This window comes from Punica granatum, chromosome 1, assembly GCF_007655135.1.
Source record: "Punica granatum isolate Tunisia-2019 chromosome 1, ASM765513v2, whole genome shotgun sequence".
In the NCBI taxonomy this organism is placed as follows: domain Eukaryota; kingdom Viridiplantae; phylum Streptophyta; class Magnoliopsida; order Myrtales; family Lythraceae; genus Punica; species Punica granatum.
The window spans coordinates 1,154,365-1,216,757 of record NC_045127.1 but is presented as its reverse complement, the minus strand read 5'-3'; the positions used below and the strand labels follow the sequence as shown (position 1 = coordinate 1,216,757).

Below are 62,393 nucleotides of genomic sequence, written 5' to 3'. Positions count from 1 at the left end.
ACCGTATCATTACAATGTCAGATCGACAGCTTGAATACTCGTAGTGCACATAATTTGACTAGCATGTCATTGGAGATTCTCAAATCTGGCAACTCAGATATTGCTGATAAAATATCAATCAATAAAGACAGTCCATTCAGTGGAATGTGCTATAATACATAGTTTCGAAATTAATCTCCCGAGGTGGATTAGAAGAAGGACTACAAATAAATAGATCAGCACACAAGTTTCCAGAGGCAGCATATAGGTCACATACATGGCTTGGAGGAATATGTTTGCCGCTCAGGAGATCGAGCAGCATGGTCCCAAAGCTGTAAACTACACTTTCTGGTGTGACTCTACCTGCCATATAAATTTAAAATCGTCAACCTCCATCGTTCACACGACAGATGCTCTAGGTACCACTACGTGCAAATTTCAATTATTCATAATAACTGAGTCAGCACAGAGCAGATTAAAATCCAAGCATCGTGATCGTCCACCTGTCCTTAGATACTCTGGAGGGGTGAAGGCTAAGTTGGTGCTGTAACTCTTGCCATCTCTGCTATTCTTCATCAGGCCGAAAGAAGACAAGCGAGGATTTCCATCCTGTAAGACAAGATCAGAGCATGTGAAGTCATAGAAGCGATGCAACAGGGAACCGATTATCGAATGAATCAAAGAAAAAGCAGAAGCCATTACCTGATCAAACAAGACCCTGTAAGGGTTGAGGTCATGATAGAGTGCTCGACCTTTGCTGCTGCAATAGTCCAGAGCTTGTGCCAAATAAAAGGCCACCCTCAGCCGCATTGCCCATTTCATTGGCTGATTCTCCCCTGGGAATGTATTCAACGGTCATATAATTGCTAGATAATGGAAGATGTGCAAATAATCGAGAAGCTTGCTTGCAACTCTTTCTCGGAAGATCTCGGGAAGATCGAGATCCATCCGTCACGTGTATCAAAGATAAGATTCAGAGTATCTGTTACAAAAGACTGATACTGAGATTGTTGGGTTAAGTTCCTAATCGGCTTCTAAAAGAGGCATTAGCTTGTTGATCGTAACAGATTGACTAACAAGAGAAATCGAAAACACAATAAAGCAAAATCCGAAGCTCACAGTGAAAGAGATGTTTGGCAAGTGTATCATTCGGCATGAACTCAGCCACCATCAATCTCTCCTCCGCTTCACAGCAACACCCGATGAGATTTGCCAACCGTTCGCTCCTCAGATTCCCCACTGATCTCGCCTCCTCCTGCGATCAGTGCCACAATCTCTAATGAGTGATCAAGCGAATTACTAGCAGTTGAAGCTCGGCCAAGACGGAGAAGCTCGAGAGAGAGAGAGAGAGAGAAGGGGTACGGACGACGAATTGGCGAGAATCAGGCCAGGCGAGGCGGTTGAAGCGCTTGACGGCGATCCAGCGGCCGTTGTCGAGCTGGCCCTTGTAGACGACGTTGGGAGCTTTGAGGCCGTGCTCGGAGACGATGTTGTCGGGGGAGAAGCCAGAGGTGGCGGACTTGAGCTGCTCGAAGCTGAACTCCGTGAAGGCCGGCCACTGCTTGCCCTCGCCCTTGTCCCCGTTCTCTGCACAAAACAAAAAACGCAAGATCATACATACAGCTACATCACACGTCCCAAAACAACAGAAAGCTATAGACGTAGAGGGAGAGAGCGAGTTACCGAGATCGGAAGACTCGAGGACAGAGGACTTGAGGTGGGAGTGGAACCAGCAGAGAGAGAACTTGGAGCAGCGACCTCCCATTGTCAGAGGGCAAGGCGAAGAGGAAAGGAAATCTCAGCAGCAAAGAAAGAGAGCGAGAGAGAGAGAGAGAGAGAGAGAGGAAATCAATCAATCAAAGATGATCAGAGGAGGAGGAGGAGGAGGCACAGCATTGCATTGGAGCTGCTGGGTGGAGCATACGGTCTCTATAACCGCCGGTTGGTCAAAGTTTGCAGAGGGGAGAGAGCTTCTTCAGAGTTGATTCAATTCAATGATCTCCAGACCTGAGCTGAGGAGAGAGAAATTCCGCTTGCTTCGCTGTCCCTCTCTCTCTCTCTCTAAATCCGTATGTATGTATGTATGTCTCTCTCTCTCTCTCTCCCTGTGCTGGTCCTGTGCAAAAAGAGAATACACGTAACGGATTTGTCTTTGTTTATTATTGATTGACGAGAGAGGGAAGGGAAGGGAAGGGAAGCGTATTCATTTCATGTTCATTCATAGTTTATACGAGGGGGCCGACGCCGAGGGGGGAGGCCGTGCCTCCTCACACTTCCATGTGTGTCTGTCTGTCTGCGACTGTTTTGTCTAGGGGTGTCTCTCAAAAGGCCATTTTCTTTTTCCCCTCTCCCCTTTCGGCTCCCACTCTCGCTTTAATTTACCTCACTACTTTTTTTTTAGGAGTGATCGGTTCTGAAAATACTATATTTTTTATGATATCCGAACTGTACCCTGTAAGTGATAAGTTTTAAAATTTTGAAACCGGACCCTATCCTGTTAAATCATGGAATCGGAATCTGTATTATATCACAGGTTCCGAGTAACCTGTTGGAATCTATAAATTTTTTTCTCTCGCTAAATAAAATCGAAAATGTCACATACATGATCAGTAATAATCAAAATAGAATATCAACAAAATTTAGATTAATCCACAATGATAAAAAAAAATATATCTCATCAATCCATCGACAAAATTAAACATCCATAATACGATCTCACACAACAAAATACCTTTATTATGATTCATTAGAGGAAACAGTAACTTCACTCTTTCCTCTCTTTTTTTTTAATAAATAACCGGTTCCGAGTACCCTGTAGATAGGAACCGGAACCGGAACAGATTTTCACCAGTTCCTGATTTTAATACTTGGAACCTACCCTATTTTCAATACAAGTTACCCGAATCCTACACGAACGGGTAGGTTCCAACTAATTCCGGATATACTATGTACCAGTGCACACCCCTACTTTTTCCTATGGTAATCGTGCCTCGTCAAGTGACACAAGAAAAAAAGAACTGATTTAAATACAACATGCTCGTAAATAGATTCTGCCATTGTTACTATTTGCAACAATTCAGCTCACCACCATATCACATGAAATAGGATTATTTAGAATTTTTCTCGTTTGTATAAATACAATCTACCATTTTGCTTCCTGTTGGCTCTTTCATACGGGAAAATTTTTGTGGTCTATTTGCCGGACGTTGTCCTGTACATATGATACCGTCAGATCTGTGCTGCCTTCATTTTTTGGTACAGATCAGACGGTCTTAATGTACATCTGACGGTTCAGAAAATACGAGAGACCGATCATGAATATATAAAATTGGATAACTTATCATGTATGGCGTAATGTAATCAAAGAACTCGAGGTTTCGAATGTGCAAAATGAACAAAAAATGTCAATGCTAATTGTATTAATTATAGAAACGAAATACGAGGCCATTCATTCAATTCAATCACCGCGAGCATTATTAGCAATTCCACCCCCGCCAAAAAAAAAAAACGTGAGAGAGCATATAAGCAATTTCCTCTTCCTTTCATGAGCAGACGGATTTGGGCATCCAATCCGGAAGTCATTACTTCTTCCGTGTCAACGACGAAGAATGTCAGGAAAAAAAAAAAGCCTAATTAATTAACAGACCCACCCTCTGACCTTTGCCTTGTCAATGTCTCATTTTGGTTTCGGTAAGGCGCCATTAACTCTAAGCCTTTGGATTAATTAAAGCATTAGTTTATTTATTTAAAACCTTTGACAATTGACCCATATTCGAAATTATAATAAATACTACTATAATACAATAATCTAGATAGGCTTAACAAACTCTAAGTTACAACTATAAAAATTTTACAGTTAAATATATCGTCCAAATTGCAAATAAGAACCGATATAATAATGATTTTGTGATGATATTTCTATGGTATGTCCTAATCATTACTTCCCCTCACAAACCATCTCCCTTTCTATATTCTCTCTTCCCTCTTTCTTCAGTGTGCACGCATCGAATTTTCAATTGTTGGGTAGATTTAAAAAATTCTCATATACCAAAAAAAAAAAAAAAGAAGTATAGTTTGAGGCTATTATTATTATTGTTATTATTTTGGATAACTTAGATAGTTTAAGCTTATCTTACATTGATGGGGGAATGTAGATAAACAGATAACCACAAACAGCCAAAATAGACCACAGCATTCATGGTGGTTGAACCGTTCGACGACATCCAATATAAATCTGGTTTTCAACGTGAGACCGAATATGTAGAATTCCTTAATTAATTAATTAGCTAATATACACGAAGTTGACATACTGTTGCTAAGAAGAAAATGAGCCTCTTCCCTGCTTTTTTCTTTTTTTCTTTTTTTTCCCTTTTTAACAAAATTGCTATGTACGAAGAAAAGATTGGAATTTTTTTTTTGTTAAATGATCAATAAGGGAGGTCCATAATACATTTTTGTATGTAACACCGTCAAAATTTCACCAAGGATATGAGGTTGATCACGACCAAACCTATATATACCAACAATAACATAACAATTACATTTTTAACATAACCTTTTGATTTATGCATTTTCTTTCCCAAAGCATAACTTTTTTGCCCAAATAATGTTTGAAAAAAATAGTATTTTATGATAAATTTATGTTAATTAACAATCGATGGATAATATACCGGGAGAAAAGGGCAATTAAATTTTTTATAAATTTTTAAGGTGTGATTGAAAACATACAAACAGAGGGACGGGAGAGGGGAGGGGAGAGAGTGAGGAGGAGCAATTATGGCTACCACCCAGTTGGGGGTCAAGAGGACCCTTTTTACAGGGAAAAAAGCAGATGAAAGCATGCTATGGCACTCCCCTCCCCGCCCATTGACATGCCTCAATTATGGCTTTGATCATGATGCTTCTTGATCTTTTCCCATCTCACTTTCTATTTATAATTTTTAGTTTTTTTTTAAAAAAAAAATGGTTAATCTGTAATGTAATTTTTTTCAGAACCAAAACGAAGGTCGGATTAGCCAAATTGAACTCATAACGAGTGTATGGATTTTAATCTCAACGTGTCAAAGATTTAATCTAAACTTTCAAAAAATTTGATAATTTTAAGGGAGGATGAACCAAAAGTTTCGAGTACTTCACATGCATATCAACTTGCTGATCAGTGACTAGCCTTGACCAAAATATGGTTTAGTCCAAAGTCTTTCTAGTTGGTCTAGCTTGATTTTTTCAAATTACGGGTATCATTGTATTGAAATTCATCTTTCTCTATCTTGTTATTGAGAACTCAATAATTTTGAAAATTGTCGAGAGGCAAAATGCCAAACCGGTCCTATAAAGGAAAATCCGTGAGTTTATACGAGACTTGATTTTCACGATCCGTAAACTATTTTGTTTATAAGACAATCTCTCTCTCATAAATTTAGTGAAAATTTAAGATGATAGGTGTCGGAACACATAATCCACTGGTGTAAGCTCACACTGCCAAATTCAATATTGGGTGCAAGGAAAAAGTGCACCGCCACATTGCCTTTCTTTAATTTGTTAACGAACACTTAGCCGTTTCTTTTTCCAGTTAAAATCGTAAAAATTTTAATTCTAACTTTAATTCAACACACTATACAACAAAAACACACATTTTCCAAGTCAAAAATTTTAACTTTAACTTTAACTCAACATATTGCATAACAAAAATACACGTTTCTCAAGTCAAATTTATAATCTCATCTCATTTGTCATTTTTCCACAATCAAAATCAAAATTACTTTAACTCTGAAATTAAACGAACTATAATTTGAGGAACTATTAGAGAGACAAAGCGCCAAAATTTTTCCCATCAACCAGATCAAGAAAAATTCATGAATTTATACGAGATTGAGATTTCACCATCTATTATTTTGAATTTTTATTTTTTATTTTTTATTTTTTATTGGAAATCTCCAATCACTTATAGATCTAAGTGAAATTTAATAGTAATATTGCTATCTTTGAGTAAATGTAAATCAATCTTTTGTGATAGGAAATGTCTATTCTAGCCAGAATGAGCTGACTTGTCTTACATCAAACTTTTTATTTGCATCTTTATTGACCCATCGACTTTGATACCACAAATCCCGCCATAATTATATTTCTCGGTGTTAGTCACGGATGGATCATCATTGAATTTCTCCTTTTCTTTTCCACCTTTTCATTTTCTTTCTTTTCTTAATTAACATATCCACAAATGTAGTTTAATGCACAACATCATGTTAATGCAAGAAACCTTAACCTCAACCACGAAAAGAGGATAATTGGGCTGGGAGAGGAGGCATATGACCCTATGGAACCTCGTCTTGCCGGTAAGGATGCAACACATTTTACATTTGAGGCATCGCGGCTTTAGGTGGGGACAAGCCAAATTTAATTTCTTCAATAATCAACCTGCAGATTTCATGTCGCATAACATGCGTGTAAACATAACCTTTCTATTTGAGAGAAAATTAAACATCACCCCCTTGTCTAGAATTTTCGACTCGAACGGGGTTTGCTGTCCTCATCTAGCTACCCTAAGGGTTGATAGGAGGACTGAGGTGGCTCGAATACGACCATTCGGTGACCATCCAAGATAGCTACCGATATATGTTAATATGTATAGCTTCACTTCTTTACGTACTTCTTCCACGACAAAGGAGATTGATTTTAATCAATGCAATGCATCAACATAAAGTAGCAAGTGGGCTGATTTTGACTGATTTTACTCTAGCAGTACATTAATTTTTATGGATGCATGGGGTGAGTGCATGGAGGGATAGAAGGGCCATGTGACGTTCAGTACATACATCCGTATTTAAAATAGAAGAAAGCAATGGGTCATACAAAATCTTGTTCCTCGTATTAAATGAACTCTTGGGACAAAAACCCATTCCCACTCGGGACAAGAAGCGTTGTTTTTCCACATGATAGTAGCACAAGAACGACTAGTCCATGTGCTTTTGTCTCGAAACTCATCCATCGATCCTTTCTTCGAATCTATTTTCTTGAGATCGCGATCGCGAATCAATTTCGAAGATTATGCATGTACATACTCTAAGAATGAAACGAGAACAAGTTAGTTATTATTATGCAATTTTAAACCATTAAAATCTACTATGTGTGATGGTCGGCCATGACACTGGAAGAGAGGAAAAGGTAACATATATTACAATTTGATCGCGATTGGCGTTATCCTATCACGATCACAAATATTATTATGGTCCTTGCCAAATATTCGACAGGCTCAAATGTTTGGGGGATGTGGGGAAGAGCAAGAACACCATTTAATTTGTCATTTTGTCGGAAAGGAGCATTTGATATTTATGTGTCCCATATCTTTTTTTTTCTTTTTTTTTGATGTTTTAGTATCCGAAATCTTAATGAATCCCAACTCATTTAATTCGAGTCGGATTAGTTCATTATGAAGTAAATCTCTTCCAATATGGATTTTCTCTATTTACAAGACTTGAGTTCAAGAAATGGAACAAGCACCGAACTTGCTTAAATAAACCCATATTAGTTATGCCTCCCATATCTTAACTATATACATATGCTTTACTGGACGGGAAATAGCTCTATACATATATACACACAGACATAGAAGGGGACATCATCCAATTTGACCACTGTTTGTGGTGCGCGCGGATTCTCGGTGCCAAGCAATTAATGCCTAGCTTGTCACTGTTTTGAAATTACTAACGGCGTCTTCTTTGCTTAATAAATGGCAAAAGCGATGACCATATATATCAAGATTTTTCCATGATGCTCGTTGAGAAATTATTGCAGGACCTTGAGGAAAGACTCTGGCTTAAAATCATTGCTAAAAAACACGTAGTATTGACATCAGCCTGACCTGAATTCTTCTGACAACGATCGACTCGGAGCGGCAGATCATTCGTGTTATGAGGGCATGCATGTCATGATATTTCCAAACCTTGTCTTAATTAAGCTTGGGCTAGAGATACTATGAAGAAAGTTGTTATCGGGCTGGCTGATTTATATATATATACCGTGGGCTGGGATGTCAGAAGACTCATCAGAACCTTGGGCCTCAAATAGGTCCGATTACCACGATAATCAATCAGCTCAGGGGAAGGACAAACGTTGTATAAATAAACTTCCCCCGGACAACGTTGGAGTCTTGTCCCTCGGAAACTCCGTTGATTTTATTACTATTACTTTTTGGTCACGATCAAGAAAAAGTCTATAGTTCTTTCGGTAGACAAACAGACCAAAACCCAAACATAAGATAACAATCTCAGCTAAACAAATTCAGCGGAGGGGCGGCCCAAGAGACTTGGTCCTTAAAAAAATAATTAACGCGAGGTCCTTAAAAAAATTTACATTTAATAAAATTAAGATAATTTTACTTTTAAAATTCAATTTTAAACCTTTGACATGCCAATTAGTAATTAAACTTTCATAATAAAAATTCCCCGATATTCTTATTTTTATTATTTTCAACAATATTTTCTTTCTTTGTTTCTTCCATCTAAGTAAGAGTAAAAATTTACTAGAATAATAAAAGAAAAAAGAAGAAGTTGAAAGTGAAAGAGAGAAATGAAGAGAAAAGTTGAAAGGTTATTTATTAATAAAAAAGAAAGTGGATGACCAAAAAAAAAAACTAATCTAATTGAACATTAAAGGGATTAACAAATTTGGATAAAAACAACGAGTATGAGGAAATTTATTCGGTTGAATTTATGAATGTTTAATTTGATGGATGGAAGAAAATTTGATTCAATTCACAATTGATTCGATTGTGGGAAACCTGAGTAATAAATTGGGGAGGTTGATAGTAAGGAAAACTGAGAATTATATATACATATATGCCAACTATATGAAATTAAGTATGTTACAGTAGGCTAATTACCAATGAGGAAAAATTATATTTACTAAGAATTGTTTTGGCAAGTAAATATATCAAGGTTGGCGAATTAATGTTAGGAGGGCTTGTTATATTTTATGGAAACAAGTATTTTTATTAGAAACAAATTAAGGCAAATCAATTTCTTTTGGGTAAATAAGGCAAATTAATATTAGGGATCTTAATATATAGTGGGATGTATTCCTCAATTATTATAGTATGAAATTGTAGGCCTAAAGCAAAGGCTTTACTGGCCACCCCTTTGGACCAACCCTGAAATTAGGGTGGAGATGCACGTTACCATACGTCCTAACAACAAGAAGTGACTCCCGTTAGGAACAGTAGTGAGTGAGAATATCAAGTCCTAGAGTAACTAAGGTAGCTCGTTGAGATAACTAGTCCTCGCCGGGAATTTCGCTCGAAGAAGAAAAGCACCATTGCTGGCAGTGGCAACAGCCCTTGGATAAGTACATTTTTACCTGGTATCTAAATCATTTCGCAGAAGGGGAAAGAAATGGTAATGCCAAAGGCCTGGAGGGGTAAATGGCAGGTGAATCGGGGACGAGATGAATGCAGAGCAGCGTACTTACCAAATGAAGGAAAGTAGGGAAAGAGAAGCAGCTAAGCTTCCTGAGCTATTTAATCTGATTTTGGACTGCATTGGTTCTGTACATTGGTAAATAATGGAGAAGCCGCCGACCCCTGGGGCTACCCCTCACGTGTTGATCCTGCCGTTCCCTGCGCAGGGCCACATCAAGCCGACGCTATGCCTTGCGCAGCTCATCTCGAGCGCTGGCCTGAGAGTGACCTTCCTCAACACCCACCACAACCATGACCACCTAAGTGGCGACCTGCGTGCCTTGGCTTCCCAGTTCCCTGATCTCCACTTCGCGGCCATAGCGGATGGCCTGCCACCTGATCATCCCCGCACTGTGGACCGGTTCCCAGAGCTGGTCCAGTCAATCAAGACCACAATGAAGGCGAACCTGAGGGAGTTCCTACTTCTCCGGAAAGTGGAACTGCCCGTGACATGTGTTATAGCTGATGGGCACATGTCGATCGGGATCGAGGTGGCAGAGGAGCTGGGAATTCATGCCATGAGCAGTCTCGCTTATGGCGCTTTCTCCCTCTGGACTTATTTCTGCCTTCCCAAGCTCATTGATGAAGGGAAGATCCCATTTGCTGGTAAATCAAATCATAAAATGGATAAATTGAATACAACTATATTTCTCTTTCTAGGAAATTTAACTTTTATCGCTTCGTATTTTTGGCATTGCAGAATCCGATCGTGATTTAGATGAAAAGATTGGACTGCCAGGGATGGAAGAACTGTTACGTTGGAGAGACTTGCCCTCATTTTGCCGCAAAAAGGACCAACTTGAGCACCCATATTCCATGTTCAATTTCTTTTTAGAGGAATCCAAGGCGGTGGCCCGAGCCTCCTCGATAATACTCAACACCTTCGACGACCTCGAAGCTCCAATACTTAATGCCCAAATTTACCCAAAGTTTAGTATTTATACTGTCGGGCCGATCCATGATCTAGTCAAGTCCCAGGTCGTATCAGACAGTCTGCAGCCTTCTGAGTCCCCTGCACCATTGAGCGGGAGCCTCTGGATGCAGGACCGGAGCTGCATGACATGGCTTGATTCCCAGCTGCTGAGATCGGTGGTCTACATCACCTTTGGGAGCTTGGTGAAGCTGAGCGTCCACCAGCTCTGGGAGTTCTGGCATGGACTAGTCAAATGTGCTATACCATTCCTGTGGGTTATACGACCTGACTCGATTATACGAGAAGATGGTGACGATGAGGCTTCACTCTTGCACCTGAAAGAAGGTAACAAATCATATGAACAACTCAGACGGAAATATAGTTGTGATTTGATCAAGTATAAACCATTATATCTCTGGACTCTACGTATATTAGGATTTTACAGTTCTAGGTTTTCATTTGCATTCAGCACGGCGACGTGTTAATATGGAAATATTTTTGTCAATAGCGGCAGCAGGCACAGAAGACAAGAGTTGCATGATAGAATGGGCCCCGCAAGAGGAGGTCCTGGCCCATCCAGCAGTCGGCGGATTCGTGACCCACGGCGGCTGGAACTCCGTCTTGGAGGCCATTACTGCTGGTGTGCCCATGCTCTGTTGGCCACAATTCGCCGATCATCATGTCAACAGTCGATTGGTGAGTGAGGTGTGGGGGATCGGCCTCGAGATGGAGGGCAAGCTGGATCGGTCGACAGTGGAGACAATGGTAAGAGCCCTGATGGAAGAAAAGCGAGAGGAATTATCAAGGTCAACGGACAGGATTTCACGGCTAGCCCATGACTCTGTGGGTCCATCCGGTTCTTCCACCAACAACTTGAAGAGGCTCGTTGAGGACATTAGGAAGATCAAGCCCAAGATTTAATCTATGACACTCTCGGAGGGGCCATCTTGTATATCTTTCCTAACAATAAATGAAGGCAAGTGTTTGCCTCAGACTTCTCCTGTCACATTACTGACGGGCAATGCCCGAATGGACGCACCATGCCTCATCATTCTATAGTTTCGGCTATTGGATCAAGTATTATTTGAGAATTCTCGCTAAATCTACTACGCAAAGTATGCTAAAACCTTGCCTAGATATCTACCGAAAGGAATTTTCCAGGACTCAAAAAGCAAGGAGGATCTATGCCCATCTAGGATTGCCAAAAATAATTTTTAGGACTCGATTCCTAATACTAAGGTTAATTTCTGAAAATGAAAAATTTTATAAAAAAAGACTTCGCAGTTGAGAGCCATGTTCTTTGTTTTATGTGGGTACTGTGGCTCATTGTATCATGTATAAATCTTAATTACAATAGGAGAAATTACCAGGTTGTGCATTCCAGTAAATTTTTAAGAATAAGATAACGAACTTTAATAAGTAATTGTACACGCATAACTTAGTGTGGGAGGTCGACAACACAACTACTAAATAATTCTAATTCGGATGATTAACAAGTTCTAGGGACAGACGCGGGTTTCCATTCCACCATCCATTCACAGCAGGCAGAGATTGGAGATTGCCCTGGACTCCGACTGGAGTCAACCTCCACCATCGACTGGACTAACTGGTCCTATTTACAAACCAATGAAGAGGAAAATCCTCCCATACAAATTCGAAACAATTCCATACAAAAGGAGATTGCCTGTCCGATTGTCACCCGCTCACATTGGAGAAGTTATTTGTCACTTCTTGTCCATTCATCCATCACATTCCAGGCCAAAGGAAACTGAACAAGGCATGACTCAATCTTAACATTTCATAGCCGTAACTTAACAGAGATTACAACAGAGTTTTGACATAACAAGCATGTAGTTTGTAATGTGACAATTTTTTTACATCCCGACCTCATAGTATCAGTAAGCAGCTAAGCTAAGGTTCTCAATATTGACATGGATAAACAACTCCATGTAAATTTCTTGCCTTTTCAGGCACAAGGCTGTAGCAAGCCCACGCTTTTGCGCTGGCTAGGCACTTCCACCACCAGCCCAGGGTTCACATAACCTTCGTAAACTCCGATCATAACAATCGTCTCCTCATCCACTCTGCTGCCAATAGGCCATTTCGCAGCTGCTGCCACCCTGAGTTCCCCCTTTACATTTTTTTCCTGACGGCCTATCACCAAATAACCCACACTCGGGTCCCCCAGGGGCCGTCGCCCTGTTATGGTCTACTCGGTCGGTTTTACGTTCCATTGTATGTTAGTTGTTTTCTCCCTGGAGTTGGAGGTTATGGCATTGGCTTGGTGAACAGAGGCAAGCCGTTCCTGTGGGTGGTCAGGCCAGGCCTAGTTGAAGCCCAGAGGATCCTGGATGAGCTTGAACGAGGCACCAAGGAGTGAGGAGTCATGGCGGGTTGGGCCTTACAGGAGGAGGTCCTGGCTCACTGCAACCTTCTCTTTCTTCATTCAAAATGGATGTAACTCAACCAAGCATCCATGTTTCTCTCTCTCTCTCTCTCACTCTCTCTCTTTGTTACGTGCGACGGTGTATGTCAGATCGTGAAAGACCAAGCAGAAAATAAAATCATATCAACACCTTTGCACTAATAAATTAGAGCTAGCAATACAATTTATGACGAGAGTGAGTTTATATTTCATTTGTCATTGATGGAGATTCTAAGTCCAGAAACCAGCATTAGACCTTAAGAAAAATCATATATATTGCAACAATCTCGATTCTTGAGGGAACTTTTATAACTAAATGTTCGCATGCTCTTGTTTTTAGTTAGAATTTTTAGTTGGAAGTTCTATGTAATGGTTAATCGGAGATTGATAGATACATATATAACCTGAGAAAAGTGATTGAGACCTGCATAAAACGATTAAGCCTCTTTTTTAACATACCCATTTGTGAGGTGGACTTCCTGTGCGAAAGTTGACAAGCAACATGACATTTTTAATTTAAAATTAGGCCTTTGATTGTTTCGCATCTCCCAACTCCTAGAATATCAGTGAAATGCTCATTAAGCTAAAGGTTTCAAACTCGACATGGACAAAAAGCCCCATGTAATCTTCTTGCCTTTTCCTGCACAGGGCCACATCAAGCCCCTGCTTACCCTAGCTAGGCTCCTCCACCTGGCCGGGTTTGACATCACCTTCATAAACTCCGATCACAACCACCACCGCCTCCTCTACTCTGCTGCCAGTAAGGTCCAAGACTGCTGCAACCCCAAGTTCCAGTTCGTCTCCCTTCCGGATGGCCTGCCGCCTGATCATCCCCGTTCAGGCCCATCCGCTGTCGACTTGTTTTGGTCTACTCGGTCCGTTATGGAGCCCAAGTTCCGGGAGATGGTTGTGGAGATTTCGCGAGTAGAGGGGCCACGACCCACTTGTATTATCGCTGATGGGATCATGTCTTTTGCCATAGGCATACATAGCTGAGGAGATGGAGATCCCGATCCTAGTATTTCGAACATACAGCGCTTGTTGCACGTGGACATACTTCCATCTCTCGAGCTTCGTTGAAACGGGCGAGATTCCTGTCCGAGGTTTGTTTCGAACCCAAAAATTCTTTTGGAAGTCACAGGGAAATCATAAGAAATTTCCGGACACCACTAAGAAGAAAGCAAATTAACAAACAGGAGTAATGGCATGAATCCTCAGCATTCAATATTGATGTTTCCTGAAACATTAAATTGCAATTTTCCAGGTGAAGATATGGACAAGCCCATAATTACCTGCATTCCAGGGCTGGAAGGACTTTTACGGCACCGTGATCTTCCAAATATCTGCCGATGGGAAAGCAATGATCCAGTAGTTTCTTTCTTCATCAGTGAAACCTCTAGAATGGCTCGAGCCTCTGCTTTGATCCTAGACACCTTCGATGATCTTGAAGGAACAATCATCTCCAGACTAGGCACAATCTTCACAAAGATTTACACAATTGGCCCATTGCACGGCCTTCTTAGGTCCCGAACTGCGACTACTAAGTCAGCGTTTAGCTCGAGCTTATGGGATGAGGACAGAAGCTGCTTTGCTTGGCTTGATTCTTGGCCCCCCAAATCGGTAGTACTTCGAATTTTAAGCATCATTTCCTCCAAATATTAAAACTGGATTCTTCTGATGCTATTGTCAAATTACATAGAAAATTTTATGGCATATATAATTGATCCTATCTGTTTCCCATCAGTTTTGGAAGTCAAATAGTCCTATCGCATGAACAACTGTTGGAATTTTGGTACGGCCTGGTGAACAGCGGCAAGCCATTCCTGTGGGTCATTAGAGTGGACCAGGTTGAGGGTCATGAGTGTGCGTGCCCAGGTCAGGGCCCAGATGAGCTAGAGCGAGCCACCAAGGAGCGGGGGCTCATGGTGAACTGGGCCCCACAAGAAGAGGTCCTAGGCCACCCTGATCTGTTGTTTCCTAACACACGGTGGGTGGAACTCAACTCTAGAGGGCATATTTGCTGGAGTCCCAATGGTTGGGTGGCCAAAGATAGCTGACCAGCCGGTGAACAGCCGGTGCATTAGCGAGTTATGGAAGATTGGGTTTGACATGAAGGATGTCTGCAATAGGAATGTTGTGGAGAAGATGCTGAGGGATGTGATGGACGATAAGGGTGCAGAGATCGTGGAGTCGGTAAACTGTATAGCTAAGAAGGCCCGAGAAAGTGTTGAGGTTGGTGGGAGTTCATATAGCAATTTGGAGCGGTTGATTGAAGACATAAGATCTATGAGCTTAGCATAGTAAAATTACTTGATTATCTCACCTCTGTCATATTTGGTTATCCATGAGTTCTTATATACAGCACTATTTGATGTGCCCCTTCTTTAGCTCAGTCCATAACTTTCCTTCCACCAGTTTGTGGGATTCGCTGTGCTCAATTATTGATCATTCAGGTCTAGATAAGAATCTCGAATATGCAGAAACTGCTTTATCCTACATTAAATACCTACACGATGGGGCCAATGCATGCTCTCTTCAACTTTTGGGCAGTGGATTCTTTGCCTTTTTATTTTAGCACTGATCTACGGACTGCGGACAGCTTGCTTGGGTGGCTTGGCTTCATTCAAGGCCCCCTAATCAGTCAGTTCATAGTATAAAATCAAATGCTCCATTGATTTATCTATTCCAAACTATAAATCGACCGCCCCACTGTAATACCTTATCCTCGATTACTTTCATGCTAAGGTCACGTATATATGTTAGCTTTGAAAGTCCAGTTGTCCTCTCCCGGGACACTCGGTAATGGTTTGAATCACTATCATGCAGCACTAATATTTTCTGAACATTAAAGTACGCAATTTTCCAGGTGAAGATAGGGATAAGTGTATCGCCTGCATTCCAGCTCTGGAAGGACTTTTACGGCACCATGATCTTCCAAGTATCTGCCAACTGGAAAGTGATCATCTAATAGTGTAGTTCTACATCCACGAAATCTCCACAATGGCTTGATCATCTGCTTTGATCCTAGATACCTTCAGTGACCTTGAAGGACCAATCATTTCCAAACTAGGTTCATTCATCACGAATATTTACACCATCGGTCCATTGCATGGCCTTTTCAGGTTCCAATCCGCAGCTAATAAATTAGCATTTAGCTTAAGTCTCTGGGATGAGGAGAGGAGCTGCCTCCATTGGCTTGATACATGGGCCCCCAAATCGGTACTACTTTGAAATTGAAGCACTATTTCCACCTGATAAACTTGATAATGCTGATTATCAAGATATGATAAAAGTATTTTAACGGCAGATATGATTGTTTCCTTCTATTTCTAATCAGGTCGTATGTGTCAGTTCGGAAGTTTAGCAGTCCTACCCCATGACCAACTGTTGGAATTTTGGTGCGGACTGGTAAACAGCGGGAAGCCATTCTTGTGGGTCACTAGAATGGAACAAACAGAGGGTCACGAGTGTCTGTTCCCAGGTCAGGGGCCAGAAGAGGTAGAGTGAGCGACCAAGGAGCGTGGGCTCGTGGTGAGCTGGGCCCCCCAACAAGAGATCCTAGCTCACCCCGCTATCGGTTGTTTCCTTACTCACTATGGGTGGAACTCAAAACCAGAGCGCATATTTGCTGGAGCCCCGATGGTCAGGTGGCCAATGATAGCTGACCAGCCTTTGAATAGCCGGTGCATTAGCAAGTTATGGAGAATCGGGGTCGGACATGACATATGCTTGCGATAGGAATGTTGTGGAGAAGATGCTGAGGGATGTGATGGACGATAAGGGTGCAGAGATTATGGAGTCGGTGAACCGTATTGCTAAGAAGGCCAGTGAAAGTGTCAAGATTGGTGGGAGTTCGTATTGCAATTTGGAACGGCTGATTGAAGACATAAGATCCATGAGCTTAGTGGAGTAATTACTTGATTATCTCAGCTCTGTCATATTTGATTATCCATGAGGTCATATATATAGCAATTCAATGTCCTCCTCCTTTAGTTCAATCCATAAGCTTCCTTCCACCATGTGTTTCTGTGGGATTCACAGTGCTCAATTATTGATAATTCAGCACTCGCAAAACTTCCCCGCCCCTCCCGAAATGATCTGGTCTGGAACTCGGTTTTCCTTTCAAGAACTGGGTGTTCCTGTGAACATGCAGGAAATGTCTTATTCTATATTGAATGCCTATATGATCCGTCCATTGCATGCTCTGCTCGAGTTTCGGACAATGCATATTTTGCCACATTAGGTTATATGTGTCAGTTTGAGAACTGTAGTAGTCCTACCCCGTGACCAACTTTTGAAATTTTGGTACTGCCTGGTAACAGCAGCAAACCATTCCTGTGGATCATCAGAGTGGACCCGAATGAGGGTCATGAATGTCTTTTGCCCAGGTCAGGGCCCGGATAGAGCGAGCTGCGAAGGAGCATGGGTTGTGGTGAGCTGGGCTACCCAAGAGGAGATCCTAGCTAGGCCTCCCTGCTATCGTTTATTTCCAAATTCACAGAGGGCAAAACTCAACACTTAAGAGGTTCATATCTGCTTGAGTCTCAATGGAGGTCGGGTAGTAAATGGTAGTTGATCAGCCGCTGAATAGCCAGTGCATTTAGCGAGTTATGGAGGATCAGATTTGATATGAAGGATGTTTGCAATAGGATTGTTGTGGTTGTGGTGAAAGATTATGAGGGATGTGACGGAAGATAAGGGTGCAGAGATCACGGGGTCAGTGAACCGTATAGCTTAGAGGGCCAATGAAAGCATCGAGATTGCAATTTGGTGCGGTTGATTGAAGACATAAGATCCATGAGCGGTCTAGCATAATCACATCTGTCATATTTTATCAACAATGAGTTTATATATGTTGCCATTCGATGTGCCTCGAGTTCCGTAACCTTTCTGCAGCTTTCTATGATCTTCCAGCAGCTTAATTACCAATAGGTTCCTAAAGCTAACGATGTGTTTGGTTTTCTTTCTTTTAACTGTTTATTTATCATAACTAAAAAATGCTTTTTTTATATATATTTTTGGCGAAATTAATGGGAAGTTTCTTCTCTGGGAACTGGTTAAACTGCTTTTTCAGGATTTTGAGTGCATCCCACGGATTTAAAGCAGGAAAGAAAAAAGAAAGAAGATATTGCTTGGAAGTGACTCATAGCACATTGTCTGAACAGACCAGCAGAATTTCTGATTTCACAAAAGAAACGTCTCTAACAACAAAAAGGAACAACAGCGGTTTTTTTTTAATTCTAATCAAAGAATCTCTCTTTACAGTATCTTCTGATCAGTACTTAAATCCGACATGCCCGTTGTAGCCATTGTTGAGAGGGACTGCCATACATCAAACCATATGGCAGAGAACACCATAGCAATGTGGATTAGCAATGATGGATCGCTGAACAGCACTGGCGTCCATCATGGACCGAGGTTCCCAAACCACATGGCATTCTACTGGGGCCACGCCGTAGAGGTCCTCTTCAAGGGCTGGCCAGGGAGGGACAAGGGCATGTACGCACTAGCTCTTGTCTTTGTCTTCTTCCTTGCCCTCCTCGTCGAGTGCTTGACCTACACCATGTTCGTCAAGCATGGATCCAACAAAGTTGCTGCCGGGCTTTTCAGGACTGGGCTCTACACGGTTAGGACCGGGATGAATTACATGGTGATGCTCGCAGTCATCTCCTATAACGGCGGCATTTTTCTTGCAGCAGTTGCCGGCCACGCAGTGGGATACTTGCTCTTTGGGAGTCGGGTTTTTAGGAGGAAATCGACCAGCGGGTCTAGTCCGGGCAAGAAATCAGCAAATCTCCCTCCATTATGAGGGAGATGCTACTGAGCGTTGGACTTGGTTAGTTGATATTGTCTATCCCAGGAGATCATTGAATAAATCAATTTGTATGCCCTGAAAAATTTTGGTTACTGGGATTTATGAAATAAATATGATTTTTTTTCACGACCTGCATCAAATTTTCCACTAGCTTCTTCTTGTTGTCTCTTGTCAGAGACTTCCTATCAGCATACTCGTGCGTATGAACTACGTAAAAGTTGATTTTGAGGACGTTAATATATAAATGGCCGGACAAGACAACATCTATTATATCGATCAATTTAGGAGGATGTAGTCTATAACACCTTGGAAGTTAATATCGAGAAAACGAACCGGACAATTTCACATCTCCATCAGACAACTGCGTGCGGATTACATTGACGTAACCAAAATTGCGTTTCCTGTCCCTCGTCACATTGGCCCGTCTCCAGTATTTATGATTCCACTTCCAACAAAGAGACCGTGAAAACTTCCAATATATCGACCACCTTGATTTCTTCTCCTAACTCCCTCTCTCTTCCCCGATCTAACCGGAGGAAAATGTCTCACGGTGATCATGGATCAAAGCCCAGGAGCATGATGGATAACTCGAACAACAATATGGAGATGATGATGATGCAGATGAACTTCTACTGGGGCAAAGACGCGGTTTTACTCTTCTCTGGGTGGCCAGGCCACAGCCTCGGGATGTACATCCTGGCCCTGCTCGTCGTGTTCATACTAGCAGCATCTGTGGAGGTTCTGTCCGCCCTGCCTCCCTTAAAGCACGGTATGACCAGTGGAAAGATGCATGCAGTTGTTTACTCTCTTCGGATGGGCCTGGCATACTTGGTCATGCTTTCGGTCATGTCCTTCAACCTCGGGGTCTTCATCATGGCAGTGGTAGGCCATGGCATGGGGTTCTTTGTGGTGAAGACTCGCTTTATTGCCGCCGACGATCTGACTGCAAGCCCAAGTTCCCCCAACACCAAAGTCTGAATTTCAGGTTAGCTCGTTGACGAAACAAAGTCTTAGCGGTTGTTTGGATTGCAGGTTATGGAAGGGTGTGTTTGTAGAGAAACTCTCCATTATACACTCCGCCATAACCCACAGGCCAAACAAACTATTAGTCATAATTTGCCGTCTTGTAATATTTGTGTGCTCACAACTGATATAAGTGGGAAAGAAACGATGTGTTAATCTGCCGAAAATAGTTGTCCCTTATGCTTTGTTATGCTTTGCCTTTCGGGATCAATTGTTCTTCCAATAACACTCTTTAGTAATTCCGACTTTCCATTATTCGAATAAGCAAATATAATTAAAACATGTGCCATCACAGGAATTATTGGACGGACTGATAGGAAAATGATCAAAATTTCCATTCCTTTGGCAGAGAAATCAAAATTCATGAACATTTCACTGTCCCAGTTGCAAGATAATAAGGCTGACCCAGGTCGACTTTCATAATACTGAAACTGAACGGATGACAGCAACAGGCAGCTACTTCACATGTTGCTTGGAAGTACAAGTTACCTTCAACTCGCTAATGTGCTATAAGCCCAAGGGAAAATTGTAAAGAGGAGGAAAGAATTTTAATGTGGAGGGATATAATTGTGACTTGAAACCAAGTAAACCCGAATATGTCCATTCTCGAGAAAAACGGAATCACTGTCTTCACATATTATTCTGATAGATCTTGTATTGACATGCAATCATACATCTCTTCAAAACGAGATCTGACCATAGCAGCATTTAATTGAACCTGGAGCTCTCTAATTCCTTTGGAGATATATCGGCCTCTATGATGTTAAAAACTTACAGTATCGAACATCGGTCTAAACCCAGAGCTGTAAATATCCTTCTACCTGTAGGCCAGAGGAGGGAGAACAGACTCGTTTGAGGTCGGGTATTTGAAGCATCTTTCGGCTCCCCTGCCTCATCCTTATCAGATCCTTCGTGGTCACGGCATTTCTGATTTTCAGTAGCATGTTCTTCTTCCCTTTCATCAGTTCCAACATCAGAAATTTCACCAGGCTTCTTGTCGAACAATCCTTTGAATTGCTTCCGGACCTTCCTCTCCACTTCCTGCTCATTATTAATGGGGAAAAAAATGAGCTACAAGCATAATGACTAAAATTCCTTCCGAAAGGAAGTAAGGGTTCTTCAAAAAAACCTGCTCTTTCTGTTTGAGTTTCAAGAGAGCTGCATTTGCATCGGGCTCTGATGACTTGTCGAATTTAATCATCTAACGAGATCAGCAAGCAAATTTAGATTAAAGACAACTCATATATATATATATATATTATAAGCGAACCCATTAATGAACTGAGTTACAAGCATTACCGCTTTGAAATCAGTTCTAGCTTCCTCAAAGTCTCCTGCTGACATATAGGCCATTCCACGGCGGTACAAAGCCTTGACGTGTGCAGGGTTTGCATCCAAAACCTGTATGGGTCCCATTAGGAACATGAATTCATGTACTACTTTTTTGCTTCTGGACATAAAGCTGGGGAAAAATTAAGGTACCATGAGAAGTATGGGAAGCAATGGACTCACCTTATTGCATGCATCTATTGACTTTCTTGATTCTCCCATCTTTAGATAACAAGCAGCGACATTCAAATTTAAGAGGCTCTTCAATGTTCAATAAGCAAAAAAATGTAATCAGTACTTCGAAGAACATATGGTGCAAAGGTAAACTATTCATTTCTACTACTATGAAATATTTTAATATGAAACTCCCCATCCAACTGGTGCAGGTAAGAAAGACGCGGGCGGTTGATAAAAAATCCTTTGAATCGAGACTGAAAATGTACAAAATTAGAGAGACTCCAATATAAAATATAAAAAAATCAGTGAGAAAGAGCACTCACTCTCGTGTTCGAAAATTCTTTCCCTTCCTCATCATCCTGTGGATTGACATGATTGAATTCACGAAGCACCTGGACAATAATATACCACCTCAGATATGGCTGCTAAGGATGGGCTCAGCCTAGAAAGATAAGGAACTAGATAGCATCACTGGCCTTTATACAGGTAGTAACAAAGAAATACCTTCTCATACTTTGCCTTTGCAAGCTCATATTTACCTTCTTTGAAAAGCCTGTTCCCCTGAAAACAAATGATGCAGTAGGAATATGTTACCATTGTCCAAAAATTTACTGCTACGATAAGGTCAAATATCAGAGCTACATACTAATACCACTGAAGTATCATTAGACGTAAATGGTCTATACTTAGTTCATGCTAATGAATCAGAGTATAATGGAAATTTCGCAGGCAAAAAAGTCAGAGATACATTCGTAGCTTGAGCGTTTATCAAGCAGAAAAGAAATAGGTTCATTCAAGCCCTTCTGGACGTGTATATTGTATAATCTATCAATGAACTTCCAATAATTTCAGGTCAAGTCCCTCATTACTCTGCTCTTTTATTTTCTGTGGCTTTTCCCCAAAACATCCGGGGAAAAAAGGAGAGAGAAGAAAAGGAAGCCCTCACTGCTTCCCTTGACTGCCTTTATGTCTAACTTTGTCAATAAATAAGTTCTGAGCAAATAGGGACAAAGACCATACTGTATTTCTTATCTTCTCTGCCTCATCCATTATACTTCTGAAGTCCAAACCAGTCCAGTCCTGCAGTGACAATCAAAAGGGAGCATTAGAATAAACTCTTAAGCAAAGGACAAATTTTCCGCAGGTCATCCAGGCAGTTTAACAGCTTTATCTAGAATAACATAAGCTCTTGGAAGTGGATTAGTTCTTTGTAAGTCACTATAAGCATACTATTCTAAACTAACTTGATAAAGATATAAATAAACTGTTTTCTAAGTCTTCAAAAAGTATATTAGGTTAAGTTGGCACATGTTTGGTGGAAGAGTAAGCTTCAATATATCCACCGAAATAAAGTGAACCTTGATGGAATTGACGAAAACAAAATAAATAACTTTGCCAATCGGTGAATGAAGATGGTAGTAAATCCATGCCCATAAAAACTGATTCTTCTTTATGTGGGCAATTTTGAGATGAGGCAATGCAATCATCCGGCCAAGTAAACAAATTTTCAAAGTTAGAAGTGATTACCCGGGGCATTTCAAAACCAAGCAGCTCAATTTCCCACTGAATATGAGCACCTTCTGGTACATTAGCCGGCCTAGTTGCATGAACAAGCACCAATCAGTTAAAATATGGAGTTCCCAATGCCAACGGTATGTTGAAAGCCAGAAACACAAGTTTCAAGTATTACAACATCAAAAGCGCTTTGTAAATCTAGAATTACTATTTGGTTATAAAGAGGCCAAAAGATAACCTTGGAAACTTGTCATAAGCATAATCAGGGGGACATGTGACTAGAGCAATCTCTCCAGGCAGCATCAAGCGAACGCACATCTCAAAACCTTCTGGGACCTACAAAGAAATCCGTTCAAAATTAAAAATGCATGGCTTGGATGATGGTAGTGTGTGCTAACAAATGGCTCATTCCATTATAAAAGAATATTTACTCACATGCCCTTCTCCGGAGCTGAACTCCAAGGGCTGACCATTATTATCAGCTCTACTGTCATAGAAGACTGTTTTCTGCTCATTAAGAAGCATCCCCTTATAATGAACTTGCAGTCGACTGTCATGAAGTGGGCAATCCATCGGAAATTCACCTAGTTTTATTAAGAAAAAGAAAAACAAAGATCAATATTCTGTAAAAATAATATTAAAAGCACATCAACAACTTCAGAGAGAGAGTATCCTTAAAGAAGAAAGATGCATAATACAAAATAAAGGACACAATTTCTTTCCAACAAGAAGAAGACACATCGAAACATGACAGTAATTCCATTACTTGTTAATATAATGTATCACTGAAATTCTATTGTAGATATCTAATCCAAAAAAAGGAAAAGTCATCTTAGCTACGTGATATCTCCTGCTCTCTTAAACTCCAGTAATAACTATTCAACTAATGAAAGTTAACCGTGAACCACACCTTTTCCATCACGAATCCGACGTTTTATTAGGCGTCCATCTCCAAGCATGTCTCTCACCTATAGATGATGATTGTTAGAGTTATTTGTAGAATTAATAGATCCATCCAAAGCAGCATTCAATTAAACCCGTTCTCAAGCAGTGTCTGCAGCACCTACTATAAAGAACATCATCTCACTTGCATAGGAAAATCATTTTGGTTACCTGGATGAAATGCACAAGTTCCACTTCAAAATGGACTTCATCAAAACAATCCTCTATAGATAGCAAAGGAGAATCAGTCAGGTACTGTCTGGTGACATAGATCACAGCCTTCTCTCTCCGTGTCATTGTCCCTATTCCCATCTCAAGTCCTTTCGGTACCTTTTTTACATGCATAATACGATAATAAAATTTGTAAGAAGCTGAAGTCCATGATTAAAATATGGAGATGTGTATGGTCATGAAGGTTTTATCTTTTACAGGATACAAGAGCCACAAGGAGAGACTTTTAAGAATAAACCAGTATATGCAGCTAACTGAGAACAGGCCAAATAAGCACTAACCTCAGATTTACCGAAGGTAAAAAAGTATGGTTCTCCTTCTGTGTGTGACACGATCAATTTCCCGTCAGCAGTCTTTGCTGATATCCTGGAAATTCAAAGGGTGCTTACAGATTAAAAGTTTCAATCACATCCATGTCATCTTTGACCAAAATCTCCAATTCTAAGGAACAAAGTGCTACCAGGCCTTCACTTCATAAGGTTCCCTCGGTGATTCCCATCCCTCTCCCTCATCTACTACCTGTTGATGAATGACAGAATAGGAAATTATTAATCTGCTACATGGAAACCAGGTCCCTGAGTTCTCAGCTCATTCCATCTTTGCTTTAGGATCGACACATATAACAGAAATGTCCAGAACATAACTACCTTCTTTACAACCCCAAAGTCGTCGGTTATAACCTGAAAATTGAACAAAAAGCAGCTTCATGTAAAAAATTATTATATAATTTACAAAATTCACAGGACTGTATATTTTTCCCCTCACTCTACATATTTTTGGATTCCATGCTGCCAGTAAATTTATAGACAAAAGCTTGCTTCTTACCATTCAAAAATAAAATTATAAGAAAACAGAAAAGTATGGTACAGTCCATAGACTATATGACAACAAAAACTTGGTACTTCAAATGTCGATGCCACTGCATGGCTCGAAAGAAATGTTAAAGGTTAGAAAGATATCCTTGCCTTGGCTTTAGCAAAATCAATCATTTCAATCTCAAAATGAAGCTCATCGTCCTTTGGAAAGCTACTAGAAACTGGAACTGGACAATCCTCCTCGCCATAGTGCACTTGAGGTTTCATCTTGAACTGCCAAAGAAAGTAGTGGAATAACCAATTTGCAGCAAAATAAACGTACAAGTGAACATATGTTACTGTTTTATCTCTCTGATCGATTGTATTCAACTATCTATGCAGAACTCCCAAGCAAGCAAATCTTGTCAAGAGCATAGACAAGTACCATTGCCATTTCACCCTTCAACATCGTTGGGATTCCTTCAAGCAATCCCAGTATCATCTTGCTTTTACCCAAAACATGTCTTATTGGGGTACCCTTCCCTGTAACCAAAGGAAATTTCACTGAACTCAGAGCTTCGGCTATAATAAGAGAAACAGCTGAAGGACCGAAAAGAGTAATGTTGAAAATAAACTGAAGCAGCGAGCAGATAATGAAGGAAAATTATATGAAGTTCACACAGTCTCACAACAACAAAGTTTGAAGGTTACACACAACCAACCTCCGAACTCCGATCTTGTAGACTCAACAACAACTCCATCAAGTGTCCGTACAGTGCAATGATAGATGACCTGAAAGAAGGTGAACACCGACAGTGTAACTGCTCTGCTTAGCCCATTCATAATGTTTCACCATAACAATAAACCATTCCATCCGGAGAACCATGTTCAGAAGGTCTCGACTGTCAAATCTCCTATTTGGTTTCTAGGGATAAAGTACAATTTCTACATTAACCGGATGAATTTTATAGCAATAATTGTTCCTCGAAACAATGTGTCTGTTCTTACTGATCTCGATTTTCAGCACTCAATTTTCAGTGTCCGACTCCCACAAGACTATGCACAGGCATAGAAGGAAGGCTGAATCCACTTTCTAATATACAGAGGAGGCAATGCAACCAAATCAAACTTATAAGCAACCTGGTCACCCTCGGAAGGTGTGGCTTCGCCACCTCCAGGTCTCATCAGTGCTTTCATCAAACCTCCAGGCACCATCTTCATCCTCCTAATCACCACCAAAAAGAAAAAAATGGAGACAAATGAATTCTCTCCGTCGCACTTGACAATGCAGAATCAGGTGAAAAAGCCGGCAGACGGAGATAGACCAACCTCTTGTCGTCCTCGGACGGGGCTTTCTTCCTCTGAGGCGCGTATTCCTGCGCCGCGTCCTCGTCTTCAGCCATTGCCGGCGAAGGAGAAGCTCAGCGGAAGCTGCAATCGCACTCGATCAGCTCGCAGAAGAAGCGAAGATGAGCAGTGAAGTGGTTCAGCAAACTCTATCTACCAAGGAAGCTTCGAAGTTCAACAGCTCGATTTTTCTTGGAAAACGACTGAAAGTGGAAGTCGTCGGGCCATAGTCTTCACGAAGAATCCATGAATTAGGCGGAATTTTGATAAAATTAGGAAAACTCAATTACTTAATTGCGAAAATTGGGAGGTTGAAGACGAAGAACGGACGATGAGTTGACCGGTTTTCCCCGACGGAAATCACAATGCAAGCGATTCGTGACCGTTGACTCTGGAGGACAAGAGATTTGGGCTTGGGTCGTAGTAATTTAATGGATCTCGTAGTTGGGTTGAGGGCTGGACATTATGGGCTTTTCACCCTTTTGTGATGACCCAAAAGGATTTTGCACATGTTGGCCCCCCATTAAAAGATCGATTGAGACCACTAATGTGAATTGGTTCAAGTAAACGGTTTCTGTAATTCACAATTCCAAGAGTTTTTTTCTTTTAGGGGACCAACTCTACTAAAGCTTGAGTTATGGGGGTCCATTTGGCTTCCGGATATATCAGGAAGTACAGACCGACGAAGAAAAATAAAATTTGAACAGAACCACATCTTACCGTATGGAATTGGCACGGTGATGGCATTGTTGAGATTGGTCCGTATGACGAACCATAAAATAACCACCTCCGTGATGTCCATTTTGGTCCATTCCATTCTCATAATAATTGGGTCCATTCCATCCATGATAACTGAGTAGAAATGAGAAAGTGATAGAATATGGTATGTGCCCAAGACCACTTAGATTTAGAGAATTGTTTACCGCTCTAACCGCAATGCGTGTGGATAAACAAAATTTTACAACTCATTTTGAGCCGAAGACGAGTAACCATTGCAGCTGTAAACAAGATTTTGTTAAAACTTTTTTCTTTTTTTCTTTTTCTTAACATCTATCTACCCTTTCATTTTCTTATTTGGGGGTTCAATTTATGGTCCGTCGTTAATATGCACGCAATCGTGAATGATGAATCTCTGCTGCATTAGAACAAGATTTTGTAGCATGGAGAGAGGATTTCACAGAGGCATAAAAAAGAAACTATAATTCATTTCCAACCATTTTTCACGGGGAGAGAGAGAGAGAGAGAGCTGAAACTCCCATACAAAACTTTAGATGGACCAGCCCCCAACCTCTTCCTTGCCCATGTCAACGACCCTTCCTCCCCGTTGAAGCCCAGAGAGATCACCATCATCATCTAATCTTTTATTACCCAAAAGAACAACAGAAACTTCCATTTTAGTACACTTTGCCGCTGTTATTCTCGAAGCCCAGCGTCACCTTATTATTCATTCCCCCTAGTCCTAACAAAAGAACCCCTTCTTGAGATTTCTTCACCCTTCCCTTCTCTCCATCCTATAATTAATATGCCATTATTTAAATTAAAAGACTAACTAGCTTCCTCTCCTTTTTCCTACTTCCTACACCAAAAAACCAATCTTCATTCATCGGACATCTTTCAGTAGGTCCACTCCGGAGGCAGCTGAATCGTCTCATGGTTCACAATGGTCCGTGGTTCCGCGAAACCTTCACTAGTAAATCTGCATGTTCCATCTGCACAACAACACCAACAAAGTCATATGAAGATCAGTCCTCCTTTCAAGCTCTGAAGTTAACGGCAGCTGAAGAGTGTTAATAAACTTCGGTTGAGGTGAGGGCATTACCACTTCCAAAAGTAAAACACCCATTGGAGCGAGACTGAGGCTGCTGCTGGGTTTGAGGACCTCTGCTCTCAAACCTCAAGTTCAAGGCCTGCACCACCTTGGCCGGAATCAAAACTGGGGAGCGTGCTGCCGACCAAAAAAAAGGGGGGACTTTCGTTAAATGTCAAGGTTGATGAAGGATTTCTCTTATTTTATCATGTGTTGTGAATTAGGAATGCGAAGTAAGTACAGGAAAGAGGGACCGAGACCAAACCTTGTCTCTTTCTGGGTTCAGGTCGAGCGCCCACTTGCCGGGGCAAGAAGACTCCGGTGCCCGTGCACGGTCGAGTCCCCGGAGCTCCGAGGAAGACAGCAGCCCTCATCGCCCCAGCCCCAGGCCTCCCAAGTTGATAGGTCACATGATGATTCTTCTGATGTGCCTGCTGCAGAGGCGGCCACTCCTGGCCAAGAGGGCCATCATGGACCACCTGGTGCTGCCCCAAAATCCGGCTTTGAATCATCTGCTGCTGTCTCAACCTCTGCAACTGCCCACAGAAACGACAAATATCAGAGGCCCGCCGTTTTGTCTAATTTACCTTCCCGGTTACTTTGTCGTTATGGGCGGAGAATAAAACCATATGGGGCTTTTCGGCTTAGGAGCAGCTTACATGAGTGGCCTGCAACTGCCGCTGAGAAAGCAACTGGTGAGGGATGAAACCGGCGTCGGATTTTTGGACCATTCTCCGATTGGATCCACAGGGTTGCGCTTGCTCGCTCATTTTCATCGGGGGGACTTTGCTGGTGGCCCCGCAGAGCACATGCACAGTTGCCGGAGTCAACAATCTCTGCATGGGGCCACAGCCACCGCCGAATCCATGCAGGGTCGATTTCGGCGAACCAGAGCGGAACCACCCCTGTACACAAAACATCCTCAAATCAGACCCGCATGAAATACATATACATATTTACATACATATATATATATATATATGTATATATGCACACACATATATGTAACTAAATGTTTTCTTCTGCGGGAAGAGATCGAAAGGGCCCCTCAAGTCATACCTTGCACTTCTCTTGGTCTAGCTTGTTGAAATCACCTTGGAGAGTAGAGCAGGCCATCTTCTTCCTGAGACCGGCGAGGTGGTCTTCCTCGTCGCTCCAGTCCTCAGCGGAGCCAGCCACGGACTCCACCGGGGAGCTGAGGTCCGACAAGTCGGACTCGTCGCCGGCTAGGTCGTCCTCGAGAAACTGGGGAGGGAGCCAGAACTCGCCGTCGTCTATGCTCTCGTCCGCCATAACTGAAACAGAGCAGAACAGAGCAGAACGGGGGGGAGAGTAGGAGAAGTGGAGTTATTTCGACGAGGCTTGAACCGCGGAGAGAGAAGGATTGTATATGTAGGGTGGGGGCGGACAGAGAGGGCGGGGAGGACTAAGACGCGCCATGGGGGGGACACTGAGGGCACGCGCCTCTGTTCTGGGTCCAGCTGTTCGCCTAGAAATGCGGAGAGTGGTGGGGGGTAGAAGGGTAATTTGCGGTGTCCGGTCGACGGCCGCTCCCCCACGACGAGGAGACGTGGGCCAGTAAGTGGGACCACACTCGGCCCGCAATCGTTAAGCGGTTGGGGCATCGTCAACAGACCGGGTTTTGTCCCGCCTAGTAGGTTCCACGTGGCAGACCCGAGTCTCATGCTTTCCACCTAAGTTAGAAAAAAGAAACTGCAGACTTCCTCTCTGTTCTGTATATGTTCTGTTCCGGTCAATGAGAAATGAAATGCTTTTTCTTTTTTCTTTTTCTTTTTCTTTTTCTTATACTACCATTTCTGTCTTTTTTATCCTTTCCTTTCCGTTTGTTCCTTTAACGGCAGCGGTCGTTTTCTCATTTCTGTAGACTGCAGGGGCAAATACGGCGTGCCTTTTCCCACCTTCCACCCCAAACTGCCGGTGCTGGACGGCGCTTTGCGGGCGGGATTGCTCAAAAGTCTTACATCACGAGATTATTTATTTCGTTGCACGAGCTTTACACATGATAATAACTTCGACAAGCCGACCAAGGACCCAACTATACTAATCCAAAACTTCTAAAATTTCCTTCACCCAAAAGGAAAATTATAAAATTTCCACATAAATATCTTTCTTATTTAAATGATTCTTATATCATATTCGTTAACAACATACGCCTCAAATGTCCTTCTAGTCCTTTTTTTTTTTTTTTTGTTCACTGCCCTCCGCTCTCTTATATCTCCAATACGGACAAAGCATTGTGATAGTGAAGGCTTGGTTTGTAAGTATTGCTACTGAAGTAGGAGTGTATTCAGTATATTGAAAAATTAGTACTAACTCTAAAAATAAGGTAAAGCGTTCAAAAGAAAATTAATTTAAAAGTAATAATGGCTAAGAAATTAAGAAAAAATAATTTATGTATATATAATCACATGTTAATCTACTGGAAAAAAATTACGTTTATAAATCACTAAAATTAAACGAAATCATAATTTTGATTTATTTCACCAGACACGGGTATTGCTTAACAAAAAAATACTTATTCAACCTCTAATCGTACTCACAAACGAAACCTAGTGACAGTCCAAAACTTCCCCAGTTCATGTAATTTGCCAATTATGAGAGGGAGATGGACGTCCAGGAATTGTGCTCTTATTATTAGCTTTCTGGCCCCATACGTATCATCATCGTATATCTTATATATCCTGATATAAGCAAATCCGCTCGCGAGAACTTGTAAGATTTCCCTATTCAATTCGATTAATTAGTCTGGCATGGCTGATTATACCATAATCATCAGAGCTCCCAAAGATCCTGCCTTGACTAGATTTTGCATGGACGATGATGCTGAGAGCAATTATCAGTCAGCTAGGCCGACATTTCATAGCCGAAAGATCATCTTTATTACCTTAAAATTTTCAAACGCACATGCTCCGCGCCGGCTTTTTATCCACTTGCTTTATTCCATCTCGCTGATCGTAATATTCATTCTGTCGTGATAGGCTGTTGGAAGGGTATGGATCGATTGGCGGTGACGATGAGTCATGCCTTCACAAAAGCAGATGATTACGTGACATTAAATAGAAAAGGTTCGCCCTTATTGGATCCATCCTTCGATTTGTGTCATGTGAGCATATTCTACGGTCGGGTTCACACACCGGCCAAACATATCCCCCCCTTCAAGTTTGAGTTTTGCTGGGAGGCTGGGAAATTGTATGTATTTCATGCGTCCCATTACTACCTCCTAGTCCTTGTCCTAGATACTGAATTTCGAGAATATATATATATATATATAAGGTGTATCACCATCAGTCAATTTCATGAAAAAGAAGAAGAAATATCACTTCAGGAAAGTAATTCTTATAAATTTGAAGGCACATAGCTATCCGCATATGCAATTCGTGCTTTTAAAATGAAACCGGCCCCTATAGACGAGATAAAGGGTGCAGTCTTATATATAACTAAAATGTTTCATGTTTGATTTTTGCAGTAAAACTATGCGTATCCCATCTATTAGGATTTCTATTTATACAAATCATATGGATCTCTTTTATAATCGAAAAAAAAAATTTGTCGATGAATATAGATTGATCACTTGAACCATACCATACTGATTACGGTGTATCTATCTATACATTATGTAAAACTAACTTGATATCGATAAATGTTATGATTAATCATCAAAAGTCCTATCTATTTTTATAGCTGAAATGTATATTCTAGTCCCAGAGATGATAGTCATATAGGATAGTTGAACAAATTGAGACCAAAAGTGAGCGTTCTGAAATTAGCCCACGAGTCCACCAATACTCGTTATGCGGCTTACATATCTGATCATTAGTTCAATACTTAACCTACAGAATCCTATAGATGGAGGACTGTAATTATATTTTCTATAATCTTCTATATTATATATAACTAAAATTTACTTGAGTAGTAAATGTTACTCAATAAATGTTCTTATATTAATGTAATTAAAAAATAGAAATAAATAATTTAAAAATTTTGAAATTAAAATTAAAATACTACTCAAAGATATATTGTTTGTGCAATATATTCACTTATAAATAAAAATCAAATTTATCATTTAAAAATAAGGATTTTGATTGGATTGTGCAAAATAAAATTTATATACTAAACGTGATATCTTCACTATATAATAAGAAAAATTAAAATTAAAATACTACTTAAATATAAATTATTTATGTAATATTAATCACATATAAAAAACCAAATTTATCGTGTAAAAATAAGGATTTTGTTTTCAAAATATGCAATATATATAACTTTATATATCTAAATGCGATGTCTTTAATATATGTTTGTATTTAATTTAAAAATTTTAATACGTGTTAAATAAATTATTTAGTTACCTCCATGTAGGATTTCACATAAATGTATAATACAAACTCTAATTCTACGAATGAGCGTCACATAAAAAGTAAGAAGTTAATTAGTGAAGTAAAAATTAACAATATAATATTTTAGAAATATTTGCAAAATTAAATTGGAATACTTGCACTTTTTATTTGTGAGTGAATTTGAATAATATCAACGAATAAATAAATATATGAAATTATATTTGAAAAATTGGTAGAAAACTCGCACTAAACTATTTAAAATTAGCTTATTATATTAGCTTCATAATTCAAAATATTAAGTTACCGTTCGAAGTTTTGATTATACTTAAAAACTAAATTTATTTTTAAAAATCGTAAATAATTCTATTAAAATAAACTGGTGGAACGCACTAATTAAAACACTGGTATCTAATGTATGATAATATATAACCTACACGATAAATATTAGCCAGTCTGGATAGTGGAGAAGTGGATCGATTATAATAAATGTCGGGTGCGCGGGGTAATGGCATGGGTGGATGGGAAGGAATGACGGGGAAAGTTTCACCTTGATTTGCGGGGCAGCTACCGTACAAAAGACGAGACATAGGGTGGGATTTGTATCGTCGAAGCTCTGTCCCTTTCATTTCTCCGTGTGTTGATTAATTGTCGCTGTCCGACGACTGTGTGTTATGTCCAATGCATGCACGCGACAGTCGGTCTCTCGGCTCAACTCGATTTTAATGCGTATTCTGCATAGAATTTGTCTCGAAAGATTTTGTGTATTCTGTATAGCTTAGATTGCTGGACTAGTAATATATATATATATATATATATATATATAGCGATGCCTGCCCGTATTGATGATTATTCATTAATTCTGTCGGGAGATATATATAGCAATAAGTGCAGTTGAGAACTTCCCATAATGATTTTTCATTACTCCTCTCGAGACATGCACTACTACTCTCTCATAAGACATAATTTGGTCGTTCGTAAATATTCGGGTGGGTGCAATGCAATGTTTTGAATCTTGCCCATTGGATTCTATCTCTCAATGGGGATTGAGCTTTGTGCTGAGCATCTATGTATGTATGTATGCATGCATGCTGTAAAGGTGTGACATGGACATGTAATGCAGCTGGCAGTCAGTCAATGAGCTTTTTTGACCAGTGCAGAACCGAAACCCTACGGCTTTTTTGTATTTTTTTATTAAAATTTTTTAAATTTTATTTCCTCTTAAATAACGTAACGCATTATAATTAATTTCACGCAATAAAAGTGACATATAGAACGCGCCACATCAGCAAAATATTAACGGCGTCAGGGACAATTAACGAAATGTATTATATTGAAATGGTTTTGAAACTTTTTGTATTAATAAGTAACCAAAAAAATTTTAAAATCAACTTAAAATATTCATGGAACTTTTTAAATTACCGCTACAATTTACCCACTCGGGTATCAGTCCATGGCCCCATGCTTTCTCTTTCTCTTCTCTCCTTAAAATCCGCCACCTTTGGCTTTGACCGCTGTTGCTGCGTTTGCAGCAGTTCCCAGTTCCAACCTGGCATTTACACACTCCCCGGCCCCCACCCACATGAACCTTCTTTTTTTTTTGTTTATTTCCCATTTGTTAATTAATTAATTCATACTTCCATTAATTAATGAAGGTAATGGCTAATGGGTGGGTTTCACCAGCTACAAAAATATATATATTTTTTTTGGTTGGACATATCTAGCTGCCCGTACATGCTAAGCAATTCATGTCATCGGACAGGAACCCCGGCCCGAAGTGCCCCCATTTTTGTCGGTAATCATGTCTTGTTCTAACTAATAATGATTTGTTGATTCGGTGCAATTAAAGTATAGACATCGCCTTAATCATTCCCCAATGTATACACATCCATTGTTTGAGCATCACAATACTCATCATTGGCCACCTCATTGTTTTCCAAAGTACTGCACGTATATATTTCAGATACATAGACCATAAACTAAACTGTACACCACCCGTCGAATAATGCTCATCTATCTATTTTCTCCTTTTTTTTCTCCCCCCTCTCCCTCCTCCCTCCTCCCTCCTCCCTCCTCCCTCCTCCACTCTCTTCTGTCTTCACTCTATCCTTTCATTCGAGCGATTTTGTTCTTCTTTTCCTTTTCTTTTTCCATTATAATCTATTAGAAAATAATATAGTACACATGGATTTAGCCAATTTTACAATTTATTCACCAATGCCAAATTATTTTTACCGCGTGCGCAAGTTCTAAATCTAATATGTATATATATATATATATATATATATATGGAAAAGAACATTGCTTAATTGCTAAGAGTTGTGTGCTAGCAAGTCTTTGGAAATATCCATTAAAAAAACTTATGGAAACAAGTCATTCGTGGGTCCAGCAGAAAAAAAGTAAAAATAAATAAAGTTAATATCTTTCTTTTTAATATATTAAAACTCTTGTACATGAGCCACATGTCAAGCCCATATTTTTTTCCTTTTTCATTTTCATTTTTGCTTTTTCTTGTGTGTCTACATATATATATATTTATATATTCTTTATTATTTTCATTTACTTCTTTCTTATTTGGGTATTTATATATGTACTAAAAATTTACCTGTGCATTATCATGGCCTAACTCTTGCGTACTATGCTCCAACTATCATGATTTTTTTTCAATATGGTCATGGATGGATTAATTTGGAAGAGCGAGAAAAATATTAAGGGTGAGAAATATACAAAGTAAGAATTGGAGATAGCATTTGAAAAATAAATAAAATAAGGCCAGGGTGAACATGGGAGGAAAGAGATGGGAGAATAATATTAAGTGGATAATATTGTTATTCAACTTCTTTATTTTATTTTAAGTCGTATCATATACATATTAAGAATAAATAATGCTTGCAATTTTTTAACCACATCCTCTAAATAAGGTGGAACTTACGAATTGGATTTTCACTTAAACAATAGTATAAGATGTGTAAACAATATGAGTGGATGTATATTTCGTTAATAGGAATTTTGTTTATATATTTTTCTTATTTTGAAAATTGTCCATGAACTTTCATTATTGTTTATTTGTGCCATTTTATTCATTTTTTATTAATATTTATGTATTAAATCCTACTACTCAAATAGAGAGTCTTTTTCTTGAAATTAGAATAAAAATATTCTTTTTGTTGTAAATTAAAAATTCCAATTTTAAGGTGAAGAATTTACTGAGAGATTAATATGCCAATCCATGAATCGATACAAAAGAGCACACTCAACAAAATAACTTCACAAAAGCACGAAAAAAATTAATAAAACTATTATTAGTTTTGAAAATTTAACGCGATTAAAAAATATAATGCATCAATAGAAAAATTATATATATTATTTAAGTTACTTGGACATATAATGCTCATTTGTAAACAATTCATTTACACGTGAAAAATTATACCTCGGTGCATTTTCTATCAATAAAAATTATCTCAATTATTTCTTAGTTTTGCATATTTAGAGAAATTCAATTATATCCTTTTACTCCTATTATAAAAGCCATTTTTCAAAAAATAATTTATTACCGTTGCATCTTTAGAATATAGTGAAAGAAATTTTAATACAATATTTTGACTTGGCAACAAGGCACGTGACTACCATATTATAATAGACAGGTATCATATTATCACAAATAAAATAGATGATTGCCAATAAATTCTAAGAATAAACTTATAATTATTAGTTGTTTTCTTTATCTATAAACATATGAATTACATTTACTAACTCATATTTATCATTATCATATATAATTGAATAATATACACAAATATTATAAAATTATTTTCATGTTGTCGCAACGAAGGGCGAGTCTTTGCTAGTAAAACAAGTAAAACTATTGTTTATAAAGGGATGCTAGTGGCGAGTAAGGTGGTTTTCCTATCCCCAACCACCCTCCCTCTTTTTTATAATTTTTATTTTTAATATTTCAAAATTTTTTGTTTAAGTTAAACCACTTGATATTTGAAAGTCCACAAAATATAATTAATCTAGGTTAAGATATAATTAATCTAGGTTGGAGCAAGGTCAACCCATTTGGAGATAAACATCTCCCGATGGTGAATTTTCTCCAATTACAAAACTCACACCCGATGTCATATTTGATGATAACAAGCGTCAACTCACTTAAAACCAACTCACGTTAATAAAAGGTCTATTTCTATTCGTCACCAATTTAAATAGTATCTCTTTATTTGTAATTTTTTTGTATTTACCACTTGATATTCGGAAGCCCCACCCTCAACCTCTCATCCTTCTTTTCTTTTTGAAAGATTTTAATATTTTTAAAATTTTCTTTGAATTTCAGTATAAAAATTTATTTTTTCGATGTGTACACATGAAATTGATCTAGGTTCAAGTGAGATCAACGCACTGAGAGATAAAACTCTCCCGAACATAAATTTTCTCCAATCACAAGTCTCGCACCCGAGATCGACCCATTAACTAATAAACTTTCAAGATTGTGAATTTTCTCCAATTGCTAGACTTACACCCGAGGCCTTACCTAAGATAGCGAGTGCCTGCTCACCTAAAAAAATCAAGCAACATTGATAAAAAAAAAAAATCTATTTTAATTCTTCATCAAATTAAATAGCCTCTTTTAGATTATGAAGTTATAAAAGTTCTTATTTTTACAGTGAAATACAATGTTAGACTAACGTATTGACTAAAACTAATTCTCGCTTGGGTATTAATGAAAAAATTAAAAAGGTTCCATGATAATACGATGTTATCAGAATCGATTTTGTACCGCCTCGAAACGATAAATACTTTTTTTTCATATATAAAAAATATTTATATAAATTATACTTAATAATGATTAATTGGACAGTTAGTTTAGTACTTTGGCACATATTTTTCATATCGAGAAATAAAAAGTACATAAATTAATTTTTTAAATTTTGTTCCAAAATTCATTTAATAAAATTTTATGGAAACGAGCTGTTCCCGAAGCCGAAGAGGCCTTATCTCGATGGAAACATATGACGAGGGGCCCAAAACGATCATCATAAACCAAACTTAAAAGGCCTATAATACTGCTCTAAGACGCTTGATATATCATAATGGTACTGCGCTTGGGCCAGTGGGCCTCGTTGCTTGCGTTGCCCTTAGCATTATTATTTATAGGCTTCAAAAGGCTCAGCGATTGCTCCAACTAACAGTAATGGGGGCTCAAGCTCAACCGAGTCGATTAATCAAGAGAGTGTGTGTTGAGATTAATCAAGAGAGTGTGTATTGAGTTTACCTTAGAAATTTTCTCACACAGAACAAGAATGAAGATGATATATGCGTAAATTGATTGGGCTTTATCGATAAGCCCACAGGCCCTCATGGAAAAAAACTGAGATCCGTCTAGAATTGGCTAAAGTTGTATATAAAATTGGCTAAGGTGCACATATGTACGGTACGGCCCCGTATTTGTTGTTATGACATCTTATGTGGAACGACGTCTTAAAAGTACGTACCAATAGCCATAATAGTACCGATGGGACTCAGTGGAACGAGGTTGGCGATGCCAATCTAGTTTTGGACCCTTCACTATCGAAGGCCCCTGGTAAAGGGTCCTCTTGACGGACCAGGTTAAATATAGGTCGTTGGGCAAATGATTTATATATATCTTCTTAATCTAAATGATACTGTCCAACCGACAGCACAGGCTGCTGTGGACGTCATCAGGAGGAGAGCCAAAGCTCATGAAGAGGTCTTCCTTCACAAGAGAATTGCCTCAGGTCTGCCCCGAAGCCTCTGTACACACACATCAGAATATTTTATTCTTTGATGCGGCTGTCAAATGCTCAAGCTCTGTGATCTCTGCTATTTGCTGCAGCCAGAGAGGCAATCTATTGTATGCTTGGACATCCATTTCGAACTCCGTGTTGACCACTCATTGCTGATTGGTGACTCAAAGGACACCATTCGACGGTCTTCTTTCGATAGGCCATGTTCAGACCGCTCAACCGGCTTTATTTTCTACTATGCTTGCTGATTTAGCTTTCTTTTCTTCTTGGGCTGCAATGTACATTTCCAGGGATGAAAACTTTATTGCCCATATATAATATTGCCCATTGGGCATCCTTTTGTAATGTCAGTGGCCCTATTATCATCTCTTCCATTCCCCGTCCAGTCCTCGTAAGGGAAGGAGAGATGTAATATGGGCTATTGACACTTTTGTTATCCGTTCTATATTGAAGTTATAACGTTTCAAGCCAAAAAAAAAAAAAAAGTACATATATCTACTCTTTTTTTACAATTTTTTTTTTTAAAAAAAAGGGTACATTTATCTATTTATAATACCAATTTTTTAATTGAGAAAAAAGATAACATATATCACCCATCGGATCTGACTAGACTCCTGTATTGGTAAGCTTTTGATGGTCGATGATCCAAATCATAAACCAATCAAACGTCACATTTATTTTTCCGGTATCCTATAGTTAATTAATAAGGCCTGAGTGAGGCAGGTAAAAAGCTACCTCCACTCCACGTAAGAAGTGTACGGATAGCACGACGATCGATCCCATAGACTATATCCTCTCTAAAAAATGACTATCAATCCCATAGCCATGGCCCCACTTTCATATACCAATTCATTCTTGGGACGACAGATTCCTTGATATTAGTATATGGCATAGATAGGAAGCTTCGAAGCAACTTCATTGTGCTCTTTTCCGCATATTATATATATATATATATATATACACACGTATATGTATGTATTTTGTATTTACTTAAATGAAAGAAATAGAAACTTAGAAAGGCTTTGTATTGGGACCTTTTTTTTTTTTTGTCCCCCTATCACTAATGTTTTTAATTTTGTGCTCCTATTTTCCTTTTAACTAGATGTAGTGTCTTCGTCTAAGGGTATCTCACAATCACGCTCATGAATTAGAATAGCATAATATATAATCCATCACATTCACGTACAATTCTTAATTACGCGGGATCCTTGAACAAAAATTTTGGAGCAAACAAGGATTATGGCATCATTAAATTTGATTTGAGTAAGATTATTAAGACATTCCAATTATTTGGGTCGGATCAAACTATTCCAACAATTGATAATATACGTGAGTCCATACAATTTCGTTCAATCCTGATCGATAATAAGAATTTTCAACTTTCCCCTTCTTCCATTTAATTAATAGAATTTGTTCCGCCTAATGGAATTAATCCACGGTTACTAATCTAACCAAATATTCAAAACTGCAATTCTTGGTCCTCTACAATCTCAGCATCCAATAATGTCCTATCAGCTATTGTTTCTGGATAGAGTCGACGTTTTCTTATACGATAATCAATTCGAATTAATTTGCAGCAGCATTAAATGCATAAATTAACGCACTTTAATTAATTGTTAACGCAAGGAAAAGGGAAAAAAAAAAGTATTACGAATTTCGATCGAAGCCACGAGGAGATGATTTTCCCATGATGCCGGTTGAAGGCAACTTCTCTTATTTTCCGGGAAAAGGAAAAGTATAGTTTGCACATGATAAATAATAGTCGACCTTTGGCAAAGTACGTAATTGCCAGCGTGCGAGCAAAAGTCTCGTATGATCACGCAACAATATGATAATTTCAACCTCGTGATTTCCTTCTCCTTCACCCTTCAAATCAGATATTGAAAGATTGAATTCTGTGCACTGTGCAGAGACCATATCCAAATCGATTGTTGATCGTAGTCGGATAATAACAAAACCATCTTTCAATCGGTCTAAAAGATAATCGAATTTAATTTTCGTAATACCTACTAAATCTATGCACCTCCGTTTTAAGCATAAAATAATTATACTGGAGTCGTGAGTTCTCACAGATTTTCAGTGATTAAAAAGTATCGACGAATTGAATGTGCATATAGAGCGCGATAAAGTATAAAATTGTCATTCCTTTAGACCAATCCTAGAAGTAAAATCGCTGACCCGGAAGTAATTTGAACTGGCATACCGGATCGTGATATTTTTATATAACAAGCACCAAAAACCTTCCCTTTCAGTCATCGTACTACGTTTGGTCACATTTTTCTATATAAAATCCAAATTGCTAAATTTGTCCTCCCAATTAGCTTCACCTCTAATCTAAAGCACAAAGATTGTTCTCATTCCAGAACAAAAAGAGAACAGATCCTCAGGCTTTTACAGCTAGCGTTGGGACATCTCACGCGGCATTCTCCTTTCGCTTTCATCCCCTACATATAAAGCTCGAAACAAGCAAGCAAGCAAAATCATCGAGAAAATGGCAGTAGGAGCGAGGAAGATCGGTGTGGCAATGGACTTCTCCAAGAGCAGCAAACTTGCCCTCCAGTGGGCCATAGACAACCTAGCCAATCAGGGCGAGTCCCTCTGCATCATCCACGTCAAACCCGGCTCCCTCGGCGAGTCGCGCAACCTCCTCTGGTCCAAATCGGGCTCTCGTAAGCATCCTCCTCCTGTCGATTAACTCGGCCCACAAACAAGTGATGATAGCTAGCTGGCTAGTTGATTAAACTGTTTGTTCTGTTCGTTCTGATGGCGTGCCCTTCTTTTATTTTGCAGCCCTGATCCCTCTGGCGGAATACCGAGAGCCCGAGGTGATGAAGAAGTACGACGTCGAGACCGACATGGAGGTTCTCGACATGCTGGATACTGCCTCTAGGCAGAAAGAGGTAAATTTTTTTTTTCGGGATTCTTGATTAATCAGTTCATTTTTTTTTTTTGGACTGAAATCAGCCGAACCGATGTAATCGAGATGTCGCTTGCGATTGCAGTTGAAGGTTGTGACGAAACAGTATTGGGGAGATGCAAGAGAGAAGCTGGTCGAATCAGTTGAAGATCTGAAGTTGGACTCCATCGTCATGGGAAGCAGAGGACTTAGTACCATCCAAAGGCATGTCCCCAGCTTCCTCCTCTGTAGATTACATATTGCCTTATCGTCTTCTTTTCCAATTAAATATTTGTTTTAATCAGCTGGATATTGCCTAAAGATTGCGCACAACAATGGGTAAGAGATCAATGTTAATTAACCTTGCGTTCGAGTTAGAGGGTAATATAAGCGAGATGCGCAATGGATAATATTATCATGTCGTGATTTAGGAATTAACGGAACTAAGCAGGGGCTCTAGACTTTCGATGTGTACGTAGTTCCTTAGCTCTTTCTAAGATAAGCTAAGATTCATGACTTCAATTCAATTTCATGTTTGCCTGTTCCGCTCTTGAATCGAGTCTCGGGTTTGGCACTGCTCGATTCATCGAGCTTTAATGGGAGTTTCTCCATTGAATTAGGGTGAATTTGATGTGGATGTGATGAACAACAATCCACAGTTTTGTTTCTCAACTCATTTTCCATTTGAAAATGATTCTCCTCCCGAATTTGGACATGTATTAAAACTGAGAGCGCAATCCCACACCATAATTTTTGTTTCAAATTATGAGCCTTGCCGTTGTGTCTATGTCGGCCACGATTTCGGCTCGATTCTTGGCATATTATTACCCTTTTCCGATCTCTTCTTGCAATAAAAACTTTCGTGTTTCCTTTTTGTCGGTGAAATAAAAAAAGTTTTCTCTAGAATTTTACATGAATGAATGAAATTTCATGGATAACCGAAGCAAAATATAAAATATATGAGCTGCATTAAAAAAAATAATCTCCAAACGTTAATCAACACAAGCACACAGTTTTTTTTTTTAACTTGTTGAAAAAAAATAAGTTTCTTTTTTCTTTTCGTTACGCTTTTTTTTTTTTTTTTAATGCAGTTAAGTTACCAATGTATTCTATTTCTGAGTTCAGACCGTGAGTGTCGGCAAAATTAGACTCTGCTAGCTGTAGATCTAATTCAGGACAGAGATTTGCTTAATTCGGATTAATCAATGTAATTAATGCAGGATAATATTGGGGAGCGTGACAAATTACGTGGTGAATCATGCATCTTGCCCCGTCACCGTCGTCAAAGACCCGAGCTTTAGCAGCAGCGGCAGCATCCACCGAGATGAGATCAGGACATGGATGGGATGAACATCTTCATCAATCCATTAAACTTATGCCAGACAGAGTGGGCTACCCGTTTTTTATTTTAATCTCCGTTATTAGTCTTTAATTCCGTGTTTGGTTTCTGTTTCTCATGTTATATCTGTAATAATTATATCTATTACCAACCATATATCTTATATCCAAGAGCCAGAACGGAACACATCACATGTTTAATTTAATGACGTTAATGTACAAGAAAAAGAAAATGATGATTTCATTCCTTTCATTTCATTCCCTTGGCTTTTCATGGCCATTACTTATTTATTTTTTTTCTTCTCAATTTAGATGGATCTCTATGGTACATATCTTTAAAGATCATATCTTATCATGTTCGAGGTTAAGATGCTTAAATGTTCGATCGATTTAATAATGTTTTTATGTACGGATAAATTGTGATGATTTCTTGTCGTTCAATCGTGCCTGCCCATCATCGGAATCTTTTCTTAATGTCTTCTTTTGAGTTGGTGGGCGATACCTTTTTATCTCTCTTCGAGACTCTTCTTTGTCATCTGCTCCTGACTAGCACTTTATTAGCTTATCTAAAGTATAATTTTTATATTATTTCTCCTTTCTCTACGTATATTTGCGTTCTCTTCAGAATTTCAATTAAGTTTTGCTCATCTTTTTTTTTTTCCTTTTCTTTGAAATATTGCATTTTTCACAATCACGTCAACACTAGGCGGACTTTGGACTTGAATAGTAATTATATATTGCAGTAATCTTTCGGTCGTGAATGGAAATAATTAAGTATCCAGAATTATTCAATTTTTCTTATTTGAGGTGAACAAAGTGGACAACAATTAATTGAGGTCGCAACTAATTATGAAGTAATAAAAAATAAATCCGTGAGATTTAATTTTTCGAGGAGAGGAATCATGTTTGGTATTGCAAAATTGCGATTAACCGAAGTATAGTAATATAAATCACCTTATCTTAGGGCAAAAACCTCGGATGAAATGTGGGCTTTAAGTTCAATGGCGTGCGTATGCTTTGGACCCACATGGGCTTCATATAGGCCTATTATTACATTTGTGGGCTTTTCCTTATGGTCCTTTTTGGGCCGAAAAATATAGAACTTTAGGCCCATTAGTGCGCACAACTTTTCTGATGGGCCTGATCTTCTCACAGATCATGTAGTGGCCTTTCTTTCCCAACCCCCCCATACCCCCACAAGCCATATAAATCAACCCAAGTTGGTTTTTAAGTGGCTATTTATAATTTGAGCCTACCCTTCCCTTCCCTTTCTATATTTTACATGAAAGGGCCCGTCTTATGTCTCCCCTTTTCTTCTTCTTTATTTTATTTTTTATTTTTTATTTTTTTATTTTTTTGGCATTTCATTCAGTCAGTCACTTTATCAGTTGGAACAACAACCGGCACTACATATAGGAAACCCTTGCAAGGAAAGCCACACCTCTAACGATAATGATTGGTAACACACACACAAACAATGTGTGTATATATCATTGCATTATCATTACGAGATCTCACCCGCAGGCCTACTTTACGAATAATTCCATCTCACCACTACATATATCTTTTTTCAAGAAATGAATGAATGGATTTTTGTATTTGATACAATCTTCGATAGCAAGTTTTATCCATCCTCCCCAATATTGGTTAAGTTCCTTAATCAGCAATCCTTCCAACAAGGTCCAAACCCATATACATAATATATAAGGAACTGAAAGAGCAGAAAAACTTCTCCCCCGTATTGGATGTGCAAATGAAATATGACCGTCGAGTCCATATCGAAATGCCATTTAGATTAATTAGTTTTGCAAATGCGGGCATGGAGAGGGAGAATAGGAAATCCATGATTGGAGGCTGATTTTAAGGCTAGGAAGCTGGGGATAAAGGGGAGTTTTTCTTGATAGTAGAAGCTAAGGTGGTGGGCCAAAAGTTAAAAGTTAATTATTATTAATCTGTGGACTAATGAATGAGATATTGGAGCTAAGTTAGGGTTTAACTTCAAGTTCGTGGAAAGCTACCTTAGCTAGCCTTTTCGAATAAGAACAAACTGAATCTCGATCTTTTTGTGGGTGGACGTACTGAGACAAAACATCCTTGAAAAGCACCAAACGACCAGGAAACATCCAAAATTTGGTTGAACCAAAGTCAACAATTCCTAGGAGCAGAGGAGGACTCCTTTTGTCCCTATCTAATTGCCTCCAACCACACTTGCTGTTATTATTATGAGTTGGTCAAAGATTTGGGTTTTGCTTCTTTTGCAATGCAGCACTCTGTAAGTAAGTAAAAGACAAGGCACGGGCAAACAAAACAGGCATTAACGCATGGCTGTATACTGCCCTGATCAGGTAGGAAAAAGAAAAAAAAAAGAAAAAAAGAAAAGAGTGTCTTCTAAGTAAAAGACATATCCCACACACTCCAGCGGATAGGTAACTTTATTTATTTATTTATTTTTGGATAAGCGGTAATACATCATTGATCAAAAAAATATTTACAATGGACACCACATATTCGAAGGACTTACATTGAAAATAAAAACTAGCTTTGGATACTTACCCTATTTGGCTTTAGAATTTTTTTTAACTCAATTTAACAACTCCACTTATCTTCAATTTAATAACACAATTATTACTTTTTCATTTTTCTTTAATTTTTTAACCATTCAATTCAATTTTTAATATTAAATTCTCTCAACTATTCATTATTTTTTTTTTCACAATTCAACAACACATTCATTACTTAATTATTATTTTATCTCAATTATGATGCAATAGAGAATTAATTAAGCTATGATGCAATGTTACTTCTCTCGCATGTTTCGTCAGATTTGTCATATGAGTGGGCATCATAATATAACAAGCAAGGAGCTTCAACAATAATCATCACGACCTGTGCTCCTTCCCCCACTTTGCCTGCATATGTACGCAATCCAAACTGTCCTCAACAGAGAACACGTAACATTCTTTTTGTGAAGAAATTCAATTTAAAGGCTATGTGACCGTTCGATGACATGAATGCATTTGTCGTATAATATGATGTTTCTTTTATTTACATCCATAATTATTTTACATAAGAAAATGATATATGACTGTTAAATAAATTCAATGGGACATTATAAGGCTTCGTTTAACACGAGGGTATAGGAATGGCTGTTTGTGCCTTTTTTGGGAAGGAGCTCTCAGCCAACGGCAAGACAGAGGAAGAGCAACATTAACAACAACAACAACAACAAAAGCTCAAACAGCAAAAGATCTCACTCCTCTGGGGCTCTGTCTTGTCTCAAGAACCTCTTGGTCTTGGGAGACAGTTCTGCTGAGCTCTCTTCTCGAGCAGGTCCTGTCGTGCGCCCGAAGAGGCTTCACCGGCAGTAAGTACCGATGGCTTCGCGGTGAACAACTCTGTCTTGCGTGCTCTTCTCGAAGTAGGCGATGGAGTGTTCCAGTGAGAGGTGCGAGTCCATTAAGAATGGAGCTCTTCAGGACAGCGGTACCGGCAACGGTGGGCAGCAAATGGGAACGTTTGCGGATCTGATAGAGGCAGAGAGCAGCACGAGCTCTGAATATTCAGCGACAGCGTCAGAGGAGGCGACGACGGCCCTACACGAGGAACAAAGTCAGAGGAACTCCGAGGCTTTTTCTTCGTCGCCTAACTCTCTGAGCTGGTCTGAGCAGCAGCAGCCTGACTCTGAGGCAGAGCCCCCCGACTGCTCAAGCGACAATGGTGTTGAGGTTGATGAAGAGGGGAAGCTCCATTTTCACGACAATGCGAAGCTCGAGAAGCAAGGCTCCTCAACTTCAGTTTCAGGTGCTCTCATTGTTTCATTCAGGTATTGTCTCTCCGTTTCATTCCCGATGATATATCTTGAGATTAAGCGGTTAACTGGGGTTGCAGAGGTCGAAATGATGAAAGAGAGATTCGCCAAACTGCTGCTCGGGGAGGATATGTCAGGATGCGGAAATGGGGTCAGTACAGCACTTGCGATATCGAATGCCATTACTAATCTTTGCGGTGAGTCATGATAAGGCAAGAGGTTTGAAATTGCTGTTTCTGTTTATTCTCCTAGTTGTAATAATGTGCTCGTTACATTTTAGCTACTCTTTTTGGGCAACTGTGGAGGTTGGAACCTCTGCCTCCTGAGAAGAAATCAATGTGGCGAAGAGAGATGAATTGGCTCCTCAGCGTCAGCGATCACATCGTCGAGCTGGTGCCTACTTGGCAAAATTTTCCAGATGGGAGCAAGCTCGAGGTATGTTTTCTATTGGTCCAATAGTTCTTGGATTCAATCTCACAGCAGCCCCTACATCGGAGTTTTTGTACAATACGAATACGAAAGTTCGGATATTTCGAATTTAATTGTTTGCCAAAAGTTATCAGCTATCCTGCTAATAGAGAGGTTAACCTAATGCCTGAAATTTCATTGTACAGGTTATGACTTGTAGGCCACGGTCGGATCTCTATGTCAACCTCCCAGCCCTCCGCAAGCTCGATAACATGCTTCTTGTAAGACTCTTTTACTAAATGCATTAAAAAATTTGACCGTCTTTTTTTTTAAATCGGTAAAAGAATAATAATTTCTATTCAGAAGGCACTGAAAATGTGCAGACACATGTACAAAATGTCAAAAATCACAAGTACAAAAGCCAAGCTTAGAGTATAGTTGAATGATCATTTGCATCAATAAATAGCCCTTTACCCAAAAACCAAACATCTTAATCCATTTATCTTAACAAAATATCTATAGTATTCTCCAAATTTTCAAAAGCTTAGTTGTTCCTTTCCTTCTATATAAGCCAAAAAAGAGATAGAGGGATCATCTTGATGATCATCCTTTTCCTTTTACAACCTCCAATAGCTTGCCAAGTCCATAATTCTTCACAAACCGAAGATGCAGCAACCCATCGAATTCCAAGGAGAGTGTAAATTACAGCCCAACACCGCCTAGACCAAGAACAATGGATAAGGAGATGGTTAAGAGATTCTTCTTACAAAGGATGCATCTATTAACTAAGCTCTTCCCCATCTTTTTCAGATTGTTAATTGTCAAAATCCTCTCCAATGCAGCCTCCCATAAAAGAAAAAAAAAACTCACTCTCAAAGGGGCATGAGTTCTCCATATTATTTTCCATGAGAAACCCATTAGCTCTTGGGTATTTGAAATAACAAAATAATATGGAGAACTCCTTCCACAAGAAAGTATCACAACCCAAGCCACTAAACTCAAGCTAGTGCAAAAACCCAAGATCAATTAAGAGACAGTCTATATTTGTTGAAGGTATTAATTTTTGTGTCTTGCCTTGTCGTAGGAAATATTGGACAGTTTCAAGAATACGGAGTTCTGGTACGTGGACCAGGGAATCCTAGCCCTAGATTCGGATGGTTCAGCCTCTTTCCGACAAGCTCTTCAGCGGCAAGAGGAGAAATGGTGGCTCCCTGTGCCTCGGGTCCCCGCTGGAGGCCTCCATGAGAACTCCCGGAAGCATCTACAGCACAAACGCGACAGTACAAATCAGATACTAAAGGCTGCTATGGCAATTAATAGCGTCACATTAGCTGATATGGAAGTCCCGCAATCGTATTTGGATGCTCTTCCAAAGGTATAGAAGTGCTAATCAGATGTGTTGGGAAATGGATCAAGGGAGATATTTTGTGTCCTTAGGCCATGTCATCCTGATCAATTTTAAATACTTTTGTTCATTTTGGACTCAGAATGGACGAGCCTGCTTGGGAGATAACATATACCGTCACATCACATCGGATCAATTCTCCCCGGAGTGTTTGCTTGATTGCCTCGATCTATCTTCTGAGCATCAAGCCATTGAGATAGCAAACAAAATTGAAGCCTCAATATATGCCTGGCGAAAGAGAATCAATTCGAAGACCACAAACAATCCCAACCGATCAACGTCCAAGTCATCATGGAATTTAGTTAAGGAGCTAGTGGCAGATGGAGAAAAGCGAGAGCTTCTTGCTGAGCGAGCAGAGAGCCTCCTGCTCTGCTTGAAGCAATGGTTCCCTGGTCTCCCTCAAACGACCTTAGACATGAGCAAGATCCAATACAACAAGGTTCGTGAACCAAACACTAATTCTTGTTTTAGTAGTTATACGAGCATCATAAATGGGACGTACCGCCTGACACAATTTAACCCTTTAGGATGATTGATCTATTTAACATTGACCCTGGAGAACATATTCTAGGTCACTGTCATAAAATGTTGATGTTTTCTGTTATGCCTGCTTTTCCTATTATCCCAAGTATTGTTTGCAAGAGCTTGAAGTTTATGGCGGAGCTGTTTGTGAAAATCTCACTTATATATAAGTATTTTTGCATGGTTTTCCTTAAATTGTATTACTTGTTTCAGGATGTCGGTAAATCCGTTTTGGAGTGCTATTCCCGAGTCTTGGAGAGCCTTGCATTCAATATTGTAGCTCGCATAGACGATGTTCTATATGTGGACGACTTAACCAAGCATTCAGACAATTTTCCGTCGATCTCAAAAGTCGGTCTAATCGCTCAGAAGAGCATCACAATACCATACTCGGTCACTATTTCGGCCACTCCATATAGAACTACTTTCAAGACCCCGAGCTTCTCTCCAGCACATTTGTTCAGTTCTGTGAATAAGGTAGAAAGGTCGCCTTTCATTCCAAGTGGCAAGCTTCCTCATAGAGGATTCGGCATGAGAAAGATGTTCACTGATATTATCGGGACCGACACAAAGGGAAAGGAGTGTGGGAAGCCGAGCGAGCTAGACTCAATATCAAATGCAAGTGTGGAAGCTGCTGCATCTCCGTCTGGACCAGAATCCTTTGAGTGTCAGAGGGATGCAATTATTAGCCCGACTAAGGATTTGCATGCCAAGGGATGAAAATCAAGAGAATCTCCAGTCAATCTCATTTTTCCATTCTTAACCGAGCCAGTCGTTTCTCCTTTTCAATAGTTATGTATCTCTATCGATGGTGTAAATGAAAGCAAGAGAGTTTTCATGTAATTTTAATCTAGATCTATTATGAACATTATCGAACATCATCGAACAATGTACCAGGCAACAACATGCCTTTCATTTTCTGTTAAAGTAACAATTTGAGGGGAAAAAGAAAGCTGTAACTTAAAACAACATCAAACCAGAGACTGTCCATAGCTTTATATGCAATTTACAAATGTAACCAACCCAAAATAGAAAATCTATTTCAATACGAAGGTTCGACATCTAAAAAAGAAGAAAATATAGGAAGTAAACCATATTGATATTGGAAATATTAGCAAAGTCTGTCGTCATTCATTATCCAGCAACAATAGTCTGCCCTGCCCAATGACAAAGAGCACCTTATAGCCTCAGCAAGTGAGCTACTAGTAATACAGCGAACCTGAAGAAACAGGTCGGGAAAGAACACAAATCAATTATCAGCACTGCCGTTGTACTTGAGTTCCAAGTTTGTTACTGAGAACATGAGTTGGAGTTAGAGTTCAATACCTTGCCACCAGTCCCCTCTAGAAGCGCTTCCCGAGTCGTCTTCTCCATTGTTCTCTAACTGAGGAAAAAGCAAAAACATGTTTTCTGATGTCCTTACTGGGATAACATGTGATTAGATCAAGCATTGCAGAATGCACCTTCAAGTGTTAGATTACTCATAAATTTTCAGTTATAACGTGCTAGAGCATTGCTTATTTAATTGCATACCGAAATAAAGTTCAATGCAGGGTCCTGTTTATTATTGGGATTGGAATACATTTCTCGACCGCCGTAGTAGATCGACGAACTTAGATTCATTGGCTGTAAATTTCGCTCCTGATAAATGTAACTCGCGTCCTCCTTTTGTATGCTCTGAGTCCCACTTTGATTGCTCTTCAAGTTATCCTCTACCGGAGAGAGCAACGCGTCATAAATTCAAATAAAAGATATGTGTACTGTTGAAATATTCGTAGAAAGGAAACGTAAATTTATCTACCAAATAGTTTAGCCAAAGATGGTCATTGTATCAACCTGATTTTACGGGCTTGATGTTCCAGCCGTCCTCTACAAAGTACTGCTTATTCGCATTCAGTTCAAATTTCGGAAATTCCCCTGCCTGGACCTGGCCACGATAGGATGGATGAGATAAAGTAAGTTTTATATATGAAGAAGTGCAGGTCCAAAAAGTTAATTCTGCCAAGGACCAGATCGATCCACACTAAATGAATGTTGTGGGGCCGACTTCATCGACCACCCGATTTGATTTTCCATGTACACGCAATACGTACATTCATTTCCATCTCGCCGACTCCTCTTGCATTTAAGATGGGTGAAAAACCAACCCGAAAGTATATATGAAATCATCAATGTCAAATTCAATCAAAAGAGCTTTATGAAGGATATGTAGTTGTAGGATTACCTTTGAAGGAGGCGGAAAGATGGAAGAAAACACATTCTCAGGAGAGGAAGATGGGGTTGTTAGTTTCAAACCGAAAAGCTCGGCGGGAAAGGAAGTCGATGAAGAGGAAGGCGAGGATGAATACGAAACCACTTCCTTCAATTCCTCCATTGCCTTCTTCTTCTTTTAGTTCTTCAGTGAATTGTTTGATTCTGAGAATCTTTTATTTGGTAGCAGAACACCCAACAGCAGCCGCAATATATATATACACAACAGTCGCAACCCAAGAGGGTCACGGCCGTCCAATGAAATAAAGAAAAAGCCAAAAGGAAATCAATATTGCAGTAAAGTAAATGTATATAATATAATGTATTGTCGGGAGAAAATCTCACTTCAATAAAAATAGGAAAGTCTTGCTTTCTATGGAAAGACTTGTCACAGAAAATAAAGTTGACGGTTTTTTTTTTTGGTAATTAAAGTTGACAGTTAATTCGCCAAAAAATCCTTCTTATATTAATAATAATGCACTAACTATAAATAAGTAGATGTGCTATTAAATGTCTAGCTGCTCTCGGCACCTCAGCAAACTAATTTCCAATTTAGGTAGTGATAATCCCTAACCAAGAAGGGAATTTACGACATGGTTGCACGAGAAACTGGATTTTCGGTAGTGTATGCTTGTTGGACATGAGGAAGTATCAACTATTAAGCATTGCAAAAAATTAACGTCATGATCCTCCCTTATATATATATATATATATATATATATATATATCAATCAGTAAAGTTAACATGCATCCGATGTCATTGTTATTAATTGTTTATAAGTAAGTTCGAATTGAAATCATTATAAAGAGCCATATTAATTAAATTAAATTTATAGCATTAACCAAATCTATTGAATTAGCCAGGTGTCTCCTGTTGACTTGGCACATATGTGTTACAAGCAGAAGAAGATGAAGATAAGGGCAAGCAATGAATTGCCAGTTTTGGTTGTTTGAAAACTCACTCCCTTAAAGCATGTCGGCACTTGTTCCGCTTAAGTGAGATTTCAGGTTCGAGTCCTTATATAGTCAGAATTGAGCAGCTCATATCAGATCATTTTGGATCTGACCTTCACGATAGCGCCATGATAGAGATAAAAAAACATGGGTTTTGGCTTTGAGCATCAACGTATAATCGATGCAACCTGAGCCCCTGTTGTGTTTGTTACACTATTCTCTATGATGCCCGTAATTTTGTCATGGTTCTGATATGGGTGCAATTAAGGCAGTATGGCTTAGAGGTATTTGTATGTAATTTTGTCATGGGGATGTCTGCTTTGTTGTTTCAGAATAAGATTTCACCATATTCCGCCACGATTGGGATCAGCTTATCGACTTCTCAATACATTTTGACAATAACCCGTGTCGGATGCTATTACAGGCACCTACCCCATTTCTTGGGATTGAAATTATTGGTTGTTCGGGTTGTTATCGTCGACGTCTTACCGATGTAGCTCGGTGCCGCTGTTGGGTTCGTCTTGTGGTTCCATTGGAGGTCCTAGGAGCTTGTAATGAGGTTCACACGGTCCAGTTAAACCATGAATGGTGAACCCTAGTCCATCTCCAATCCTGTCATATAGGCGTGAAGTCAGTCTGTACCTGTGTTGTATTTGTTTTGCGTTTGTTTTCTGCTTTTATCAAGGATGACTTTTCGGTCACCATTCTATATGTAAGCTTGATTCTTCAATCAAGTGGGCGACAAAGCCAGTGTGGCACCCGGCCGTAATGTAAATTAGATTGATCAATAAAATGATATTATTCACCAAAAAAAAAAAAACTCAACATATAGTCATCCTTTCTACGTGCTCTTGCTCTGAAATAATTAAGTATATCCAACGACATCTTAGTTCTTACGCACAATCCTTATCCCTTTATCCTTGTTTTATTTTTTTGGTTAAACCTTTTAGCCCTTTTACCCTTTATAGAATTACTCTATAAAATCCATCATATCGTTTGCATATAAAATATCTATATGCTAATCTTAACGTAATGTGATATATGGTATCTTCGATATAATTGAACAGGCAAATAATTGGTTTGTCATTGTTGGTCAAATTGCATATCAACGAGGATATCGGGAACTACTGTGTAGCTGCATCAATCAGCAAATGATGGAGACCGCCACATTCGAGATCAATGAAGAAGAAGAAGAAGAAGAAGAAGAAGAAGAAGAAGCTGCTGGAAGAAGAAACAAAATAAAGAAGGGATAAAATCAACTATAGCTAGCAGTAGCATATCACGTTGATTGGTCGAAGATTATTAGCACCTAAATTGGCATTATCCTTCAGTCTAATCTATATTATCGGATAAGATCAAAGTCTACAATTTGTATGATCATAGAAAGTGTTTTTTATTTTTATTTTATTTTATCTCTTTTAATGTTGGCTGGATTGATGGGTCAAGAGGGACATGATTCCAATCCCCAACAAGCATCTGCAATCAAACAAAAGGGTGAATTATATTATTAAATAAAACAAAAAAGAAAAAAGGGAGAGTATCAAAGGAGCTTAGTTACGTACCATTAATGGTGTGATTTGAGTATAGTGAAAGGAGGTGGTAATGGACGTGGGAAATGATAGAAATGGCCCACCACCATTAATGGTGATTGTTTGAGGAAGACCCGGAATTTGTAATTGAGATGATAAGAGAGCTGATCAGAACAGATCAGATGAGATGAGATGAGATGAAGCCACGAAGAGAAGGGAAGGGAAAGATAGTGCGGGCAGTGAGGCTGAAGGCCCCACTCGGAGTACATAAAAGCAATAAAGACATCAACCCATTGGCCATGCCTTTTGCCACTGAGGGTCGCCGCGTGCTCTGCTTGTGTCCAATTCCTAGCCACGTGGTCTGTCCTCCTCATTTTAATATTTTTTTTAGTTCTTAACCCTCAAAAATCAAAATGTCTTTCGAGTCTAAAGATTAAAACAAGGGCTATGATTCAGCCAAAAAAAAAAAAAAAAGAAGGGCTATGGGCCTTCGGCAAATGTTGGAACTTGGAATTCAGAAATTTGGTGCTGGTTGGAATTCAGAAATGATTCCCTTGGTCAGGTTATGTATATTTCATATGGACTGGGAAAAAAAATAATAAAAAAGAAAGAAAGAAGCATTCTAACATAATGAAAAGTTTTATTCGATCCATTGATGCTGAAATTTTGTTCTTCAGTGAAGAATAAGTATAGCATAATTTGAACTAGAAGCGAGAGAGTCGAATACATCAATTGTTATTTTCAGTGGTTATGCGTTGAGATTATGTTAGAATATGATTGTACCCCCATTGAGAATGATACTATATCGTGGTCCTTTGTTGGTTAAAATTCTTAATTATAATTGGCTCATACCATCAAATTGCGCGCTACCATCATGCAATCATCATCCTACGCCTTACACAGTATTTTCTCATTTATCTTATTTCATTAGATTTTATATTCACATGATCAAAAAGGAAAGGAATTGCCTAAACCCTTCTAAGTTCTTACTCCTCCAAGTGATGTCTACTCACCTCAATTACCACAATACATATATGTATATATATATATATATATTGTGAATAAGGGGCCCGAAGGCCTAAAGAAAAGAACAAATTAAGAAACAAAAAAGCTGGGGTAAGGCGGTCCCTATAAGATCTATAAAAAGAAGGCTATGAATGCACTCCGACCCACAGAACAGTTCGAGAGACCTCCGAACAAGCCAATCAGCTAAACGTTGCCTTCTCAATGTGTATGGACCACATGGACCGTCCAATATGACCTGTGGAGTGCACTTACAGGGTGAACCACGAAGAAATGTGAGGTCAGCAGTTCGCTTGTTCCGTTACTAGTCGACGAACTAATTGTGAATCGACTTCTTCTACCACCTGTTTGAACCCTTGTGACCATGCGAGCTCGAGGCCGTTCCTGATTCCCCAAAGTTCCGCTACAACTGCAGGATATATGCTTGTTAACAATTGTCAGCAAAGCCAAAGAGTCATCTTCCATCCGCATCGCTGAAGAGCTCTCCGCACCCCAACATTGAATTTAGGCTAAGGAGGAGTCCCATGTAGTGTGAAGGTGCCTTGTAGCCCGCCCCGCCCCGCCCCCCCCCCCCCCCCCCCCCCCCCCCCCCCCTTTTCTCCCTTGCAAAGTTCATAAACTTTTAACAGCATCAATTTAGAAAAGATATCATGGGTTTTGGCTCCGTATTGCACCAAAAAAAAAAAAAAAGAAGGAAGATATTGCTCTATATCTCATCACTCTTTCGATGCTGCACGTCAATCGTTCGGGCTAAATTATTTTAGGTCATATGTGGACGAGAATTTGGCCATACTGAGATTCTTAGGGTGCCTTTAGATTCAGAGTTAAAGTAATTTTAATTTTAATTTTGATTTTGATCGTGAAAAATGAGATGTGATTATAAATTTGACTTGAGAAACGTGTGTTTTTGGTGTGTAGTGTGTTGAGTTAAAGTTAAAGTTAAAATTTTTAACTTAAAAAATATGTATTTTATTATGTAATGTGTTGAATTAAAGTTAAAATTAAAGTTAAAATTTTTTATTTTTGAATTCAAAGGGGTCGTAGCTTCTAATAATTGATGAATCAGCAGAGAGGTTAAAACAACGAAGTCCTCGTCATTCACGGGTCTTGACGATCCACGTTCCATCTAATCATTGGTCCTAAGGGGATCAGAAAGGAAAGGCGCATCATTAATTTTTAGGGTTTTGTTAATATGAATTCATGTCACCGTATAATACTTTCAATTTAAATATTTAATATTTTAATTTAAATATTTAATATTTTTAATAATCGTGATTAGTACAAATATTTTTTACGTTTATTTTTAATTTAAGTGTTTAATACTATGATTATTTACTATTTTGTATAATCCGTTACAAATAGCAAAATACTAAACACTTTAATTAAAATATTAAATATTTGAACTAAAATACAAAACGTGTCACGGTGTCATATTAGAATATCCCTACTTTGGAAGAAAAGTGTACCTGGTTTCTTTACGGGATTAGACTTGATTTGACGGTTAAGGAGGTTTGAACCGACCTGCGAGCGAAAGCCGAAGTAAAGCTCCATAAGGATTTAGGGTGTGTTTGTTTTTTAAAAAATTTTCAACTCAACTCAATTCATCTTCAACTCAATAACACAATCATTACTTTTTTTTTAATTATTCAATTCAATTTTTAATATTAAATTCTCTCAACTATTCATTACTTTTTCACATTTTTTCTCATAATTCAACAATACAATCATTACAAACCAAAACTCAACTCAACGCAATTTTAAATCTCAAAATGTTGGGGCGGAGCAGGATTTTGAGATTATGAGTCCGAGAGAGGCCATGGGCCTGTTAGAAGGGGCATGCAATATTTTGAACTGGACAGGCAATTCGGCCACAAGATAATCATGGGCCAGAAGCAACCTTTGAGTCTCATAAGATCAAAGCAAAGACGGGAAGACCCGCGTGAGTGTGAGTTTCTATCGACTACTCGATGCAGAAAATAGCCGGTCTCGTGTAGCTGAGCTAGAAAGATCTTGCTCGAGCCCGGCATTCACGAGATCGAGCGGGATCCAAAGTCAGATTTATGAGAATGATGTATTAAAAAGGAATTCAGAAAATACATTCACGATAATCTCTTTATAAATGGATGTCGCTATCATCGATGAATAAGAAACAAGTAGTATATACCCACTGGAACAGACAATCATGACATGTTGCAAAGTAAATGACGAAGAAAGCCGCAGGATGTAGCTCAAAATCGTTATCATCCGCTCGTGGGGATGAGGAAGCTGCCTCTCCGGTCAACAGTCCAATTGAATAAGATATTCACATGGATGATTGATCATGCGCCCTCCCATATTCTAAAATCTAGAAGGTGGGGCGGCCGATAATTAAATATATATATAAAAAAAAAGAAAAAGAACAAAAATTTCACCCAAAAAAGTAATTTCTCGAGTAAGTTCCAAAACTTTCCTTCCCAATTCTTTTTAGTCCTCCCTCGCTTTCAGACGTAAGGGCATCAACTGTTTTCCAACTACTTGTCATCAGCAACTCAATCGATCAATAAATCCCATTTCTGACATCTTCCGGTAACAGTTTGGGACGTCACAGTCCCCATTTTATGAAATGATTGCCACCAATTGAAGTGAGAGTAAACGAAAAAGTTGGCATATAGTTGTTTATCGACTTACGATTATGATTCGCTGAAGTTAATTTGATTATATATGTTTGATTCCGTGCTTCCAGCTAGGTGAATTCTGCATGTTATCCCGTTAGCTAGTTTTGGAGGCCATAAGCCACTAATCACGAGATTTAACTGTCGAATTCAGAACAAGCTATGCTGTTACGCACTGTACCCCGGTTGCAGTGTCATTCGGTGGCACTTCTTCTATGTAACGTAACTGAGTTTTCGATATGAATATATGTACTTTCCCCAACCCAAATATGTACATCAGTAGTTGACAGAAAAGGTAAACTGAGAATCGGAGACAACAAAAATCTCCTGGAGTACTAATAATTATAAGGTGTTAAGCTCAACTCAGCTTCCATGGCAGACACTGGAGCTGAGAGCAGGACCCGTTCCATGTACTCGTGCACTCGCTCCCGTTGCAGCACTTGCATACGATCCCAAGTGTCGCAAGAATCTTTGCATATCCTATAAATTAAACGATCAACAGCAAAGCTCGGTTATAATCCACGAATGGATTTCACATGGAGGCATAGTGAACCAAATATGAAGTAATTAACAAAGGCGTACTTGGCTTGGAGGACGATGAGGGGAAGCTCGATAATGGTCGTGCTGCTTCAGCTACAGCCCCGTCTTCCGATGCCGAGACGATCAATAGGAGGAGCCACGGTAGGAGGAGGGCAGGCCTGAAGAAACCCATATCTTGGGGTTGGGGATTGGCTTCTCCTTATTCTGCTTGAATGAATAGTAGTCCAGCTTGCAGAAGCAAGGCATAAACGTCGTAACTTATATGACCTTTGTATTTATATGTGGTGAGAGAGTACTTATTAGGCTTCTCTCTGTCACAGAAAAATCAATTAATCAATATTATATACCACACACACACATATATATATATATATGGTATGGTGTATATATATATATATATGTGTGTGTATATCATATTATTAATTTTGGTTGTGCCTAGTATGAACATGGAGCAGATGAAGGGGTGAGGGTGGGGCTTCTGGAAGCAGACAGGACAAACAAGCAAACAGTGGATTCTTCGTGCCACGCGTTTTCCCTTTGTATCTTTTCATCTTAGTTTGGGGGCAATAACGGGGAATTGGGTGGAAGCTTCTTTTTCTTCTTCTGCTTCTTTTCTTTACCTTTTCTTTTCCTTTCCCGCAAAGCAAAGCATATTAAAAATTCACTGTCGCAAAATATATATAGACAGTCCTATCATATCACCGTAAGTTCCAAGTAATTACTTCAGTTGTGTCTTCTGCATCGTAAAACGACATGAGGTTGGTCCTTTCAATTTAAATATTTAGCTTATCGGTTTAAATTTTTGAATTAAAAATTTGGAGATGAGCTTAATATCTTAAAATTCAGCGAAAATTTTATATTACCAAACATGTTATCGTGACTCAATGTCATTGTGAACTTAAATATTTCGAATTATCACAAGTACATTAGCACTCCATAAGTCCACAATCCAAGTAACCCATGTCTCATAAGTATGGCAGGGATTTCTTGTTTATTTGTGTGATTGATTGGGGATTGGAAGTGGTGGGTGTGACAAAAGAAAGCACGTAGGAAATTGCGGGGAAGTCCAACTTCTGGGTGAGGCCAAACAAAATGAGCCTAATAAGTTGTCATGGGACCCAATGTCGTCCTTCTTCTGCCTCCCGGAAAGGACAAACACATGAATTCATCAGAAATTCGTCTTTGCATTTAATTCCTCTTCCACCTTTATATCCTAATTTTTTATTCTTGACTATTGATTAGAATTGATTGAAAAGGGGAAAAAAAGAAAAAAGAAAAAAGAAAAAGAAAGCTCAACAATAGTTAATCACACGTTCGGAGAGTGACTTATATGTTATATTAGATAGAGTGACATATAATGATTTGTCACTTTCTGTGTCTGCAAAGTCTTCGTGGAGAGGCTATTTTTCTTCTTTGGAATATCTGGAAGTTTTTGAACCACTGATCTTTAAGTTCACCGTTCACCACATCATATCCCTAATTAAAGATCTATCGAGCAGAATTGTATTAATTTGTTTGGCTGTTCCATTTCTCTTTCGAGTGCATCGTTTCTGTCTCTTAAGAATGTTTGTTGTGCCATATATATATATATATATATGTATGTATGTATGTATGATTGATGGATATCTAACAAGGGGCAGATCCGTCGCGGCAGCCTCACTGGCCTGCTGGATATCCCGATGAACCAGCTCATTTGCTCACTGAGGTATTAGCTCAATCAAGTACTACTACAACAAACAAGCCCGATTTACAGAGAGTCGACCTATCGGAATATGCCGAATATTGGGTAATACCATATATAGGCCGCCACCCTTGGCGATGACCAAGACCTACCTGCAGGTCGGGTGGCCAAAAAGAGAATCTACAGTCTCAAATGCCAGTGGTGCATGCACATGGTCAACTTCCAAAATAGTCAAATAAATGAGATGAAGGTATGATGGTGAATTCATCGAAATAAAAAAAAAGAAACTTCCTAGCATATGGATTAATGTAACAGGAATCATAATCTATTGTGTAAAGAAAAATAATATTATTAGTTAAGTAAACTCCACATTGTAATTTAACTTTCAGGTTGTTCAACGCTCCCAACCATCCTGTAACCACTCTCCCTGTTAATAAGTTCCAACAGCACTATCCTTTGGGTTATATAACTAGCAAAATATATTGGATCACAGGTTCGAATTTGAAAATAGCGTGTCTCGCATTTCTTTGGCGTGATAAGAAGGAAGGCATTTTATTGTGATTTATCTTCATAAATCATGCAATCATATATTTTTTTTGGTGTGTATCCTAGTATCCTGAAACTTAATAGGTCATGATTAATCCAATTAGGAGATCAAACATTGAAGGTTATTCTCCATTCCATCAAGTGCTCTTCTCGGGATTCAAATTTGTGTTCTCCTCGTTACGAGTGCGGAGTAATAGTGTTTTTATGAAGTTCAATCATCAAATGGAAACAATATATCTGACTTGGTATAAGAGTTAATTCAATGTCCTATTGGTTCCACCCATAAGGAAAAAAAAAAAAAAAGGGATCCTATTGGCAAATTTTACTCCTGCTCTTCGTTTCAGTTGGAGTCATTGGGCAAAGAGCTTTTTTCTTCGTTGTATTCAATTGAAACATAGCGATCAATAGTTGATAAATAATCATATACTACGTACGTACGTTGGCATGTTATTATGATATATGCTATATTCTGCAAATATTCTGCAAATATTTCATTAATCTTCTAGATTAGGCATCACTTGATATTTTTCTAAAGTTAGTTTTTTGTTTCCTATTGTGGAGTAGAGAGGACTTGTATATCTTGTAGACTCTTCATCGTTGATGAACAGAATAACAGATACAATTCTTGATCTTGACATGGTATCAGAGCAAGGTTTTCTCAAAGACCTCTGAGACCGGGATTTTGTTTGAGGAAGGATGATGAGAAAGGAAGACAATGCTGAAGACTCGGGCAAAGGAGTGCAGACTTCAGCAATTTTCAAGATTGGAGCTTCAGATTCGACAGGATTACAAATTACTTCCTGTCTCCTTAATGGAGATAATTATTTGACGTGGTCAAGAGCGATGAGGATTGCGCTCACGACCAAAGGGAAGTTAGGGTTCGTGGAGGGCAGAGTCCCGAAACCACCAGCAGGGGACCCGAACCTGGAGAGTTGGGAGATGTGCAACTCCCTCGTGTTGGCATGGATATTCAATGGGTTGGAGAAAGAACTTCAGCCGAGTGCCGCCTACGCCACTGAAGCGAAGACCCTTTGGGATGATCTCAAGGAAAGATATTCCCAAAGGAATGAAATGAGGATTTACCAATTGAAGTCGGATATCAGTATTTACAGGCAGGAAGGCAAAACGATTCAGAAATACTATTCGGGCATCAAAACGCTATGGGATGAGCTCGAGAATTATCTCGATTCACTGGGATGCTCGTGCGATGCAGCAGCCCATTACACAGCCCATAGAGAAAAGGAGAAAATTTACTAATTCTTGATGGGGTTGGATGAGCAATTTCGAGGGGTACGGTCTGACATTCTCCGGGTCGAACCCTTACCTTCGATGAGCCGAATCTATCAGATGGTCTCGGAAGAGGAGAAGCAACACACTGTGGCGCGTTCCAGGGAGGTTGCACGCATGCCCGAAGGAGGACCTGAATTGGGGGCTTTCGCTGCTAGAATCGAAAGCGAGAACAGGCAAGGGCAGAGATGGACCACGGAAGGGAGACCGATTTGCGATCACTGTGGTCGGGCAGGGCATGTCAAAAGCTCCTGTTGGGTTCTCCATGGGCAACTTGCGGATGGGAATAACAGAAGGAAAGGGAAGAAATTGGGAGGCCAAGGAAAGCAAATCACAGGACAGTGGAAGGGATCGGGCCAGTGGAATAGAGGGAAGATGGCAATGGCCAACGCTGCACAGGAGGCAGCGGTGCCGAGCGGCTCTTCGGGACAAACAAAGCAATTTTCGGGCGGCTCCTCTGGACAAAACAGACAATTTTCTGGTTTGTCCAATGCCGTACATGAAGGAAGGGTTTCAAACAATGCAGGGAACATATTATCGGGCTTATCCAATACACAGTATGAGACTCTACTGAGTATCATTGCAGCCCACGAAGGACGAAGCGAACCACTTGTCGGTAATACTGATTTCATTTCTGTTGAGAATACTAATTGGATAATTGATACTAGTGCATCGAGGCATATGATGGGTTGTGTGGATTGTTTGGATGATTTGAGATCGATTGATGATAAAAATTCCTATTTATATTCCTAACGGGAATTCTACTCGAGCAACAAATATTGGCAATGTTCGACTTGGAGGTTCATTTATTTTGCGGGATGCATTGTTCGTGCCAACATTTAACTGCAATTTGATCTCAGTTGGTCAACTAAGTAAGGACATGGATTATTTTGTGACATTTTTACCTGAGTTATGCCTTATACAGGACCGCATATCGAAGAGGATAGTTGGACTGGGTGAGCTTCGAAGGGGGGTATACTACTTGCGATGGGTGGCATCTTTGACTTTGGCATGTCAGGCACTAAGAATAGGCTTGGGAGATATCTGGCACAAACATTTTGGGCATCCATCCAGTGGTATTAGAATAAAAGAGATTGATTTCGATTCTAGTTGCATGAGAAATAGGAATTGTGATGTATGTCTTCGAGCCAAACAGACTCGCTCACAGTTCAATTTGAGTTTGAATAAAGCTCAATTTCCGTTCCATCTTGTGCATTGTGATTTATGGGGTCCCTATAAAGAGAAAACTACTTCTGGAGCAAGTTATTTTCTGACCATTGTGGATGATCATAGTCGGGCATTATGGTTATATCTGTTGAGAGACAAATCGGAGGCAAAGGAAAGTTTGATGGGTTTTTGTAATTTGATTAAAAACCAATTTGGAATAATGGTGAAGGTAGTTCGAAGTGATAACGGGTTGGAGTTTCTATCTCGCGATTTGCAGGATTTCTTCTTTCGAAATGGGATTATACATCAGACGACCTATACAGATACCCCTCAGCAAAATGGAAGGGTCGAGAGAAAACACAGACATATTCTTAACGTTGCACGTGCCTTGTTATTTCAGGCATATCTTCCAACACGATTCTGGGGAGAGAGTGTTGCGACGGCGGCATACCTGATTAATATGACGCCGACACTGGTGCTAGGAGGTAAGAGTCCCTATGAAGTTCTTTTTAAAAGGAAG

At 39.3% G+C, this 62,393-nt stretch overlaps 10 protein-coding genes and 2 long non-coding RNA genes across 13 annotated transcripts in view; 7 read left to right on the top strand and 5 right to left on the bottom strand.

Annotated features, from left to right (window-relative positions):
- The window catches only part of LOC116192373 (serine/threonine-protein kinase BSK6), a 3,928-nt gene extending 1,741 nt beyond the window's left edge, over nucleotides 1-2,187 (bottom strand). The window contains exons 1-6 of the mRNA XM_031520912.1: nucleotides 1,663-2,187; nucleotides 1,346-1,566; nucleotides 1,099-1,234; nucleotides 682-815; nucleotides 483-588; nucleotides 257-342 (exon numbers count right to left, since the gene is read on the bottom strand). Coding sequence (XP_031376772.1) covers nucleotides 257-342; nucleotides 483-588; nucleotides 682-815; nucleotides 1,099-1,234; nucleotides 1,346-1,566; nucleotides 1,663-1,744 — 765 coding nt within the window. The 5' untranslated portion in view covers nucleotides 1,745-2,187. The remainder of the gene's footprint in view (nucleotides 1-256; nucleotides 343-482; nucleotides 589-681; nucleotides 816-1,098; nucleotides 1,235-1,345; nucleotides 1,567-1,662) is intronic.
- Nucleotides 2,188-9,534: 7,347 nt separating this feature from the next.
- Nucleotides 9,535-11,337, top strand: LOC116193073 (7-deoxyloganetic acid glucosyltransferase-like). The gene is made up of 3 exons (XM_031521826.1): nucleotides 9,535-10,036; nucleotides 10,131-10,688; nucleotides 10,789-11,337. Exons 1-3 carry the CDS (start codon nucleotides 9,535-9,537, stop codon nucleotides 11,262-11,264), a joined length of 1,536 nt encoding a protein of 511 aa, XP_031377686.1. The 3' UTR covers nucleotides 11,265-11,337.
- Nucleotides 11,338-13,371: 2,034 nt separating this feature from the next.
- Nucleotides 13,372-15,736, top strand: LOC116193069 (7-deoxyloganetic acid glucosyltransferase-like). The gene is made up of 6 exons (XM_031521821.1): nucleotides 13,372-13,692; nucleotides 13,751-13,871; nucleotides 14,033-14,312; nucleotides 14,513-14,717; nucleotides 14,818-15,000; nucleotides 15,635-15,736. The coding sequence occupies exons 1-6, from the start codon at nucleotides 13,372-13,374 to the stop codon at nucleotides 15,734-15,736; spliced, it is 1,212 nt and encodes a 403-aa protein (XP_031377681.1).
- Nucleotides 15,737-17,953: 2,217 nt separating this feature from the next.
- On the top strand, nucleotides 17,954-18,712 carry LOC116212664 (copper transporter 4-like). The gene has a single exon (XM_031547308.1). The coding sequence runs from the start codon at nucleotides 18,062-18,064 to the stop codon at nucleotides 18,575-18,577; it is 516 nt and encodes a 171-aa protein (XP_031403168.1). The 5' UTR covers nucleotides 17,954-18,061; the 3' UTR covers nucleotides 18,578-18,712.
- A 282-nt stretch (nucleotides 18,713-18,994) lies between these two features.
- LOC116212674 (copper transporter 6-like) lies at nucleotides 18,995-19,845 on the top strand. The gene has a single exon (XM_031547319.1). The coding sequence runs from the start codon at nucleotides 19,124-19,126 to the stop codon at nucleotides 19,559-19,561; it is 438 nt and encodes a 145-aa protein (XP_031403179.1). The 5' UTR covers nucleotides 18,995-19,123; the 3' UTR covers nucleotides 19,562-19,845.
- Nucleotides 19,846-20,150: 305 nt separating this feature from the next.
- On the bottom strand, nucleotides 20,151-26,292 carry LOC116212655 (peptidyl-prolyl cis-trans isomerase PASTICCINO1). Its single transcript, XM_031547297.1, has 21 exons — nucleotides 26,099-26,292; nucleotides 25,924-26,025; nucleotides 25,735-25,819; nucleotides 25,317-25,386; nucleotides 25,040-25,137; nucleotides 24,766-24,888; nucleotides 24,448-24,480; nucleotides 24,261-24,319; nucleotides 24,082-24,166; nucleotides 23,741-23,899; nucleotides 23,538-23,595; nucleotides 23,063-23,211; nucleotides 22,866-22,963; nucleotides 22,640-22,709; nucleotides 22,133-22,192; nucleotides 21,617-21,673; nucleotides 21,436-21,504; nucleotides 21,119-21,196; nucleotides 20,906-21,007; nucleotides 20,736-20,807; nucleotides 20,151-20,647 (listed from the first exon to the last, which is right to left on the bottom strand). The coding sequence occupies exons 2-21, from the start codon at nucleotides 25,995-25,997 to the stop codon at nucleotides 20,378-20,380; spliced, it is 1,869 nt and encodes a 622-aa protein (XP_031403157.1). The 5' UTR covers nucleotides 25,998-26,025; nucleotides 26,099-26,292; the 3' UTR covers nucleotides 20,151-20,377.
- An 828-nt stretch (nucleotides 26,293-27,120) lies between these two features.
- Nucleotides 27,121-29,123, bottom strand: LOC116207011. Its single transcript, XM_031539893.1, has 5 exons — nucleotides 28,808-29,123; nucleotides 28,408-28,653; nucleotides 28,014-28,284; nucleotides 27,761-27,886; nucleotides 27,121-27,650 (listed from the first exon to the last, which is right to left on the bottom strand). Exons 1-5 carry the CDS (start codon nucleotides 29,039-29,041, stop codon nucleotides 27,556-27,558), a joined length of 972 nt encoding a protein of 323 aa, XP_031395753.1. The 5' UTR covers nucleotides 29,042-29,123; the 3' UTR covers nucleotides 27,121-27,555.
- An 11,060-nt stretch (nucleotides 29,124-40,183) lies between these two features.
- On the top strand, nucleotides 40,184-42,360 carry LOC116192836 (universal stress protein PHOS32). Its single transcript, XM_031521504.1, has 4 exons — nucleotides 40,184-40,537; nucleotides 40,659-40,768; nucleotides 40,871-40,989; nucleotides 41,985-42,360. Exons 1-4 carry the CDS (start codon nucleotides 40,360-40,362, stop codon nucleotides 42,112-42,114), a joined length of 537 nt encoding a protein of 178 aa, XP_031377364.1. The 5' UTR covers nucleotides 40,184-40,359; the 3' UTR covers nucleotides 42,115-42,360.
- Nucleotides 42,361-45,227: 2,867 nt separating this feature from the next.
- LOC116193086 (rop guanine nucleotide exchange factor 7-like) lies at nucleotides 45,228-49,193 on the top strand. Its single transcript, XM_031521838.1, has 7 exons — nucleotides 45,228-45,903; nucleotides 45,991-46,107; nucleotides 46,191-46,345; nucleotides 46,525-46,599; nucleotides 47,403-47,693; nucleotides 47,806-48,162; nucleotides 48,459-49,193. Exons 1-7 carry the CDS (start codon nucleotides 45,528-45,530, stop codon nucleotides 48,963-48,965), a joined length of 1,878 nt encoding a protein of 625 aa, XP_031377698.1. The 5' UTR covers nucleotides 45,228-45,527; the 3' UTR covers nucleotides 48,966-49,193.
- A 20-nt stretch (nucleotides 49,194-49,213) lies between these two features.
- On the bottom strand, nucleotides 49,214-50,709 carry LOC116193087. Of its 2 annotated transcripts, none has more exons than XM_031521839.1 (5): nucleotides 50,470-50,709; nucleotides 50,082-50,172; nucleotides 49,779-49,957; nucleotides 49,572-49,629; nucleotides 49,214-49,402 (listed from the first exon to the last, which is right to left on the bottom strand). In XM_031521839.1, the coding sequence occupies exons 1-5, from the start codon at nucleotides 50,617-50,619 to the stop codon at nucleotides 49,380-49,382; spliced, it is 501 nt and encodes a 166-aa protein (XP_031377699.1). In that variant the 5' UTR covers nucleotides 50,620-50,709; the 3' UTR covers nucleotides 49,214-49,379. The 2 variants fall into 2 exon arrangements, with proteins under 2 accessions (XP_031377699.1, XP_031377700.1); XM_031521840.1 differs by having other exon boundaries at nucleotides 49,220-49,464; nucleotides 50,470-50,705.
- A 3,380-nt stretch (nucleotides 50,710-54,089) lies between these two features.
- Nucleotides 54,090-54,698, top strand: LOC116193240. The gene is made up of 2 exons (XR_004154224.1): nucleotides 54,090-54,281; nucleotides 54,417-54,698. It is a non-coding gene; the product is annotated as an uncharacterized LOC116193240 (long non-coding RNA).
- A 2,165-nt stretch (nucleotides 54,699-56,863) lies between these two features.
- Nucleotides 56,864-57,547, bottom strand: LOC116193239. The gene is made up of 2 exons (XR_004154223.1): nucleotides 57,235-57,547; nucleotides 56,864-57,132 (listed from the first exon to the last, which is right to left on the bottom strand). It is a non-coding gene; the product is annotated as an uncharacterized LOC116193239 (long non-coding RNA).
- Nucleotides 57,548-62,393: the final 4,846 nt, after the last annotated feature.

Excerpts from the sequence above, each read along its gene's own strand:
- LOC116193073 (XM_031521826.1), top strand. The coding sequence starts at position 9,535 with ATGGAGAAGCCGCCGACCCCTGGGGCTACCCCTCACGTGTTGATCCTG. Across the intron at positions 10,037-10,130 it reads AGGGAAGATCCCATTTGCTG|AATCCGATCGTGATTTAGAT; the intron begins GTAAATCAAATC and ends TTGGCATTGCAG. Across the intron at positions 10,689-10,788 it reads ACTCTTGCACCTGAAAGAAG|TTCTAGGTTTTCATTTGCAT; the intron begins GTAACAAATCAT and ends AGGATTTTACAG.
- LOC116193069 (XM_031521821.1), top strand. The coding sequence starts at position 13,372 with ATGGACAAAAAGCCCCATGTAATCTTCTTGCCTTTTCCTGCACAGGGC. Across the intron at positions 14,313-14,512 it reads TCCCGAACTGCGACTACTAA|TTTTGGAAGTCAAATAGTCC; the intron begins GTCAGCGTTTAG and ends GTTTCCCATCAG. Across the intron at positions 15,001-15,634 it reads AGGCCCGAGAAAGTGTTGAG|GTGAAGATAGGGATAAGTGT; the intron begins GTTGGTGGGAGT and ends GCAATTTTCCAG.
- LOC116212664 (XM_031547308.1), top strand. The coding sequence starts at position 18,062 with ATGCCCGTTGTAGCCATTGTTGAGAGGGACTGCCATACATCAAACCAT.
- LOC116212674 (XM_031547319.1), top strand. The coding sequence starts at position 19,124 with ATGTCTCACGGTGATCATGGATCAAAGCCCAGGAGCATGATGGATAAC.
- LOC116212655 (XM_031547297.1), bottom strand. The coding sequence starts at position 25,997 with ATGGCTGAAGACGAGGACGCGGCGCAGGAATACGCGCCTCAGAGGAAG. Across the intron at positions 22,964-23,062 it reads TCAGCTCCGGAGAAGGGCAT|GTCCCAGAAGGTTTTGAGAT; the intron begins GTGAGTAAATAT and ends ATTTCTTTGTAG. Across the intron at positions 20,648-20,735 it reads AACTCAAACAGAAAGAGCAG|GAAGTGGAGAGGAAGGTCCG; the intron begins GTTTTTTTGAAG and ends AATAATGAGCAG.
- LOC116207011 (XM_031539893.1), bottom strand. The coding sequence starts at position 29,041 with ATGGCGGACGAGAGCATAGACGACGGCGAGTTCTGGCTCCCTCCCCAG. Across the intron at positions 28,654-28,807 it reads TAGACCAAGAGAAGTGCAAG|GGGTGGTTCCGCTCTGGTTC; the intron begins GTATGACTTGAG and ends TTTTGTGTACAG. Across the intron at positions 27,651-27,760 it reads GTGTTTTACTTTTGGAAGTG|ATGGAACATGCAGATTTACT; the intron begins GTAATGCCCTCA and ends GTTGTTGTGCAG.
- LOC116192836 (XM_031521504.1), top strand. The coding sequence starts at position 40,360 with ATGGCAGTAGGAGCGAGGAAGATCGGTGTGGCAATGGACTTCTCCAAG. Across the intron at positions 40,538-40,658 it reads CTGGTCCAAATCGGGCTCTC|CCCTGATCCCTCTGGCGGAA; the intron begins GTAAGCATCCTC and ends TTTATTTTGCAG. Across the intron at positions 40,769-40,870 it reads CTGCCTCTAGGCAGAAAGAG|TTGAAGGTTGTGACGAAACA; the intron begins GTAAATTTTTTT and ends TTGCGATTGCAG.
- LOC116193086 (XM_031521838.1), top strand. The coding sequence starts at position 45,528 with ATGGAGTGTTCCAGTGAGAGGTGCGAGTCCATTAAGAATGGAGCTCTT. Across the intron at positions 46,108-46,190 it reads TGCCATTACTAATCTTTGCG|CTACTCTTTTTGGGCAACTG; the intron begins GTGAGTCATGAT and ends GTTACATTTTAG. Across the intron at positions 46,346-46,524 it reads CAGATGGGAGCAAGCTCGAG|GTTATGACTTGTAGGCCACG; the intron begins GTATGTTTTCTA and ends TTCATTGTACAG.
- LOC116193087 (XM_031521839.1), bottom strand. The coding sequence starts at position 50,619 with ATGGAGGAATTGAAGGAAGTGGTTTCGTATTCATCCTCGCCTTCCTCT. Across the intron at positions 49,630-49,778 it reads CTGCATTGAACTTTATTTCG|TTAGAGAACAATGGAGAAGA; the intron begins GTATGCAATTAA and ends CTTTTTCCTCAG. Across the intron at positions 49,403-49,571 it reads TAGAGGGGACTGGTGGCAAG|GGCAGACTATTGTTGCTGGA; the intron begins GTATTGAACTCT and ends GTCATTGGGCAG.